The following is a 72,089-nucleotide window of genomic DNA, read 5'->3' as shown; positions in this document are numbered from 1 at the left end:
TCATCATCTCTCTCTGTTAGGGGGTTGGTATTATCATCATCTCTCTCTGTTAGGGGGTTGGTATTATCATCATCTCTCTCTGTTAGGGGTTGGTATTATCATCATCTCTCTCTGTTAGGGGGTTGGTATTATCATCATCTCTCTCTGTTAGGGGGTTGGTATTATCATCATCTCTCTCTCTGTTAGGGGGTTGGTATTATCATCATCTCTCTCTGTTAGGGGGTTGGTATTATCATCATCTCTCTCTGTTAGGGGTTGGTATTATCATCACTCTCTCTCTGTTAGGGGGTTGGTATTATCATCATCTCTCTCTGTTAGGGGTTGGTATTATCATCATCTCTCTCTGTTAGGGGGTTGGTATTATCATCATCTCTCTCTGTTAGGGGTTGGTATTATCATCATCTCTCTCTCTGTTAGGGGTTGGTATTATCATCATCTCTCTCTGTTAGGGGGTTGGTATTATCATCATCTCTCTCTGTTAGGGGGTTGGTATTATCATCACTCTCTCTCTGTTAGGGGTTGGTATTATCATCATCTCTCTCTGTTAGGGGTTGGTATTATCATCATCATCTCTCTCTGTTAGGGGTTGGTATTATCATCATCTCTCTCTGTTAGGGGTTGGTATTATCATCATCTCTCTCTCTGTTAGGGGTTGGTATTATCATTCTCTCTCTGTTAGGGGTTGGTATTATCATCACTCTCTCTCTGTTAGGGGTTGGTATTATCATCATCTCTCTCTGTTAGGGGTTGGTATTATCATCATCTCTCTCTGTTAGGGGTTGGTATTATCATCATCTCTCTCTGTTAGGGGGTTGGTATTATCATCATCTCTCTCTGTTAGGGGGTTGGTATTATCATCATCTCTCTCTCTGTTAGGGGTTGGTATTATCATCATCTCTCTCTGTTAGGGGTTGGTATTATCATCATCTCTCTCTGTTAGGGGGTTGGTATTATCATCATCTCTCTCTGTTAGGGGGTTGGTATTATCATCACTCTCTCTCTGTTAGGGGTTGGTATTATCATCATCTCTCTCTGTTAGGGGGTTGGTATTATCATCATCTCTCTCTCTGTTAGGGGTTGGTATTATCATCATCTCTCTCTGTTAGGGGGTTGGTATTATCATCATCTCTCTCTGTTAGGGGTTGGTATTATCATCATCTCTCTCTCTGTTAGGGGTTGGTATTATCATCATCTCTCTCTGTTAGGGGTTGGTATTATCATCATCTCTCTCTGTTAGGGGTTGGTATTATCATCATCTCTCTCTGTTAGGGGGTTGGTATTATCATCATCTCTCTCTCTGTTAGGGGGTTGGTATTATCATCATCTCTCTCTGTTAGGGGTTGGTATTATCATCATCATCTCTCTCTGTTAGGGGGTTGGTATTATCATCATCTCTCTCTCTGTTAGGGGGTTGGTATTATCATCATCTCTCTCTGTTAGGGGGTTGGTATTATCATCATCATCTCTCTCTGTTAGGGGTTGGTATTATCATCATCTCTCTCTGTTAGGGGTTGGTATTATCATCATCTCTCTCTGTTAGGGGTTGGTATTATCATCATCTCTCTCTGTTAGGGGTTGGTATTATCATCATCATCTCTCTCTGTTAGGGGGTTGGTATTATCATCATCTCTCTCTGTTAGGGGTTGGTATTATCATCATCTCTCTCTGTTAGGGGTTGGTATTATCATCATCTCTCTCTGTTAGGGGTTGGTATTATCATCATCTCTCTCTCTGTTAGGGGTTGGTATTATCATCATCTCTCTCTGTTAGGGGTTGGTATTATCATCATCTCTCTCTCTGTTAGGGGGTTGGTATTATCATCATCTCTCTCTGTTAGGGGTTGGTATTATCATCATCTCTCTCTGTTAGGGGGTTGGTATTATCATCATCTCTCTCTCTGTTAGGGGTTGGTATTATCATCATCTCTCTCTGTTAGGGGGTTGGTATTATCATCATTCTCTCTCTGTTAGGGGTTGGTATTATCATCATCTCTCTCTGTTAGGGGGTTGGTATTATCATCATCTCTCTCTGTTAGGGGTTGGTATTATCATCATCTCTCTCTGTTAGGGGTTGGTATTATCATCATCATCTCTCTGTTAGGGGTTGGTATTATCATCATCTCTCTCTCTGTTAGGGGTTGGTATTATCATCATCTCTCTCTGTTAGGGGTTGGTATTATCATCATCTCTCTCTGTTAGGGGGTTGGTATTATCATCATCTCTCTCTGTTAGGGGTTGGTATTATCATCATCTCTCTCTGTTAGGGGTTGGTATTATCATCATCTCTCTCTCTGTTAGGGGTTGGTATTATCATCATCTCTCTCTGTTAGGGGTTGGTATTATCATCATCTCTCTCTGTTAGGGGTTGGTATTATCATCATCTCTCTCTGTTAGGGGTTGGTATTATCATCATCTCTCTCTCTGTTAGGGGTTGGTATTATCATCATCTCTCTCTGTTAGGGGGTTGGTATTATCATCATCTCTCTCTGTTAGGGGTTGGTATTATCATCATCTCTCTCTGTTAGGGGTTGGTATTATCATCATCTCTCTCTGTTAGGGGTTGGTATTATCATCATCTCTCTCTGTTAGGGGTTGGTATTATCATCATCTCTCTCTGTTAGGGGGTTGGTATTATCATCATCTCTCTCTCTGTTAGGGGTTGGTATTATCATCATCTCTCTCTGTTAGGGGTTGGTATTATCATCATTCTCTCTCTGTTAGGGGGTTGGTATTATCATCATCTCTCTCTGTTAGGGGGTTGGTATTATCATCATCTCTCTCTGTTAGGGGTTGGTATTATCATCATCTCTCTCTGTTAGGGGTTGGTATTATCATCATCTCTCTCTGTTAGGGGTTGGTATTATCATCATCTCTCTCTCTGTTAGGGGTTGGTATTATCATCATCTCTCTCTGTTAGGGGTTGGTATTATCATCATCTCTCTCTGTTAGGGGGTTGGTATTATCATCATCTCTCTCTGTTAGGGGTTGGTATTATCATCATCTCTCTCTGTTAGGGGTTGGTATTATCATCATTCTCTCTCTGTTAGGGGGTTGGTATTATCATCATCTCTCTCTGTTAGGGGTTGGTATTATCATCATCTCTCTCTGTTAGGGGGTTGGTATTATCATCATCTCTCTCTCTGTTAGGGGGTTGGTATTATCATCATCTCTCTCTGTTAGGGGGTTGGTATTATCATCATCTCTCTCTCTGTTAGGGGTTGGTATTATCATCATCTCTCTCTGTTAGGGGTTGGTATTATCATCACTCTCTCTCTGTTAGGGGTTGGTATTATCATCATCTCTCTCTGTTAGGGGTTGGTATTATCATCATCTCTCTCTGTTAGGGGGTTGGTATTATCATCATCTCTCTCTGTTAGGGGGTTGGTATTATCATCATCTCTCTCTGTTAGGGGTTGGTATTATCATCATCTCTCTCTGTTAGGGGGTTGGTATTATCATCATCTCTCTCTGTTAGGGGGTTGGTATTATCATCATCTCTCTCTGTTAGGGGTTGGTATTATCATCATCTCTCTCTGTTAGGGGGTTGGTATTATCATCATCTCTCTCTGTTAGGGGGTTGGTATTATCATCATCTCTCTCTGTTAGGGGTTGGTATTATCATCATCTCTCTCTCTGTTAGGGGGTTGGTATTATCATCATCTCTCTCTGTTAGGGGGTTGGTATTATCATCATCTCTCTCTCTGTTAGGGGTTGGTATTATCATCACTCTCTCTCTGTTAGGGGGTTGGTATTATCATCATCTCTCTCTGTTAGGGGTTGGTATTATCATCATCTCTCTCTGTTAGGGGTTGGTATTATCATCATCTCTCTCTGTTAGGGGGTTGGTATTATCATCATCTCTCTCTGTTAGGGGGTTGGTATTATCATCATCTCTCTCTGTTAGGGGTTGGTATTATCATCATCTCTCTCTGTTAGGGGGTTGGTATTATCATCATCTCTCTCTGTTAGGGGGTTGGTATTATCATCATCTCTCTCTCTGTTAGGGGGTTGGTATTATCATCATCTCTCTCTGTTAGGGGGTTGGTATTATCATCATCTCTCTCTGTTAGGGGTTGGTATTATCATCATCTCTCTCTGTTAGGGGTTGGTATTATCATCACTCTCTCTCTGTTAGGGGTTGGTATTATCATCATCTCTCTCTGTTAGGGGTTGGTATTATCATCATCTCTCTCTGTTAGGGGTTGGTATTATCATCATCTCTCTCTGTTAGGGGGTTGGTATTATCATCATCTCTCTCTGTTAGGGGTTGGTATTATCATCATCTCTCTCTGTTAGGGGGTTGGTATTATCATCATCTCTCTCTGTTAGGGGGTTGGTATTATCATCATCATCTCTCTCTGTTAGGGGGTTGGTATTATCATCATCTCTCTCTGTTAGGGGTTGGTATTATCATCACTCTCTCTCTGTTAGGGGTTGGTATTATCATCATCTCTCTCTGTTAGGGGTTGGTATTATCATCATCTCTCTCTGTTAGGGGTTGGTATTATCATCACTCTCTCTCTGTTAGGGGGTTGGTATTATCATCATCTCTCTCTGTTAGGGGTTGGTATTATCATCATCTCTCTCTGTTAGGGGTTGGTATTATCATCATCTCTCTCTGTTAGGGGGTTGGTATTATCATCATCTCTCTCTGTTAGGGGGTTGGTATTATCATCATCTCTCTCTGTTAGGGGGTTGGTATTATCATCATCTCTCTCTGTTAGGGGTTGGTATTATCATCATCTCTCTCTGTTAGGGGTTGGTATTATCATCATCTCTCTCTGTTAGGGGTTGGTATTATCATCATCTCTCTCTCTGTTAGGGGTTGGTATTATCATCATCTCTCTCTGTTAGGGGTTGGTATTATCATCATCTCTCTCTGTTAGGGGGTTGGTATTATCATCATCTCTCTCTGTTAGGGGGTTGGTATTATCATCATCTCTCTCTGTTAGGGGTTGGTATTATCATCATTCTCTCTCTGTTAGGGGTTGGTATTATCATCATCTCTCTCTGTTAGGGGTTGGTATTATCATCATCTCTCTCTGTTAGGGGTTGGTATTATCATCATCTCTCTCTCTGTTAGGGGGTTGGTATTATCATCATCTCTCTCTCTGTTAGGGGTTGGTATTATCATCATCTCTCTCTGTTAGGGGGTTGGTATTATCATCATCTCTCTCTCTGTTAGGGGGTTGGTATTATCATCATCTCTCTCTGTTAGGGGGTTGGTATTATCATCTCTCTCTGTTAGGGGGTTGGTATTATTATCATCTCTCTCTGTTAGGGGTTGGTATTATCATCATCTCTCTCTGTTAGGGGTTGGTATTATCATCATCTCTCTCTGTTAGGGGTTGGTATTATCATCATCTCTCTCTGTTAGGGGTTGGTATTATCATCATCTCTCTCTGTTAGGGGTTGGTATTATCATCATCTCTCTCTGTTAGGGGTTGGTATTATCATCACTCTCTCTCTGTTAGGGGTTGGTATTATCATCATCTCTCTCTGTTAGGGGTTGGTATTATCATCATCTCTCTCTGTTAGGGGGTTGGTATTATCATCATCTCTCTCTGTTAGGGGTTGGTATTATCATCATCTCTCTCTCTGTTAGGGGTTGGTATTATCATCATCTCTCTCTGTTAGGGGGTTGGTATTATCATCATCTCTCTCTGTTAGGGGGTTGGTATTATCATCATCTCTCTCTGTTAGGGGTTGGTATTATCATCATCTCTCTCTGTTAGGGGTTGGTATTATCATCATCTCTCTCTGTTAGGGGTTGGTATTATCATCATCTCTCTCTGTTAGGGGTTGGTATTATCATCATCTCTCTCTGTTAGGGGGTTGGTATTATCATCATCTCTCTCTGTTAGGGGGTTGGTATTATCATCACTCTCTCTCTGTTAGGGGTTGGTATTATCATCATCTCTCTCTGTTAGGGGTTGGTATTATCATCACTCTCTCTCTGTTAGGGGTTGGTATTATCATCATCTCTCTCTGTTAGGGGGTTGGTATTATCATCATCTCTCTCTGTTAGGGGTTGGTATTATCATCATCTCTCTCTGTTAGGGGGTTGGTATTATCATCATCTCTCTCTCTGTTAGGGGTTGGTATTATCATCATCTCTCTCTGTTAGGGGTTGGTATTATCATCATCTCTCTCTGTTAGGGGTTGGTATTATCATCATCTCTCTCTGTTAGGGGGTTGGTATTATCATCATCTCTCTCTGTTAGGGGTTGGTATTATCATCATCTTCTCTCTGTTAGGGGGTTGGTATTATCATCATCTCTCTCTGTTAGGGGGTTGGTATTATCATCATCTCTCTCTGTTAGGGGTTGGTATTATCATCATCTCTCTCTGTTAGGGGGTTGGTATTATCATCATCTCTCTCTGTTAGGGGTTGGTATTATCATCATCTCTCTCTCTGTTAGGGGTTGGTATTATCATCATCTCTCTCTGTTAGGGGGTTGGTATTATCATCATCTCTCTCTCTGTTAGGGGGTTGGTATTATCATCATCTCTCTCTGTTAGGGGGTTGGTATTATCATCATCTCTCTCTGTTAGGGGTTGGTATTATCATCATCTCTCTCTGTTAGGGGTTGGTATTATCATCATCATCTCTCTCTGTTATGGGGTTGGTATTATCATCTCTCTCTCTGTTAGGGGTTGGTATTATCATCATCTCTCTCTGTTAGGGGTTGGTATTATCATCATCTCTCTCTGTTTGGGGGTTGGTATTATCATCATCTCTCTCTGTTAGGGGGTTGGTATTATCATCATCTCTCTCTCTGTTAGGGGGTTGGTATTATCATCATCATCTCTCTGTTAGGGGGTTGGTATTATCATCATCTCTCTCTCTGTTAGGGGGTTGGTAATATCATCATCTCTCTCTGTTAGGGGGTTGGTATTATCATCATCTCTCTCTCTGTTAGGGGGTTGGTATTATCATCATCATCTCTCTCTGTTAGGGGGTTGGTATTATCATCATCTCTCTCTGTTAGGGGGTTGGTATTATACTCATCTCTCTCTCTGTTAGGTGGTTGGTATTATCATCATCATCATCACTCTGTTAGGGGGTTGGTATTATACTCATTTCTCTCTGTTAGTGGGTTGGTATTATCATCATCTCTCTCTCTGTTAGGGGGTTGGTATTATCATCATCTCTCTCTGTTAGGGGGTTGGTATTATCATCATCTCTTTCTCTGTTAGGGGGTTGATATTATCATCATCTCTCTCTTTTAGGGGGTTGGTATTATCATCATCTCTCTCTGTTAGGGGTTGGTATTATCATCATCTCTCTCTCTGTTAGGGGGTTGGTATTATCATCATCTCTCTCTGTCAGGGGGTTGTATTATCATCAACTCTCTCTGTTAGGGGGTTGGTATTATCATCATCTCTCTCTGTTAGGGGGTTGGTATTATCATCATCTCTCTCTGTTAGGGGGTTGGTATTATCATCATCTCTCTCTGTTAGGGGGTTGGTATTATCATCATCATCTCTCTCTCTGTTAGGGGTTGGTATTATCATCATCTCTCTCTCTGTTAGGTGGTTGGTATTATCATCCCTCTCTGTTAGGGGTTGGTATTATCATCATCTATCTCTCTGTTAGGGTGTTGGTATTATAATCATCATCTCTGTTAGGGGGTTGGCATTATCATCATCTCTCTCTGTTAGGGGTTGGTATTATCATCATCTCTCTCTGTTAGGGGGTTGGTATTATCATCATCTCTCTCTCTGTTAGGGGGTTGGTATTATCATCATCTCTCTCTGTTAGGGGGTTGGTATTATCATCATCTCTCTCTGTTAGGGGTTGGTATTATCATCTCTCTCTGTTAGGGGGTTGGTATTATCATCATCTCTCTCTGTTAGGGGTTGGTATTATCATCACTCTCTCTCTGTTAGGGGTTGGTATTATCATCATCTCTCTCTCTGTTAGGGGTTGGTATTATCATCATCTCTCTCTGTTAGGGGGTTGGTTATTATCATCTCTCTCTCTGTTAGGGGGTTGGTATTATCATCATCTCTCTCTCTGTTAGGGGGTTGGTATTATCATCTCTCTCTGTTAGGGTGTTGGTATTATCATCATCTCTCTCTGTTAGGGGTTGGTATTATCATCATCTCTCTCTGTTAGGGGTTGGTATTATCATCATCTCTCTCTCTGTTAGGGGTTGGTATTATCATCATCTATCTCTGTTAGGGGGTAGGTATTATCATCATCTCTCTCTCTGTTATGGGGTTGGTATTATCATCATCTCTCTCTGTTAGGGGTTGGTATTATCATCATCTCTCTCTCTGTTAGGGGTTGGTATTATCATCTCTCTCTGTTAGGGGTTGGTATTATCATCATCTCTCTCTGTTAGGGGTTGGTATTATCATCATTCTCTCTCTGTTAGGGGTTGGTATTACATCATCTCTCTCTGTTAGGAGGTTGGTATTATTATCATCTCTCTCTCTCTGTTAGGGGGTTGGTATTATCATCATCTCTCTCTGTTAGGGGGTTGGTATTATCATCATCATCTCTCTCTGTTAGGGGTTGGTATTATCATCATCTCTCTCTGTTAGGGGTTGGTATTATACTCATTCTCTCTCTGTTTGGGGGTTGGTATTATCATCATCTCTCTCTGTTAGGGAGTTGGTATTATCATCATCTCTCTCTGTTAGGGGGTTGGTATTATCATCATCTCTCTCTGTTAGGGGTTGGTATTATCATCATCTCTCTCTGTTAGGGGGTTGGTATTATCATCATCTCTCTCTGTTAGGGGTTGGTATTATCATCATCTCTCTCTGTTAGGGGTTGGTATTATCATCATCTCTCTCTGTTAGGGGTTGGTATTATCATCATCATCTCTCTCTGTTAGGGGGTTGGTATTATCATCATCTCTCTCTGTTAGGGGGTTGGTATTATCATCATCTCTCTCTCTGTTAGGGGTTGGTATTATCATCATCTCTCTCTGTTAGGGGGTTGGTATTATCATCATCTCTCTCTGTTAGGGGTTGGTATTATCATCATCTCTCTCTCTTTTAGGGGTTGGTATTATACTCATCTCTCTCTCTGTTAGGGGTTGGTATTATCATCATCATCTCTCTCTGTTGGGGGTTGGTATTATCATCATCTCTCTCTGTTAGGGGGTTGGTATTATCATCATCTCTCTCTGTTAGGGGTTGGTATTATCATCATCTCTCTCTGTTAGGGGGTTGGTATTATCATCATCTCTCTCTGTTAGGGGGTTGGTATTATCATCATCTCTCTCTCTGTTAGGGGGTTGGTATTATCATCATCTCTCTCTCTGTTAGGGGTTGGTATTATCATCATCTCTCTCTCTGTTAGGGGTTGGTATTATCATCTCTCTCTGTTAGGGGGTTGGTATTATCATCATCTCTCTCTCTGTTAGGGGGTTGGTATTATCATCATCTCTCTCTGTTAGGGGTTGGTATTATCATCACTCTCTCTCTGTTAGGGGTTGGTATTATCATCATCTCTCTCTGTTAGGGGGTTGGTATTATCATCATCTCTCTCTCTGTTAGGGGTTGGTATTATCATCATCTCTCTCTCTGTTAGGGGTTGGTATTATCATCATCTCTCTCTGTTAGGGGTTGGTATTATCATCATCTCTCTCTGTTAGGGGGTTGGTATTATCATCATCTCTCTCTGTTAGGGGGTTGGTATTATCATCATCTCTCTCTCTGTTAGGGGTTGGTATTATCATCTCTCTCTGTTAGGGGTTGGTATTATCATCATCTCTCTCTGTTAGGGGTTGGTATTATCATCATCTCTCTCTGTTAGGGGGTTGGTATTATCATCATCTCTCTCTCTGTTAGGGGTTGGTATTATCATCATCTCTCTCTGTTAGGGGGTTGGTATTATCATCTATCTCTCTCTGTTAGGGGTTGGTATTATCATCATCTCTCTCTGTTAGGGGGTTGGTATTATCATCATCTCTCTCTGTTAGGGGTTGGTATTATCATCATCTCTCTCTGTTAAGGGGTTGGTATTATCATCATCTCTCTCTGTTAGGGGGTTGGTATTATCATCATCTCTCTCTCTGTTAGGGGGTTGGTATTATCATCATCTCTCTCTGTTAGGGGTTGGTATTATCATCATCTCTCTCTCTGTTAGGGGGTTGGTATTATCATCATCTCTCTCTCTGTTAGGGGGTTGGTATTATCATCATCTCTCTCTGTTAGGGGGTTGGTATTATCATCATCTCTCTCTCTGTTAGGGGTTGGTATTATCATCATCTCTCTCTCTGTTAGGGGGTTGGTATTATCATCATCTCTCTCTGTTAGGGGTTGGTATTATCATCATCTCTCTCTGTTAGGGGTTGGTATTATCATCATCTCTCTCTGTTAGGGGTTGGTATTATCATCATCTCTCTCTGTTAGGGGGTTGGTATTATCATCTCTCTCTCTGTTAGGGGTTGGTATTATCATCATCTCTCTCTGTTAGGGGTTGGTATTATCATCATCTCTCTCTGTTAGGGGGTTGGTATTATCATCATCTCTCTCTCTGTTAGGGGTTGGTATTATCATCATCTCTCTCTGTTAGGGGGTTGGTATTATCATCTCTCTCTCTGTTAGGGGGTTGGTATTATCATCATCTCTCTCTGTTAGGGGTTGGTATTATCATCATCTCTCTCTGTTAGGGGTTGGTATTATCATCATCTCTCTCTGTTAGGGGTTGGTATTATCATCATCTCTCTCTGTTAGGGGTTGGTATTATCATCATCTCTCTCTCTGTTAGGGGTTGGTATTATCATCATCTCTCTCTGTTAGGGGTTGGTATTATCATCATCTCTCTCTCTGTTAGGGGTTGGTATTATCATCATCTCTCTCTCTGTTAGGGGGTTGGTATTATCATCATCTCTCTCTGTTAGGGGGTTGGTATTATCATCATCTCTCTCTGTTAGGGGGTTGGTATTATCATCATCTCTCTCTGTTAGGGGTTGGTATTATCATCATCTCTCTCTGTTAGGGGTTGGTATTATCATAATCTCTCTCTGTTAGGGGTTGGTATTATCATCATCTCTCTCTGTTAGGGGGTTGGTATTATCATCATCTCTCTCTCTGTTAGGGGTTGGTATTATCATCAACTCTCTCTGTTAGGGGGTTGGTATTATCATAATCTCTCTCTGTTAGGGGTTGGTATTATCATCATCTCTATCTGTTAGGGGTTGGTATTATCATCATCTCTCTCTGTTAGGGGGTTGGTATTATCATCAACTCTCTCTGTTAGGGGGTTGGTATTATCATCATCTCTCTCTCTGTTAGGGGTTGGTATTATCATCATCTCTCTCTGTTAGGGGGTTGGTATTATCATCATCTCTCTCTCTGTTAGGGGTTGGTATTATCATTCTCTCTCTGTTAGGGGGTTGGTATTTATCATCTCTCTCTGTTAGGGGGTTGGTATTATCATCATCTCTCTCTCTGTTAGGGGGTTGGTATTATCATCTCTCTCTGTTAGGAGGTTGGTATTATTATCATCTCTCTCTCTGTTAGGGGTTGGTATTATCATCATCTCTCTCTGTTAGGGGTTGGTATTATCATCATCATCTCTCTCTGTTAGGGGTTGGTATTATCATCATCTCTCTCTGTTAGGGGTTGGTATTATACTCATTCTCTCTCTGTTTGGGGGTTGGTATTATCATCATCTTTCTCTGTTAGGGAGTTGGTATTATCATCATCTCTCTCTGTTAGGGTGTTGGTATTATCATCATCTCTCTCTGTTAGGGGTTGGTATTATTATCATCTCTTTCTCTGTTAGGGGGTTGGTATTATCATCATCTCTCTCTGTTAGGGGGTTGGTATTATCATCATCTCTCTCTTTTAGGGGTTGGTATTATCATCATCTCTCTCTGTTAGGGGGTTGGTATTATCATCATCATCTCTCTCTGTTAGGGGTTGGTATTATCATCATCTCTCTCTGTTAGGGGGTTGGTATTATCATCATCTCTCTCTGTTAGGGGGTTGGTATTATCATCATCTCTCTCTGTTAGGGGGTTGGTATTATCATCAACTCTCTCTGTTAGGGGGTTGGTATTATCATCATCTCTCTCTCTGTTAGGGGGTTGGTATTATATCATCATCTCTCTCTGTTAGGGGTTGGTATTATCATCATCATCTCTCTCTGTTGGGGGTTGGTATTATCATCATCTCTCTCTGTTAGGGGTTGGTATTATCATCATCTCTCTCTGTTAGGGGTTGGTATTATCATCATCTCTCTCTGTTAGGGGTTGGTATTATCATCATCTCTCTCTGTTAGGGGTTGGTATTATCATCATCTCTCTCTCTGTTAGGGGTTGGTATTATCATCATCTCTCTCTGTTAGGGGGTTGGTATTATCATCATCTCTCTCTCTGTTAGGGGTTGGTATTATCATCTCTCTCTGTTAGGGGTTGGTATTATCATCATCTCTCTCTCTGTTAGGGGTTGGTATTATCATCATCTCTCTCTGTTAGGGGGTTGGTATTATCATCATCTCTCTCTCTGTTAGGGGGTTGGTATTATCATCATCTCTCTCTGTTAGGGGTTGGTATTATCATCATCTCTCTCTCTGTTAGGGGGTTGGTATTATCATCACTCTCTCTCTGTTAGGGGGTTGGTATTATCATCATCTCTCTCTGTTAGGGGTTGGTATTATCATCATCTCTCTCTGTTAGGGGTTGGTATTATCATCATCTCTCTCTGTTAGGGGGTTGGTATTATCATCATCTCTCTCTCTGTTAGGGGTTGGTATTATCATCTCTCTCTGTTAGGGGTTGGTATTATCATCATCTCTCTCTGTTAGGGGGTTGGTATTATCATCATCTCTCTCTGTTAGGGGTTGGTATTATCATCATCTCTCTCTCTGTTAGGGGGTTGGTATTATCATCATCTCTCTCTGTTAGGGGTTGGTATTATCATCATCTCTCTCTGTTAGGGGTTGGTATTATCATCATCTCTCTCTGTTAGGGGTTGGTATTATCATCTCTCTCTCTGTTAGGGGTTGGTATTATCATCATCTCTCTCTGTTAAGGGGTTGGTATTATCATCATCTCTCTCTGTTAGGGGTTGGTATTATCATCATCTCTCTCTCTGTTAGGGGTTGGTATTAATCATCTCTCTCTGTTAGGGGGTTGGTATTATCATCATCTCTCTCTCTGTTAGGGGTTGGTATTATCATCATCTCTCTCTCTGTTAGGGGGTTGGTATTATCATCATCTCTCTCTGTTAGGGGGTTGGTATTATCATCATCTCTCTCTCTGTTAGGGGGTTGGTATTATCATCATCTCTCTCTCTGTTAGGGGGTTGGTATTATCATCATCTCTCTCTGTTAGGGGTTGGTATTATCATCATCTCTCTCTGTTATGGGGTTGGTATTATCATCATCTCTCTCTGTTAGGGGGTTGGTATTATCATCATCTCTCTCTCTGTTAGGGGGTTGGTATTATCATCTCTCTCTGTTAGGGGGTTGGTATTATCATCATCTCTCTCTGTTAGGGGGTTGGTATTATCATCATCTCTCTCTGTTAGGGGGTTGGTATTATCATCATCTCTCTCTGTTAGGGGGTTGGTATTATCATCATCTCTCTCTCTGTTAGGGGTTGGTATTATCATCATCTCTCTCTGTTAGGGGGTTGGTATTATCATCATCTCTCTCTGTTAAGGGGTTGGTATTATCATCATCTCTCTCTGTTAGGGGGTTGGTATTATCATCATCTCTCTCTCTGTTAGGGGTTGGTATTATCATCATCTCTCTCTGTTAGGGGTTGGTATTATCATCATCTCTCTCTCTGTTAGGGGGTTGGTATTATCATCATCTCTCTCTCTGTTAGGGGGTTGGTATTATCATCATCTCTCTCTGTTAGGGGGTTGGTATTATCATCATCTCTCTCTGTTAGGGGGTTGGTATTATCATCATCTCTCTCTGTTAGGGGTTGGTATTATCATCATCTCTCTCTGTTAGGGGGTTGGTATTATCATAATCTCTCTCTGTTAGGGGGTTGGTATTATCATCATCTCTCTCTGTTAGGGGGTTGGTATTATCATCATCTCTCTCTGTTAGGGGGTTGGTATTATCATCATCTCTCTCTGTTAGGGGTTGGTATATATCATCTCTCTCTGTTAGGGGGTTGGTATTATCATCATCTCTCTCTGTTACGGGGTTGGTATTATCATCATCTCTCTCTGTTAGGGGTTGGTATTATCATCATCTCTCTCTGTTTGGGGGTTGGTATTATCATCATCTCTCTCTGTTAGGGGTTGGTATTATCATCATCTCTCTCTCTGTTAGGGGTTGGTATTATCATCATCATCTCTCTGTTATGGGGTTGGTATTATCATCATCTCTCTCTCTGTTAGGGGGTTGGTAATATCATCATCTCTCTCTGTTAGGGGGTTGGTATTATCATCATCTCTCTCTCTGTTAGGGGGTTGGTATTATCATCATCATCTCTCTCTGTTAGGGGGTTGGTATTATCATCATCTCTCTCTGTTAGGGGTTGGTATTATACTCATCTCTCTCTCTGTTAGGTGGTTGGTATTATCATCATCATCATCACTCTGTTAGGGGGTTGGTATTATACTCATTTCTCTCTGTTAGTGGGTTGGTATTATCATCATCTCTCTCTCTGTTAGGGGGTTGGTATTATCATCATCTCTCTCTGTTAGGGGGTTGGTATTATCATCATCTCTTTCTCTGTTAGGGGTTGATATTATCATCATCTCTCTCTTTTAGGGGTTGGTATTATCATCATCTCTCTCTGTTAGGGGGTTGGTATTATCATCATCTCTCTCTCTGTTAGGGGGTTGGTATTATCATCATCTCTCTCTGTCAGGGGGTTGTATTATCATCAACTCTCTCTGTTAGGGGGTTGGTATTATCATCATCTCTCTCTGTTAGGGGGTTGGTATTATGATCATCTCTCTCTGTTAGGGGGTTGGTATTATCATCATCTCTCTCTGTTAGGGGGTTGGTATTATCATCATCATCTCTCTCTCTGTTAGGGGGTTGGCATTATCATCATCTCTCTCTCTGTTAGGTGGTTGGTATTATCATCCCTCTCTGTTAGGGGGTTGGTATTATCATCATCTCTCTCTCTGTTAGGGTGTTGGTATTATAATCATCATCTCTGTTAGGGGGTTGGCATTATCATCATCTCTCTCTGTTAGGGGTTGGTATTATCATCTCTCTCTCTGTTAGGGGTTGGTATTATCATCATCTCTCTCTCTCTGTTAGGGGTTGGTATTATCATCATCTCTCTCTGTTAGGGGTTGGTATTATCATCATCTCTCTCTGTTAGGGGTTGGTATTATCATCTCTCTCTCTGTTAGGGGGTTGGTATTATCATCATCTCTCTCTGTTAGGGGTTGGTATTATCATCATCTCTCTCTCTGTTAGGGGTTGGTATTATCATCATCTCTCTCTCTGTTAGGGGTTGGTATTATCATCATCTCTCTCTGTTAGGGGGTTGGTATCATCTCTCTCTCTCTGTTAGGGGGTTGGTATTATCATCATCTCTCTCTCTGTTAGGGGTTGGTATTATCATCTCTCTCTGTTAGGGTGTTGGTATTATCATCATCTCTCTCTGTTAGGGGGTTGGCATTATCATCATCTCTCTCTGTTAGGGGTTGGTATTATCATCATCTCTCTCTCTGTTAGGGGGTTGGTATTATCATCATCTATCTCTGTTAGGGGTTGGTATTATCATCATCTCTCTCTCTGTTATGGGGTTGGTATTATCATCATCTCTCTCTGTTAGGGGTTGGTATTATCATCATCTCTCTCTCTGTTAGGGGTTGGTATTATCATCTCTCTCTGTTAGGGGGTTGGTATTACATCATCTCTCTCTGTTAGGGGTTGGTATTATCATCATCTCTCTCTCTGTTAGGGGTTGGTATTATCATCTCTCTCTGTTAGGAGGTTGGTATTATTATCATCTCTCTCTCTCTGTTAGGGGGTTGGTATTATCATCATCTCTCTCTGTTAGGGGGTTGGTATTATCATCATCATCTCTCTCTGTTAGGGGGTTGGTATTATCATCATCTCTCTCTGTTAGGGGGTTGGTATTATACTCATTTCTCTCTCTGTTTGGGGGTTGGTATTATCATCATCTTTCTCTGTTAGGGAGTTGGTATTATCATCATCTCTCTCTTTTAGGGTGTTGGTATTATCATCATCTCTCTCTGTTAGGGGGTTGGTATTATTATCATCTCTTTCTCTGTTAGGGTGTTGGTATTATCATCATCTCTCTCTGTTAGGGGGTTGGTATTATCATCATCTCTCTCTTTTAGGGGGTTGGTATTATCATCATCTCTCTCTGTTAGGGGGTTGGTATTATCATCATCATCTCTCTCTGTTAGGGGGTTGGTATTATCATCATCTCTCTCTGTTAGGGGGTTGGTATTATCATCATCTCTCTCTCTGTTAGGGGGTTGGTATTATCATCATCTCTCTCTGTCAGGGGGTTGTATTATCATCAACTCTCTCTGTTAGGGGGTTGATATTATCATCATCTCTCTCTCTCTTTTAGGGGGTTGGTATTATACTCATCTCTCTCTCTGTTAGGGTGTTGGTATTATCATCATCATCTCTCTCTGTTGGGGGGTTGGTATTATCATCATCTCTCTCTGTTAGGGTGTTGGTATTATCATCATCTCTCTCTGTTAGGGGGTTGGTATTATTATCATCTCTTTCTCTGTTAGGGTGTTGGTATTATCATCATCTCTCTCTGTTAGGGGGTTGGTATTATCATCATCTCTCTCTTTTAGGGGGTTGGTATTATCATCATCTCTCTCTGTTAGGGGGTTGGTATTATCATCATCATCTCTCTCTGTTAGGGGGTTGGTATTATCATCATCTCTCTCTGTTAGGGGGTTGGTATTATCATCATCTCTCTCTCTGTTAGGGGGTTGGTATTATCATCATCTCTCTCTGTTAGGGGGTTGGTATTATCATCATCTCTCTCTCTGTTAGGGGTTGGTATTATCATCATCTCTCTCTATTAGGGGGTTGGTATTATCATCATCTCTCTCTGTTAGGGGTTGGTATTATCATCTCTCTCTGTTAGGGGGTTGGTATGATCATCATCTCTCTCTGTTATGGGGTTGGTATTATCATCTCTCTCTCTGTTAGGGGGTTGGTATTATCATCATCTCTCTCTGTTAGGGGGTTGGTATTATCATCATCTCTCTCTGTTTGGGGGTTGGTATTATCATCATCTCTCTCTGTTAGGGGGTTGGTATTATCATCATCTCTCTCTCTGTTAGGGGGTTGGTATTATCATCATCATCTCTCTGTTATGGGGTTGGTATTATCATCATCTCTCTCTCTGTTAGGGGGTTGGTAATATCATCATCTCTCTCTGTTAGGGGTTGGTATTATCATCATCTCTCTCTCTGTTAGGGGGTTGGTATTATCATCATCATCTCTCTCTGTTAGGGGGTTGGTATTATCATCATCTCTCTCTGTTAGGGGGTTGGTATTATACTCATCTCTCTCTCTGTTAGGTGGTTGGTATTATCATCATCATCATCACTCTGTTAGGGGGTTGGTATTATACTCATTTCTCTCTGTTAGTGGGTTGGTATTATCATCATCTCTCTCTCTGTTAGGGGGTTGGTATTATCATCATCTCTCTCTGTTAGGGGGTTGGTATTATCATCATCTCTTTCTCTGTTAGGGGGTTGATATTATCATCATCTCTCTCTTTTAGGGGGTTGGTATTATCATCATCTCTCTCTGTTAGGGGGTTGGTATTATCATCATCTCTCTCTCTGTTAGGGGTTGGTATTATCATCATCTCTCTCTGTCAGGGGGTTGTATTATCATCAACTCTCTCTGTTAGGGGGTTGGTATTATCATCATCTCTCTCTGTTAGGGGTTGGTATTATGATCATCTCTCTCTGTTAGGGGTTGGTATTATCATCATCTCTCTCTGTTAGGGGTTGGTATTATCATCATCACTCTCTCTCTGTTAGGGGGTTGGCATTATCATCATCTCTCTCTCTGTTAGGTGGTTGGTATTATCATCCCTCTCTGTTAGGGGGTTGGTATTATCATCATCTATCTCTCTGTTAGGGTGTTGGTATTATAATCATCATCTCTGTTAGGGGTTGGCATTATCATCATCTCTCTCTGTTAGGGGTTGGTATTATCATCTCTCTCTCTGTTAGGGGGTTGGTATTATCATCATCTCTCTCTCTCTGTTAGGGGGTTGGTATTATCATCATCTCTCTCTGTTAGGGGGTTGGTATCATCATCATCTCTCTCTGTTAGGGGGTTGGTATTATCATCTCTCTCTGTTAGGGGGTTGGTATTATCATCATCTCTCTCTGTTAGGGGGTTGGTATTATCATCATCTCTCTCTCTGTTAGGGGGTTGGTATTATCATCATCTCTCTCTCTGTTAGGGGGTTGGTATTATCATCATCTCTCTCTGTTAGGGGGTTGGTATCATCTCTCTCTCTCTGTTAGGGGGTTGGTATTATCATCATCTCTCTCTCTGTTAGGGGGTTGGTATTATCATCTCTCTCTGTTAGGGTGTTGGTATTATCATCATCTCTCTCTGTTAGGGGTTGGCATTATCATCATCTCTCTCTGTTAGGGGGTTGGTATTATCATCATCTCTCTCTCTGTTAGGGGGTTGGTATTATCATCATCTATCTCTGTTAGGGGGTAGGTATTATCATCATCTCTCTCTCTGGTATGGGGTTGGTATTATCATCATCTCTCTCTGTTAGGGGGTTGGTATTATCATCATCTCTCTCTCTGTTAGGGGGTTGGTATTATCATCTCTCTCTGTTAGGGGGTTGGTATTATCATCTCTCTCTGTTAGGGGGTTGGTATTATCATCATCTCTCTCTCTGTTAGGGGGTTGGTATTATCATCTCTCTCTGTTAGGAGGTTGGTATTATTATCATCTCTCTCTCTCTGTTAGGGGGTTGGTATTATCATCATCTCTCTCTGTTAGGGGGTTGGTATTATCATCATCATCTCTCTCTGTTAGGGGGTTGGTATTATCATCATCTCTCTCTGTTAGGGGGTTGGTATTATACTCATTTCTCTCTCTGTTTGGGGGTTGGTATTATCATCATCTTTCTCTGTTAGGGAGTTGGTATTATCATCATCTCTCTCTTTTAGGGTGTTGGTATTATCATCATCTCTCTCTGTTAGGGGGTTGGTATTATTATCATCTCTTTCTCTGTTAGGGTGTTGGTATTATCATCATCTCTCTCTGTTAGGGGGTTGGTATTATCATCATCTCTCTCTTTTAGGGGGTTGGTATTATCATCATCTCTCTCTGTTAGGGGGTTGGTATTATCATCATCATCTCTCTCTGTTAGGGGGTTGGTATTATCATCATCTCTCTCTGTTAGGGGGTTGGTATTATCATCATCTCTCTCTCTGTTAGGGGGTTGGTATTATCATCATCTCTCTCTGTCAGGGGGTTGTATTATCATCAACTCTCTCTGTTAGGGGGTTGATATTATCATCATCTCTCTCTCTCTTTTAGGGGGTTGGTATTATACTCATCTCTCTCTCTGTTAGGGTGTTGGTATTATCATCATCATCTCTCTCTGTTGGGGGTTGGTATTATCATCATCTCTCTCTGTTAGGGGTTGGTATTATCATCATCTCTCTCTGTTAGGGGGTTGGTATTATCATCATCTCTCTCTGTTAGGGGGTTGGTATTATCATCATCTCTCTCTGTTAGGGGGTTGGTATTATCATCATCTCTCTCTCTGTTAAGGGGTTGGTATTATCATCATCTCTCTCTCTGTTAGGGGTTGGTATTATCATCTCTCTCTCTCTGTTACGGGGTTGGTATTATCATCTCTCTCTGTTAGGGGTTGGTATTATCATCATCTCTCTCTCTGTTGGGGGTTGGTATTATCATCATCTCTCTCTGTTAGGGGGTTGGTATTATCATCATCTCTCTCTCTGTTAGGGGGTTGGTATTATCATCATCTCTCTCTGTTAGGGGGTTGGTATTATCATCATCTCTCTCTCTGTTAGGGGTTGGTATTATCATCATCTCTCTCTCTGTTAGGGGGTTGGTATTATCATCATCTCTCTCTGTTAGGGGTTGGTATTATCATCATCTCTCTCTGTTAGGGGTTGGTATTATCATCATCTCTCTCTGTTAGAGGGTTGGTATTATCATCATCTCTCTCTCTTAGGGGTTGGTATTATCATCTCTCTCTGTTAGGGGTTGGTATTATCATCATCTCTCTCTGTTAGGGGGTTGGTATTATCATCATCTCTCTCTGTTAGGGGGTTGGTATTATCATCATCTCTCTCTCTGTTAGGGGGTTGGTATTATCATCATCTCTCTCTGTTAGGGGTTGGTATTATCATCTCTCTCTCTCTGTTAGGGGTTGGTATTATCATCATCTCTCTCTGTTAGGGGTTGGTATTATCATCTCTCTCTCTGTTAGGGGGTTGGTATTATCATCATCTCTCTCTGTTAAGGGGTTGGTATTATCATCATCTCTCTCTGTTAGGGGTTGGTATTATCATCATCTCTCTCTCTGTTAGGGGTTGGTATTATCATCTCTCTCTGTTAGGGGGTTGGAATTATCATCATCTCTCTCTCTGTTAGGGGTTGGTATTATCATCATCTCTCTCTCTGTTAGGGGTTGGTATTATCATCATCTCTCTCTGTTAGGGGGTTGGTATTATCATCATCTCTCTCTCTGTTAGGGGTTGGTATTATCATCATCTCTCTCTCTGTTAGGGGTTGGTATTATCATCATCTCTCTCTGTTAGGGGTTGGTATTATCATCATCTCTCTCTGTTAGGGGGTTGGTATTATCATCATCTCTCTCTGTTAGAGGGTTGGTATTATCATCATCTCTCTCTCTCTTAGGGGGTTGGTATTATCATCTCTCTCTGTTAGGGGTTGGTATTATCATCATCTCTCTCTGTTAGGGGGTTGGTATTATCATCATCTCTCTCTGTTAGGGGTTGGTATTATCATCATCTCTCTCTCTGTTAGGGGGTTGGTATTATCATCATCTCTCTCTGTTAGGGGGTTGGTATTATCATCATCTCTCTCTCTGTTAGGGGTTGGTATTATCATCATCTCTCTCTGTTAGGGGGTTGGTATTATCATCTCTCTCTCTGTTAGGGGGTTGGTATTATCATCATCTCTCTCTGTTAAGGGGTTGGTATTATCATCATCTCTCTCTGTTAGGGGTTGGTATTATCATCATCTCTCTCTCTGTTAGGGGGTTGGTATTATCATCTCTCTCTGTTAGGGGTTGGAATTATCATCATCTCTCTCTCTGTTAGGGGGTTGGTATTATCATCATCTCTCTCTCTGTTAGGGGGTTGGTATTATCATCATCTCTCTCTGTTAGGGGGTTGGTATTATCATCATCTCTCTCTGTTAGGGGGTTGGTATTATCATCATCTCTCTCTGTTAGGGGGTTGGTATTATCATCATCTCTCTCTGTTAGGGGTTGGTATTATCATAATCTCTCTCTGTTAGGGGTTGGTATTATCATCATCTCTATCTGTTAGGGGTTGGTATTATCATCATCTCTCTCTGTCAGGGGTTGTATTATCATCAACTCTCTCTGTTAGGGGGTTGGTATTATCATCATCTCTCTCTGTTAGGGGTTGGTATTATCATCATCTCTCTCTGTTAGGGGGTTGGTATTATCATCATCTCTCTCTGTTAGGGGGTTGGTATTATCATCATCATCTCTCTCTCTGTTAGGGGGTTGGCATTATCATCATCTCTCTCTCTGTTAGGTGGTTGGTATTATCATCCCTCTCTGTTAGGGGGTTGGTATTATCATCATCTATCTCTCTGTTAGGGTGTTGGTATTATAATCATCATCTCTGTTAGGGGTTGGTATTATCATCATCTCTCTCTGTTAGGGGTTGGTATTATCATCTCTCTCTCTGTTAGGGGCTTGGTATTATCATCATCTCTCTCTCTCTGTTAGGGGGTTGGTATTATCATCATCTCTCTCTTTTAGGGTGTTGGTATTATCATCATCTCTCTCTGTTAGGGGGTTGGTATTATTATCATCTCTTTCTCTGTTAGGGTGTTGGTATTATCATCATCTCTCTCTGTTAGGGGTTGGTATTATCATCACTCTCTCTCTTTTAGGGGGTTGGTATTATCATCATCTTTCTCTGTTAGGGGTTGGTATTATCATCATCATCTCTCTCTGTTAGGGGTTGGTATTATCATCATCTCTCTCTGTTAGGGGGTTGGTATTATCATCATCTCTCTCTCTGTTAGGGGTTGGTATTATCATCATCTCTCTCTGTTAGGGGGTTGTATTATCATCAACTCTCTCTGTTAGGGGGTTGGTATTATCATCATCTCTCTCTCTCTGTTAGGGGTTGGTATTATCATCATCTATCTCTGTTAGGGGGTAGGTATTATCATCATCTCTCTCTCTGGTATGGGGTTGGTATTATCATCATCTCTCTCTGTTAGGGGTTGGTATTATCATCATCTCTCTCTCTGTTAGGGGTTGGTATTATCATCTCTCTCTGTTAGGGGGTTGGTATTATCATCTCTCTCTGTTAGGGGTTGGTATTATCATCATCTCTCTCTCTGTTAGGGGTTGGTATTATCATCTCTCTCTGTTAGGAGGTTGGTATTATTATCACTCTCTCTCTCTGTTAGGGGGTTGGTATTATCATCATCTCTCTCTGTTAGGGGGTTGGTATTATCATCATCATCTCTCTCTGTTAGGGGTTGGTATTATCATCATCTCTCTCTGTTAGGGGTTGGTATTATACTCATTTCTCTCTCTGTTTGGGGGTTGGTATTATCATCATCTTCTCTCTGTTAGGGAGTTGGTATTATCATCATCTCTCTCTTTTAGGGTGTTGGTATTATCATCATCTCTCTCTGTTAGGGGTTGGTATTATTATCATCTCTTTCTCTGTTAGGGTGTTGGTATTATCATCATCTCTCTCTGTTAGGGGGTTGGTATTATCATCATCTCTCTCTTTTAGGGGGTTGGTATTATCATCATCTCTCTCTGTTAGGGGTTGGTATTATCATCATCATCTCTCTCTGTTAGGGGTTGGTATTATCATCATCTCTCTCTGTTAGGGGGTTGGTATTATCATCATCTCTCTCTCTGTTAGGGGGTTGGTATTATCATCATCTCTCTCTGTTAGGGGGTTGGTATTATCATCAACTCTCTCTGTTAGGGGTTGATATTATCATCATCTCTCTCTCTTTTAGGGGGTTGGTATTATACTCATCTCTCTCTCTGTTAGGGTGTTGGTATTATCATCATCATCTCTCTCTGTTGGGGGGTTGGTATTATCATCATCTCTCTCTGTTAGGGGGTTGGTATTATCATCATCTCTCTCTGTTAGGGGGTTGGTATTATTATCATCTCTTTCTCTGTTAGGGTGTTGGTATTATCATCATCTCTCTCTGTTAGGGGGTTGGTATTATCATCATCTCTCTCTTTTAGGGGGTTGGTATTATCATCATCTCTCTCTGTTAGGGGGTTGGTATTATCATCATCATCTCTCTCTGTTAGGGGGTTGGTATTATCATCATCTCTCTCTGTTAGGGGTTGGTATTATCATCATCTCTCTCTCTGTTAGGGGTTGGTATTATCATCATCTCTCTCTGTTAGGGGTTGGTATTATCATCATCTCTCTCTCTGTTAGGGGGTTGGTATTATCATCATCTCTCTCTATTAGGGGGTTGGTATTATCATCATCTCTCTCTGTTAGGGGGTTGGTAATATCATCTCTCTCTGTTAGGGGGTTGGTATTATCATCATCTCTCTCTGTTATGGGGTTGGTATTATCATCTCTCTCTCTGTTAGGGGGTTGGTATTATCATCATCTCTCTCTATTAGGGGGTTGGTATTATCATCATCTCTCTCTGTTTGGGGGTTGGTATTATCATCATCTCTCTCTGTTAGGGGGTTGGTATTATCATCATCTCTCTCTCTGTTAGGGGGTTGGTATTATCATCATCATCTCTCTGTTATGGGGTTGGTATTATCATCATCTCTCTCTCTGTTAGGGGGTTGGTAATATCATCATCTCTCTCTGTTAGGGGGTTGGTATTATCATCATCTCTCTCTCTGTTAGGGGGTTGGTATTATCATCATCATCTCTCTCTGTTAGGGGGTTGGTATTATCATCATCTCTCTCTGTTAGGGGGTTGGTATTATACTCATCTCTCTCTCTGTTAGGTGGTTGGTATTATCATCATCATCATCACTCTGTTAGGGGGTTGGTATTATACTCATTTCTCTCTGTTAGTGGGTTGGTATTATCATCATCTCTCTCTCTGTTAGGGGGTTGGTATTATCATCATCTCTCTCTGTTAGGGGGTTGGTATTATCATCATCTCTTTCTCTGTTAGGGGGTTGATATTATCATCATCTCTCTCTTTTAGGGGGTTGGTATTATCATCATCTCTCTCTGTTAGGGGGTTGGTATTATCATCATCTCTCTCTCTGTTAGGGGGTTGGTATTATCATCATCTCTCTCTGTCAGGGGGTTGTATTATCATCAACTCTCTCTGTTAGGGGGTTGGTATTATCATCATCTCTCTCTGTTAGGGGGTTGGTATTATGATCATCTCTCTCTGTTAGGGGGTTGGTATTATCATCATCTCTCTCTGTTAGGGGGTTGGTATTATCATCATCATCTCTCTCTCTGTTAGGGGGTTGGCATTATCATCATCTCTCTCTCTGTTAGGTGGTTGGTATTATCATCCCTCTCTGTTAGGGGGTTGGTATTATCATCATCTATCTCTCTGTTAGGGTGTTGGTATTATAATCATCATCTCTGTTAGGGGGTTGGCATTATCATCATCTCTCTCTGTTAGGGGTTGGTATTATCATCTCTCTCTCTGTTAGGGGTTGGTATTATCATCATCTCTCTCTCTCTGTTAGGGGTTGGTATTATCATCATCTCTCTCTGTTAGGGGTTGGTATCATCATCATCTCTCTCTGTTAGGGGTTGGTATTATCATTCTCTCTCTGTTAGGGGGTTGGTATTATCATCATCTCTCTCTGTTAGGGGTTGGTATTATCATCATCTCTCTCTCTGTTAGGGGTTGGTATTATCATCATCTCTCTCTCTGTTAGGGGGTTGGTATTATCATCATCTCTCTCTGTTAGGGGGTTGGTATCATCTCTCTCTCTCTGTTAGGGGGTTGGTATTATCATCATCTCTCTCTCTGTTAGGGGGTTGGTATTATCATCTCTCTCTGTTAGGGTGTTGGTATTATCATCATCTCTCTCTGTTAGGGGGTTGGCATTATCATCATCTCTCTCTGTTAGGGGGTTGGTATTATCATCATCTCTCTCTCTGTTAGGGGGTTGGTATTATCATCATCTATCTCTGTTAGGGGGTAGGTATTATCATCATCTCTCTCTCTGTTATGGGGTTGGTATTATCATCATCTCTCTCTGTTAGGGGGTTGGTATTATCATCATCTCTCTCTCTGTTAGGGGGTTGGTATTATCATCTCTCTCTGTTAGGGGTTGGTATTAATCATCTCTCTCTGTTAGGGGTTGGTATTATCATCATCTCTCTCTCTGTTAGGGGTTGGTATTATCATCTCTCTCTGTTAGGAGGTTGGTATTATTATCATCTCTCTCTCTCTGTTAGGGGTTGGTATTATCATCATCTCTCTCTGTTAGGGGGTTGGTATTATCATCATCATCTCTCTCTGTTAGGGGTTGGTATTATCATCATCTCTCTCTGTTAGGGGTTGGTATTATACTCATTTCTCTCTCTGTTTGGGGGTTGGTATTATCATCATCTTTCTCTGTTAGGGAGTTGGTATTATCATCATCTCTCTCTTTTAGGGTGTTGGTATTATCATCATCTCTCTCTGTTAGGGGGTTGGTATTATTATCATCTCTTTCTCTGTTAGGGTGTTGGTATTATCATCATCTCTCTCTGTTAGGGGGTTGGTATTATCATCATCTCTCTCTTTTAGGGGTTGGTATTATCATCATCTCTCTCTGTTAGGGGTTGGTATTATCATCATCATCTCTCTCTGTTAGGGGGTTGGTATTATCATCATCTCTCTCTGTTAGGGGTTGGTATTATCATCACTCTCTCTCTGTTAGGGGTTGGTATTATCATCATCTCTCTCTGTCAGGGGGTTGGTATTATCATCAACTCTCTCTGTTAGGGGGTTGATATTATCATCATCTCTCTCTCTCTTTTAGGGGGTTGGTATTATACTCATCTCTCTCTCTGTTAGGGTGTTGGTATTATCATCATCATCTCTCTCTGTTGGGGGGTTGGTATTATCATCATCTCTCTCTGTTAGGGGGTTGGTATTATCATCATCTCTCTCTGTTAGGGGGTTGGTATTATCATCATCTCTCTCTGTTAGGGGGTTGGTATTATCATCATCTCTCTCTGTTAGGGGGTTGGTATTATCATCATCTCTCTCTCTGTTAGGGGGTTGGTATTATCATCATCTCTCTCTCTGTTAGGGGGTTGGTATTATCATCTCTCTCTCTCTGGTACGGGGTTGGTATTATCATCTCTCTCTATTAGGGGGTTGGTATTATCATCATCTCTCTCTCTGTTAGGGGGTTGGTATTATCATCATCTCTCTCTGTTAGGGGGTTGGTATTATCATCATCTCTCTCTCTGTTAGGGGTTGGTATTATCATCATCTCTCTCTGTTAGGGGTTGGTATTATCATCATCTCTCTCTCTGTTAGGGGTTGGTATTATCATCATCTCTCTCTCTGTTAGGGGGTTGGTATTATCATCATCTCTCTCTGTTAGGGGGTTGGTATTATCATCATCTCTCTCTGTTAGGGGGTTGGTATTATCATCATCTCTCTCTGTTAGAGGGTTGGTATTATCATCATCTCTCTCTCTCTTAGGGGTTGGTATTATCATCTCTCTCTGTTAGGGGTTGGTATTATCATCATCTCTCTCTGTTAGGGGGTTGGTATTATCATCATCTCTCTCTGTTAGGGGTTGGTATTATCATCATCTCTCTCTCTGTTAGGGGTTGGTATTATCATCATCTCTCTCTGTTAGGGGTTGGTATTATCATCTCTCTCTCTCTGTTAGGGGGTTGGTATTATCATCATCTCTCTCTGTTAGGGGTTGGTATTATCATCTCTCTCTCTGTTAGGGGTTGATATTATCATCATCTCTCTCTGTTAAGGGGTTGGTATTATCATCATCTCTCTCTGTTAGGGGTTGGTATTATCATCATCTCTCTCTCTGTTAGGGGGTTGGTATTATCATCTCTCTCTGTTAGGGGGTTGGAATTATCATCATCTCTCTCTCTGTTAGGGGTTGGTATTATCATCATCTCTCTCTCTGTTAGGGGGTTGGTATTATCATCATCTCTCTCTGTTAGGGGTTGGTATTATCATCATCTCTCTCTCTGTTAGGGGGTTGGTATTATCATCATCTCTCTCTCTGTTAGGGGTTGGTATTATCATCATCTCTCTCTGTTAGGGGGTTGGTATTATCATCATCTCTCTCTGTTAGGGGGTTGGTATTATCATCATCTCTCTCTGTTAGAGGGTTGGTATTATCATCATCTCTCTCTCTCTTAGGGGGTTGGTATTATCATCTCTCTCTGTTAGGGGGTTGGTATTATCATCATCTCTCTCTGTTAGGGGGTTGGTATTATCATCATCTCTCTCTGTTAGGGGTTGGTATTATCATCATCTCTCTCTCTGTTAGGGGTTGGTATTATCATCATCTCTCTCTGTTAGGGGTTGGTATTATCATCTCTCTCTCTCTGTTAGGGGTTGGTATTATCATCATCTCTCTCTGTTAGGGGTTGGTATTATCATCTCTCTCTCTGTTAGGGGGTTGATATTATCATCATCTCTCTCTGTTAAGGGGTTGGTATTATCATCATCTCTCTCTGTTAGGGGTTGGTATTATCATCATCTCTCTCTCTGTTAGGGGTTGGTATTATCATCTCTCTCTGTTAGGGGGTTGGTATTATCATCATCTCTCTCTCTGTTAGGGGGTTGGTATTATCATCATCTCTCTCTCTGTTAGGGGTTGGTATTATCATCATCTCTCTCTGATAGGGGGTTGGTATTATCATCATCTCTCTCTGTTAGGGGGTTGGTATTATCATCATCTCTCTCTGTTAGGGGTTGGTATTATCATCATCTCTCTCTGTTAGGGGTTGGTATTATCATAATCTCTCTCTGTTAGGGGGTTGGTATTATCATCATCTCTATCTGTTAGGGGGTTGGTATTATCATCATCTCTCTCTGTCAGGGGGTTGTATTATCATCAACTCTCTCTGTTAGGGGGTTGGTATTATCATCATCTCTCTCTGTTAGGGGGTTGGTATTATCATCATCTCTCTCTGTTAGGGGGTTGGTATTATCATCATCTCTCTCTGTTAGGGGGTTGGTATTATCATCATCATCTCTCTCTCTGTTAGGGGGTTGGCATTATCATCATCTCTCTCTCTGTTAGGTGGTTGGTATTATCATCCCTCTCTGTTAGGGGGTTGGTATTATCATCATCTATCTCTCTGTTAGGGTGTTGGTATTATAATCATCATCTCTGTTAGGGGGTTGGCATTATCATCATCTCTCTCTGTTAGGGGGTTGGTATTATCATCTCTCTCTCTGTTAGGGGCTTGGTATTATCATCATCTCTCTCTCTGTTAGGGGGTTGGTATTATCATCATCTCTCTCTTTTAGGGTGTTGGTATTATCATCATCTCTCTCTGTTAGGGGGTTGGTATTATTATCATCTCTTTCTCTGTTAGGGTGTTGGTATTATCATCATCTCTCTCTGTTAGGGGGTTGGTATTATCATCATCTCTCTCTTTTAGGGGGTTGGTATTATCATCATCTTTCTCTGTTAGGGGGTTGGTATTATCATCATCATCTCTCTCTGTTAGGGGTTGGTATTATCATCATCTCTCTCTGTTAGGGGTTGGTATTATCATCATCTCTCTCTCTGTTAGGGGTTGGTATTATCATCATCTCTCTCTGTCAGGGGGTTGTATTATCATCAACTCTCTCTGTTAGGGGGTTGGTATTATCATCATCTCTCTCTCTCTTTTAGGGGGTTGGTATTATACTCATCTCTCTCTCTGTTAGGGTGTTGGTATTATCATCATCATCTCTCTCTGTTGGGGGTTGGTATTATCATCATCTCTCTCTGTTAGGGGTTGGTATTATCATCATCTCTCTCTGTTAGGGGTTGGTATTATCATCATCTCTCTCTGTTAGGGGTTGGTATTATCATCATCTCTCTCTGTTAGGGGGTTGGTATTATCATCATCTCTCTCTCTGTTAGGGGGTTGGTATTATCATCATCTCTCTCTCTGTTAGGGGGTTGGTATTATCATCTCTCTCTCTGGTACGGGGTTGGTATTATCATCTCTCTCTATTAGGGGGTTGGTATTATCATCATCTCTCTCTCTGTTAGGGGTTGGTATTATCATCATCTCTCTCTGTTAGGGGGTTGGTATTATCATCATCTCTCTCTCTGTTAGGGGGTTGGTATTATCATCATCTCTCTCTGTTAGGGGGTTGGTATTATCATCATCTCTCTCTCTGTTAGGGGGTTGGTATTATCATCATCTCTCTCTCTGTTAGGGGGTTGGTATTATCATCATCTCTCTCTGTTAGGGGGTTGGTATTATCATCATCTCTCTCTGTTAGGGGGTTGGTATTATCATCATCTCTCTCTGTTAGAGGGTTGGTATTATCATCATCTCTCTCTCTCTTAGGGGGTTGGTATTATCATCTCTCTCTGTTAGGGGTTGGTATTATCATCATCTCTCTCTGTTAGGGGGTTGGTATTATCATCATCTCTCTCTGTTAGGGGGTTGGTATTATCATCATCTCTCTCTCTGTTAGGGGGTTGGTATTATCATCATCTCTCTCTGTTAGGGGGTTGGTATTATCATCTCTCTCTCTCTGTTAGGGGTTGGTATTATCATCATCTCTCTCTGTTAGGGGGTTGGTATTATCATCTCTCTCTCTGTTAGGGGGTTGGTATTATCATCATCTCTCTCTGTTAAGGGGTTGGTATTATCATCATCTCTCTCTGTTAGGGGTTGGTATTATCATCATCTCTCTCTCTGTTAGGGGTTGGTATTATCATCTCTCTCTGTTAGGGGGTTGGAATTATCATAATCTCTCTCTCTGTTAGGGGGTTGGTATTATCATCATCTCTCTCTCTGTTAGGGGGTTGGTATTATCATCATCTCTCTCTGATAGGGGGTTGGTATTATCATCATCTCTCTCTGTTAGGGGTTGGTATTATAATCATCTCTCTCTGTTAGGGGGTTGGTATTATCATCATCTCTCTCTGTTAGGGGGTTGGTATTATCATAATCTCTCTCTGTTAGGGGTTGGTATTATCATCATCTCTATCTGTTAGGGGTTGGTATTATCATCATCTCTCTCTGTCAGGGGTTGTATTATCATCAACTCTCTCTGTTAGGGGGTTGGTATTATCATCATCTCTCTCTGTTAGGGGTTGGTATTATCATCATCTCTCTCTGTTAGGGGGTTGGTATTATCATCATCTCTCTCTGTTAGGGGTTGGTATTATCATCATCATCTCTCTCTCTGTTAGGGGGTTGGCATTATCATCATCTCTCTCTCTGTTAGGTGGTTGGTATTATCATCCCTCTCTGTTAGGGGGTTGGTATTATCATCATCTATCTCTCTGTTAGGGTGTTGGTATTATAATCATCATCTCTGTTAGGGGGTTGGCATTATCATCATCTCTCTCTGTTAGGGTGTTGGTATTATCATCATCTCTCTCTCTCTGTTAGGGGGTTGGTATTATCATCATCTCTCTCTGTTAGGGGGTTGGTATCATCATCATCTCTCTCTGTTAGGGGGTTGGTATTATCATCTCTCTCTCTGTTAGGGGGTTGGTATTATCATCATCTCTCTCTGTTAGGGGTTGGTATTATCATCATCTCTCTCTCTGTTAGGGGTTGGTATTATCATCATCTCTCTCTCTGTTAGGGGGTTGGTATTATCATCATCTCTCTCTGTTAGGGGTTGGTATCATCTCTCTCTCTCTGTTAGGGGGTTGGTATTATCATCATCTCTCTCTCTGTTAGGGGGTTGGTATTATCATCTCTCTCTGGTAGGGGGTTGGTATTATCATCATCTCTCTCTGTTAGGGGGTTGGTATTATCATCATCTCTCTCTGTTAGGGGGTTGGTATTATCATAATCTCTCTCTGTTAGGGGTTGGTATTATCATCATCTCTATCTGTTAGGGGTTGGTATTATCATCATCTCTCTCTGTCAGGGGGTTGTATTATCATCAACTCTCTCTGTTAGGGGGTTGGTATTATCATCATCTCTCTCTGTTAGGGGGTTGGTATTATCATCATCTCTCTCTGTTAGGGGGTTGGTATTATCATCATCTCTCTCTGTTAGGGGGTTGGTATTATCATCATCATCTCTCTCTCTGTTAGGGGGTTGGCATTATCATCATCTCTCTCTCTGTTAGGTGGTTGGTATTATCATCCCTCTCTGTTAGGGGGTTGGTATTATCATCATCTATCTCTCTGTTAGGGTGTTGGTATTATAATCATCATCTCTGTTAGGGGGTTGGCATTATCATCATCTCTCTCTGTTAGGGGGTTGGTATTATCATCTCTCTCTCTGTTAGGGGGTTGGTATTATCATCATCTCTCTCTCTCTGTTAGGGGGTTGGTATTATCATCATCTCTCTCTGTTAGGGGGTTGGTATCATCATCATCTCTCTCTGTTAGGGGGTTGGTATTATCATCTCTCTCTCTGTTAGGGGGTTGGTATTATCATCATCTCTCTCTGTTAGGGGGTTGGTATTATCATCATCTCTCTCTCTGTTAGGGGGTTGGTATTATCATCATCTCTCTCTCTGTTAGGGGGTTGGTATTATCATCATCTCTCTCTGTTAGGGGGTTGGTATCATCTCTCTCTCTCTGTTAGGGGGTTGGTATTATCATCATCTCTCTCTCTGTTAGGGGGTTGGTATTATCATCTCTCTCTGTTAGGGTGTTGGTATTATCATCATCTCTCTCTGTTAGGGGGTTGGTATTATCATCATCTCTCTCTCTGTTAGGGGGTTGGTATTATCATCTCTCTCTGTTAGGGGGTTGGTATTATCATCTCTCTCTGTTAGGGGGTTGGTATTATCATCATCTCTCTCTCTGTTAGGGGGTTGGTATTATCATCTCTCTCTGTTAGGAGGTTGGTATTATCATCATCTCTCTCTCTCTGTTAGGGGGTTGGTATTATCATCATCTCTCTCTGTTAGGGGGTTGGTATTATCATCATCATCTCTCTCTGTTAGGGGGTTGGTATTATCATCATCTCTCTCTGTTAGGGGGTTGGTATTATACTCATTTCTCTCTCTGTTAGGGGGTTGGTATTATCATCATCTTTCTCTGTTAGGGAGTTGGTATTATCATCATCTCTCTCTTTTAGGGTGTTGGTATTATCATCATCTCTCTCTGTTAGGGGGTTGGTATTATTATCATCTCTTTCTCTGTTAGGGTGTTGGTATTATCATCATCTCTCTCTGTTAGGGGGTTGGTATTATCATCATCTCTCTCTTTTAGGGGGTTGGTATTATCATCATCTCTCTCTGTTAGGGGGTTGGTATTATCATCATCATCTCTCTCTGTAAGGGGGTTGGTATTATCATCATCTCTCTCTGTTAGGGGTTGGTATTATCATCATCTCTCTCTCTGTTAGGGGGTTGGTATTATCATCATCTCTCTCTGTCAGGGGTTGTATTATCATCAACTCTCTCTGTTAGGGGGTTGATATTATCATCATCTCTCTCTCTCTGTTAGGGGTTGGTATTATACTCATCTCTCTCTCTGTTAGGGTGTTGGTATTATCATCATCATCTCTCTCTGTTGGGGGGTTGGTATTATCATCATCTCTCTCTGTTAGGGGTTGGTATTATCATCATCTCTCTCTGTTAGGGGTTGGTATTATCATCATCTCTCTCTGTTAGGGGTTGGTATTATCATCATCTCTCTCTGTTAGGGGTTGGTATCATCATCATCTCTCTCTGTTAGGGGTTGGTATTATCATCTCTCTCTCTGTTAGGGGTTGGTATTATCATCATCTCTCTCTGTTAGGGGGTTGGTATTATCATCATCTCTCTCTCTGTTAGGGGGTTGGTATTATCATCATCTCTCTCTCTGTTAGGGGGTTGGTATTATCATCATCTCTCTCTGTTAGGGGTTGGTATCATCTCTCTCTCTGTTAGGGGGTTGGTATTATCATCATCTCTCTCTCTGTTAGGGGGTTGGTATTATCATCTCTCTCTGTTAGGGTGTTGGTATTATCATCATCTCTCTCTGTTAGGGGGTTGGCATTATCATCATCTCTCTCTGTTAGGGGGTTGGTATTATCATCATCTCTCTCTCTGTTAGGGGTTGGTATTATCATCATCTATCTCTGTTAGGGGGTAGGTATTATCATCATCTCTCTCTCTGGTATGGGGTTGGTATTATCATCATCTCTCTCTGTTAGGGGGTTGGTATTATCATCATCTCTCTCTCTGTTAGGGGGTTGGTATTATCATCTCTCTCTGTTAGGGGGTTGGTATTATCATCTCTCTCTGTTAGGGGGTTGGTATTATCATCATCTCTCTCTCTGTTAGGGGTTGGTATTATCATCATCTCTCTCTCTCTGTTAGGGGGTTGGTATTATCATCATCTCTCTCTGTTAGGGGGTTGGTATTATCATCATCATCCCTCTCTGTTAGGGGGTTGGTATTATCATCATCTCTCTCTGTTAGGGGGTTGGTATTATACTCATTTCTCTCTCTGTTAGGGGGTTGGTATTATCATCATCTTTCTCTGTTAGGGAGTTGGTATTATCATCATCTCTCTCTTTTAGGGTGTTGGTATTATCATCATCTCTCTCTGTTAGGGGTTGGTATTATTATCATCTCTTTCTCTGTTAGTGTGTTGGTATTATCATCATCTCTCTCTGTTAGGGGGTTGGTATTATCATCATCTCTCTCTTTTAGGGGGTTGGTATTATCATCATCTCTCTCTGTTAGGGGGTTGGTATTATCATCATCATCTCTCTCTGTAAGGGGGTTGGTATTATCATCATCTCTCTCTGTTAGGGGGTTGGTATTATCATCATCTCTCTCTCTGTTAGGGGGTTGGTATTATCATCATCTCTCTCTGTCAGGGGGTTGTATTATCATCAACTCTCTCTGTTAGGGGGTTGATATTATCATCATCTCTCTCTCTCTGTTAGGGGGTTGGTATTATACTCATCTCTCTCTCTGTTAGGGTGTTGGTATTATCATCATCATCTCTCTCTGTTGGGGGGTTGGTATTATCATCATCTCTCTCTGTTAGGGGTTGGTATTATCATCATCTCTCTCTGTTAGGGGTTGGTATTATCATCATCTCTCTCTGTTAGGGGGTTGGTATTATCATCATCTCTCTCTCTGTTAGGGGTTGGTATTATCATCATCTATCTCTCTGTTAGGGGGTTGGTATTATCATCTCTCTCTCTCTGGTACGGGGTTGGTATTATCATCTCTCTCTATTAGGGGGTTGGTATTATCATCATCTCTCTCTCTGTTAGGGGGTTGGTATTATCATCATCTCTCTCTGTTAGGGGGTTGGTATTATCATCATCTCTCTCTCTGTTAGGGGGTTGGTATTATCATCATCTCTCTCTGTTAGGGGGTTGGTATTATCATCATCTCTCTCTCTGTTAGGGGGTTGGTATTATCATCATCTCTCTCTCTGTTAGGGGTTGGTATTATCATCATCTCTCTCTGTTAGGGGTTGGTATTATCATCATCTCTCTCTGTTAGGGGGTTGGTATTATCATCATCTCTCTCTGTTAGAGGGTTGGTATTATCATCATCTCTCTCTCTCTTAGGGGGTTGGTATTATCATCTCTCTCTGTTAGGGGGTTGGTATTATCATCATCTCTCTCTGTTAGGGGTTGGTATTATCATCATCTCTCTCTGTTAGGGGTTGGTATTATCATCATCTCTCTCTCTGTTAGGGGGTTGGTATTATCATCATCTCTCTCTGTTAGGGGTTGGTATTATCATCTCTCTCTCTCTGTTAGGGGTTGGTATTATCATCATCTCTCTCTGTTAGGGGTTGGTATTATCATCTCTCTCTCTGTTAGGGGGTTGATATTATCATCATCTCTCTCTGTTAAGGGGTTGGTATTATCATCATCTCTCTCTGTTAGGGGGTTGGTATTATCATCATCTCTCTCTCTGTTAGGGGGTTGGTATTATCATCTCTCTCTGTTAGGGGGTTGGAATTATCATCATCTCTCTCTCTGTTAGGGGGTTGGTATTATCATCATCTCTCTCTCTGTTAGGGGGTTGGTATTATCATCATCTCTCTCTGATAGGGGGTTGGTATTATCATCATCTCTCTCTGGTAGGGGGTTGGTATTATCATCATCTCTCTCTGTTAGGGGTTGGTATTATCATCATCTCTCTCTGTTAGGGGTTGGTATTATCATCATCTCTCTCTGTTAGGGGGTTGGTATTATCATCATCTCTATCTGTTAGGGCTTGGTATTATCATCAACTCTCTCTGTTAGGGGGTTGGTATTATCATAATCTCTCTCTCTCTTAGGGGTTGGTATTATCATCTCTCTCTGTTAGGGGTTGGTATTATCATCATCTCTCTCTGTTAGGGGGTTGGTATTATCATCATCTCTCTCTGTTAGGGGGTTGGTATTATCATCATCTCTCTCTCTGTTAGGGGTTGGTATTATCATCATCTCTCTCTGTTAGGGGTTGGTATTATCATTCTCTCTCTCTCTGTTAGGGGTTGGTATTATCATCATCTCTCTCTGTCAGGGGTTGGTATTATCATCTCTCTCTCTGTTAGGGGGTTGATATTATCATCATCTCTCTCTGTTAAGGGGTTGGTATTATCATCATCTCTCTCTCTGTTAGGGGGTTGGTATTATCATCATCTCTCTCTCTGTTAGGGGGTTGGTATTATCATCATCTCTCTCTGTTAGGGGGTTGGTATTATCATCTCTCTCTGTTAGGGGGTTGGAATTATCATCATCTCTCTCTCTGTTAGGGGGTTGGTATTATCATCATCTCTCTCTGTTAGGGGGTTGGTATTATCATCATCTCTCTCTGTTAGGGGGTTGGTATTATCATCATCTCTCTCTGGTAGGGGGTTGGTATTATCATCATCTCTCTCTGTTAGGTGGTTTGTATTATCATCATCTCTCTCTGTTAGGGGTTGGTATTATCATAATCTCTCTCTGTTAGGGGTTGGTATTATCATCATTCTCTCTCTGTTAGGGGTTGGTATTATCATCATCTCTTTCTCTGTTAGGGGTTGGTATTATCATCATCTCTCTCTCTGTTAGGGGTTGGTATTATCATCATTCTCTCTCTGTTAGGGGTTGGTATTATCATCATCTCTCTCTGTTAGGGGGTTGGTATTATCATCATCTCTCTCTGTTAGGGGGTTGGTATTATCATCATCTCGCTCTCTGTTAGGGGGTTGGTATTATCATCATCTCTCTCTCTGTTAGGGGGTTGGTATTATCATCATCTCTCTCTGTTAGGGGGTTGGTATTATCATCATCTCTCTCTGTTAGGGGGTTGGTATTATCATCATCTCTCTCTGTTAGAGGGTTGGTATTATCATCATCTCTCTCTCTCTTAGGGGGTTGGTATTATCATCTCTCTCTGTTAGGGGGTTGGTATTATCATCATCTCTCTCTGTTAGGGGTTGGTATTATCATCATCTCTCTCTGTTAGGGGGTTGGTATTATCATCATCTCTCTCTCTGTTAGGGGGTTGGTATTATCATCATCTCTCTCTGTTAGGGGGTTGGTATTATCATCTCTCTCTCTCTGTTAGGGGGTTGGTATTATCATCATCTCTCTCTGTTAGGGGGTTGGTATTATCATCTCTCTCTCTGTTAGGGGGTTGATATTATCATCATCTCTCTCTGTTAAGGGGTTGGTATTATCATCATCTCTCTCTGTTAGGGGGTTGGTATTATCATCATCTCTCTCTCTGTTAGGGGGTTGGTATTATCATCATCTCTCTCTGTTAGGGGGTTGGTATTATCATCTCTCTCTGTTAGGGGGTTGGAATTATCATCATCTCTCTCTCTGTTAGGGGGTTGGTATTATCATCATCTCTCTCTCTGTTAGGGGGTTGGTATTATCATCATCTCTCTCTGATAGGGGGTTGGTATTATCATCATCTCTCTCTGGTAGGGGGTTGGTATTATCATCATCTCTCTCTGTTAGGGGGTTGGTATTATCATCATCTCTCTCTGTTAGGGGGTTGGTATTATCATAATCTCTCTCTGTTAGGGGGTTGGTATTATCATCATCTCTATCTGTTAGGGGGTTGGTATTATCATCAACTCTCTCTGTTAGGGGGTTGGTATTATCATAATCTCTCTCTCTCTTAGGGGGTTGGTATTATCATCTCTCTCTGTTAGGGGGTTGGTATTATCATCATCTCTCTCTGTTAGGGGGTTGGTATTATCATCATCTCTCTCTGTTAGGGGGTTGGTATTATCATCATCTCTCTCTCTGTTAGGGGGTTGGTATTATCATCATCTCTCTCTGTTAGGGGGTTGGTATTATCATCTCTCTCTCTCTGTTAGGGGGTTGGTATTATCATCATCTCTCTCTGTTAGGGGGTTGGTATTATCATCTCTCTCTCTGTTAGGGGGTTGATATTATCATCATCTCTCTCTGTTAAGGGGTTGGTATTATCATCATCTCTCTCTGTTAGGGGGTTGGTATTATCATCATCTCTCTCTCTGTTAGGGGGTTGGTATTATCATCATCTCTCTCTGTTAGGGGGTTGGTATTATCATCTCTCTCTGTTAGGGGGTTGGAATTATCATCATCTCTCTCTCTGTTAGGGGTTGGTATTATCATCATCTCTCTCTCTGTTAGGGGGTTGGTATTATCATCATCTCTCTCTGATAGGGGGTTGGTATTATCATCATCTCTCTCTGGTAGGGGGTTGGTATTATCATCATCTCTCTCTGTTAGGGGGTTGGTATTATCATCATCTCTCTCTGTTAGGGGGTTGGTATTATCATAATCTCTCTCTGTTAGGGGGTTGGTATTATCATCATCTCTATCTGTTAGGGGGTTGGTATTATCATCAACTCTCTCTGTTAGGGGGTTGGTATTATCATAATCTCTCTCTGTTAGGGGGTTGGTATTATCATCATCTCTCTCTCTGTTAGGGGTTGGTATTATAATCATCTCTTTCTCTGTTAGGGGGTTGGTATTATCATCATCTCTCTCTCTGTTAGGGGGTTGGTATTATCATCATCTCTCTCTCTGTTAGGGGTTGGTATTATCATCATCTCTCTCTCTGTTAGGGGTTGGTATTATCATCATCTCTCTCTGTTAGGGGGTTGGTATTATCATCTCTCTCTGTTAGGGGGTTGGCATTATCATCATCTCTCTCTCTGTTAGGGGGTTGGTATTATCATCATCTCTCTCTGTTAGGGGGTTGGTATTATCATCATCTCTCTCTGTTAGGGGGTTGGTATTATCATCATCTCTCTCTGGTAGGGGGTTGGTATTATCATCATCTCTCTCTGTTAGGTGGTTGGTATTATCATCATCTCTCTCTGTTAGGGGGTTGGTATTATCATAATCTCTCTCTGTTAGGGGGTTGGTATTATCATCATCTCTCTCTCTGTTAGGGGGTTGGTATTATCATCATCTCTTTCTCTGTTAGGGGGTTGGTATTATCATCATCTCTCTCTCTGTTAGGGGGTTGGTATTATCATCATCTCTCTCTCTGTTAGGGGGTTGGTATTATCATCATCTCTCTCTCTGTTAGGGGGTTGGTATTATCATCATCTCTCTCTATTAGGGGGTTGGTATTATCATCATCTCTCTCTGTTAGGGGTTGGTATTATCATCATCTCTCTCTGTTAGGGGTTGGTGTTATCATCATCTCTCTCTGTTAGGGGTTGGTATTATCATCATCATCACTCTCTCTCTGTTAGGGGGTTGGTATTATCATCATCATCTCTCTCTCTGTTAGGGGATTGGTATTATCATCTCTCTCTCTGTTACGGGGTTGGTATTATCATCATCTCTCTCTGTTAGGGGGTTGGTATTATCATCATCTCTCTCTCTGTTAGGGGGTTGGTATTATCATCATCTCTCTCTCTGTTAGGGGGTTGGTATTATCATCATCTCTCTCTGTTAGGGGGTTGGTATTATCATCATCATCTCTCTCTGTTAGGGGGTTGGTATTATCAACATCTCTCTCTGTTTGGGGGTTGGTATTATCATCATCTCTCTCTGTTAGGGGGTTGGTATTATCATCATCTCTCTCTCTGTTAGGGGTTGGTATTATCATCATCTCTCTCTGTTAGGGGGTTGGTATTATCATCATCTCTCTCTCTGTTAGGGGGTTGGTATTATCATCATCTCTCTCTGTTAGGGGGTTGGTATCATCATCATCTCTCTGTTAGGGGGTTGGTATTATCAACATCTCTCTCTGTTAGGGGGTTGGTATTATCATCATCTCTCTCTGTTAGGGGGTTGGTAATATCATCATCTCTCTCTGTTAGGGGGTTGGTATTATCATCATCTCTCTCTCTGTTAGGGGGTTGGTATTATCATCATCTCTCTCTGTTAGGGGGTTGGTATTATCATCATCTCTCTCTGTTAGGGGGTTGGTATTATCATCATCTCTCTCTGTTAGGGGGTTGGTATTATCATCATCTCTCTCTGTTAGGGGGTTGGTATTATCATCATCTCTCTCTCTGTTAGGGGGTTGGTATTATCATCTCTCTCTCTGATAGGGGGTTGGTATTATCATCATCTCTCTCTGTTAGGGGGTTGGTATTATCATCTCTCTCTGTTAGGGGGTTGGTATTATCATCTCTCTCTCTGATAGGGGGTTGGTATTATCATCATCTCTCTCTGTTAGGGGTTGGTATTATCATCTCTCTCTGTTAGGGGTTGGTATTATCATCTCTCTCTGTTAGGGGGTTGGTATTATCATCATCTCTCTCTGTTAGGGGTTGGTATTATCATCATCTCTCTCTCTGTTTGGGGGTTGGTATTATCATCATCTCTCTCTGTTAGGGGGTTGGTATAATCATCATCTCTCTCTGTTAGGGGGTTGGTATTATCATCTCTCTCTGTTAGGGGGTTGGTATTATCATCATCTCTCTCTCTGTTAGGGGTTGGTATTATCATCATCTCTCTCTGTTAGGGGGTTGGAATTATCATCATCTCTCTCTGTTAGGGGTTGGTATTATCATCTCTCTCTGTTAGGGGGTTGGAATTATCATCATCTCTCTCTCTGTTAGGGGGTTGGTATTATCATCATCTCTCTCTCTGTTAGGGGTTGGTATTATCATCATCTCTCTCTGATAGGGGGTTGGTATTATCATCATCTCTCTCTGGTAGGGGGTTGGTATTATCATCATCTCTCTCTGTTAGGGGGTTGGTATTATCATCATCTCTCTCTGTTAGGGGTTGGTATTATCATAATCTCTCTCTGTTAGGGGGTTGGTATTATCATCATCTCTATCTGTTAGGGGGTTGGTATTATCATCAACTCTCTCTGTTAGGGGTTGGTATTATCATAATCTCTCTCTGTTAGGGGTTGGTATTATCATCATCTCTCTCTCTGTTAGGGGTTGGTATTATAATCATCTCTTTCTCTGTTAGGGGTTGGTATTATCATCATCTCTCTCTCTGTTAGGGGGTTGGTATTATCATCATCTCTCTCTCTGTTAGGGGGTTGGTATTATCATCATCTCTCTCTCTGTTAGGGGGTTGGTATTATCATCATCTCTCTCTGTTAGGGGGTTGGTATTATCATCTCTCTCTGTTAGGGGGTTGGCATTATCATCATCTCTCTCTCTGTTAGGGGTTGGTATTATCATCATCTCTCTCTGTTAGGGGGTTGGTATTATCATCATCTCTCTCTGTTAGGGGGTTGGTATTATCATCATCTCTCTCTGGTAGGGGGTTGGTATTATCATCATCTCTCTCTGTTAGGTGGTTGGTATTATCATCATTCTCTCTGTTAGGGGTTGGTATTATCATAATCTCTCTCTGTTAGGGGGTTGGTATTATCATCATCTCTCTCTCTGTTAGGGGGTTGGTATTATCATCATCTCTTTCTCTGTTAGGGGGTTGGTATTATCATCATCTCTCTCTCTGTTAGGGGTTGGTATTATCATCATCTCTCTCTCTGTTAGGGGGTTGGTATTATCATCATCTCTCTCTCTGTTAGGGGTTGGTATTATCATCATCTCTCTCTATTAGGGGGTTGGTATTATCATCATCTCTCTCTGTTAGGGGGTTGGTATTATCATCATCTCTCTCTGTTAGGGGGTTGGTGTTATCATCATCTCTCTCTGTTAGGGGTTGGTATTATCATCATCATCACTCTCTCTCTGTTAGGGGGTTGGTATTATCATCATCATCTCTCTCTCTCTGTTAGGGGGTTGGTATTATCATCATCTCTCTCTCTGTTAGGGGGTTGGTATTATCATCATCTCTCTCTGTTAGGGGGTTGGTATTATCATCATCATCTCTCTCTGTTAGGGGTTGGTATTATCAACATCTCTCTCTGTTTGGGGGTTGGTATTATCATCATCTCTCTCTGTTAGGGGGTTGGTATTATCATCATCTCTCTCTCTGTTAGGGGGTTGGTATTATCATCATCTCTCTCTGTTAGGGGGTTGGTATTATCATCATCTCTCTCTCTGTTAGGGGTTGGTATTATCATCATCTCTCTCTGTTAGGGGTTGGTATCATCATCATCTCTCTGTTAGGGGGTTGGTATTATCAACATCTCTCTCTGTTAGGGGTTGGTATTATCATCATCTCTCTCTGTTAGGGGGTTGGTAATATCATCATCTCTCTCTGTTAGGGGGTTGGTATTATCATCATCTCTCTCTCTGTTAGGGGTTGGTATTATCATCATCTCTCTCTGTTAGGGGTTGGTATTATCATCATCTCTCTCTGTTAGGGGGTTGGTATTATCATCATCTCTCTCTGTTAGGGGTTGGTATTATCATCATCTCTCTCTGTTAGGGGGTTGGTATTATCATCATCTCTCTCTCTGTTAGGGGGTTGGTATTATCATCTCTCTCTCTGATAGGGGGTTGGTATTATCATCATCTCTCTCTGTTAGGGGTTGGTATTATCATCTCTCTCTGTTAGGGGTTGGTATTATCATCTCTCTCTCTGATTGGGGGTTGGTATTATCATCATCTCTCTCTGTTAGGGGGTTGGTATTATCATCTCTCTCTGTTAGGGGGTTGGTATTATCATCTCTCTCTGTTAGGGGTTGGTATTATCATCATCTCTCTCTGTTAGGGGTTGGTATTATCATCATCTCTCTCTGTTTGGGGGTTGGTATTATCATCATCTCTCTCTGTTAGGGGTTGGTATAATCATCATCTCTCTCTGTTAGGGGGTTGGTATTATCATCTCTCTCTGTTAGGGGTTGGTATTATCATCATCTCTCTCTCTGTTAGGGGTTGGTATTATCATCATCTCTCTCTGTTAGGGGGTTGGAATTATCATCATCTCTCTCTGTTAGGGGTTGATATTATCATCTCTCTCTGTTAGGGGGTTGGTATTATCATCATCTCTCTCTCTGTTAGGGGTTGGTATTATCATCATCATCTCTCTCTCTGTTAGGGGTTGGTATTATCATCATCTCTCTCTCTGTTAGGGGGTTGGTATTATCATCATCTCTCTCTGTTAGGGGTTGGTATTATCAACATCTCTCTCTGTTAGGGGGTTGGTATTATCATCATCTCTCTCTGTTAGGGGGTTGGTAATATCATCATCTCTCTCTGTTAGGGGGTTGGTATTATCATCATCTCTCTCTCTGTTAGGGGTTGGTATTATCATCATCTCTCTCTGTTAGGGGTTGGTATTATCATCATCTCTCTCTTTTAGGGGGTTGGTATTATCATCATCTCTCTCTGTTAGGGGGTTGGTATTATCATCATCTCTCTCTGTTAGGGGGTTGGTATTATCATCATCTCTCTCTGTTAGGGGTTGGTATTATCATCATCTCTCTCTGTTAGGGGTTGGTATTATCATCATCTCTCTCTCTGTTAGGGGTTGGTATTATCATCTCTCTCTCTGATAGGGGGTTGGTATTATCATCATCTCTCTCTGTTAGGGGGTTGGTATTATCATCTCTCTCTGTTAGGGGTTGGTATTATCATCTCTCTCTCTGTTAGGGGTTGGTATTATCATCATCTCTCTCTGTTAGGGGTTGGTATTATCATCTCTCTCTGTTAGGGGGTTGGTATTATCATCTCTCTCTGTTAGGGGGTTGGTATTATCATCATCTCTCTCTGTTAGGGGTTGGTATTATCATCATCTCACTCTCTGTTTGGGGGTTGGTATTATCATCATCTCTCTCTGTTAGGGGGTTGGTATAATCATCATCTCTCTCTGTTAGGGGGTTGGTATTATCATCTCTCTCTGTTAGGGGGTTGGTATTATCATCATCTCTCTCTCTGTTAGGGGGTTGGTATTATCATCATCTCTCTCTATTAGGGGGTTGGAATTATCATCATCTCTCTCTGTTAGGGGGTTGATATTATCATCTCTCTCTGTTAGGGGGTTGGTATTATCATCATCTCTCTCTCTGTTAGGGGTTGGTATTATCATCATCACTCTCTCTCTCTGTTAGGGGGTTGGTATTATCATCATCTCTCTCTCTGTTAGGGGTTGGTATTATCATCATCTCTCTCTGTTAGGGGTTGGTATTATCATCATCTCTCTCTGTTAGGGGTTGGTATTATCATCATCATCACTCTCTCTCTGTTAGGGGGTTGGTATTATCATCATCCTCTCTATCTCTGTTAGGGGGTTGGTATTATCATCTCTCTCTCTGTTACGGGGTTGGTATTATCATCATCTCTCTCTGTTAGGGGTTGGTATTATCATCATCTCTCTCTCTGTTAGGGGTTGGTATTATCATCATCTCTCTCTGTTAGGGGGTTGGTATTATCATCATCTCTCTCTCTGTTAGGGGGTTGGTATTATCATCATCTCTCTCTGTTAGGGGGTTGGTATTATCATCATCTCTCTCTGTTAGGGGGTTGGTATTATCATCATCTCTCTCTGTTAGGGGTTGGTATTATCATCATCTCTCTCTCTGTTAGGGGTTGGTATTATCATCTCTCTCTCTGATAGGGGTTGGTATTATCATCATCTCTCTCTGTTAGGGGGTTGGTATTATCATCTCTCTCTGTTAGGGGGTTGGTATTATCATCTCTCTCTCTGTTAGGGGGTTGGTATTATCATCATCTCTCTCTGTTAGGGGGTTGGTATTATCATCTCTCTCTGTTAGGGGTTGGTATTATCATCTCTCTCTGTTAGGGGTTGGTATTATCATCATCTCTCTCTGTTCGGGGGTTGGTATTATCATCATCTCTCTCTCTGTTTGGGGGTTGGTATTATCATCATCTCTCTCTGTTAGGGGGTTGGTATAATCATCATCTCTCTCTGTTAGGGGGTTGGTATTATCATCTCTCTCTGTTAGGGGGTTGGTATTATCATCATCTCTCTCTCTGTTAGGGGTTCTTATTATCATCATCTCTCTCTGTTAGGGGGTTGGAATTATCATCATCTCTCTCTGTTAGGGGGTTGATATTATCATCTCTCTCTGTTAGGGGGTTGGTATTATCATCATCTCTCTCTCTGTTAGGGGTTGGTATTATCATCATCATCTCTCTCTCTGTTAGGGGTTGGTATTATCATCATCTCTCTCTCTGTTAGGGGGTTGTTATTATCATCATCTCTCTCTGTTAGGGGGTTGGTATTATCATCATCTCTCTCTGTTAGGGGGTTGGTATTATCATCATCATCACTCTCTCTCTTTTAGGGGGTTGGTATTATCATCATCATCTCTCTCTCTGTTAGGGGTTGGTATTATCATTCTCTCTCTGTTACGGGGTTGGTATTATCATCATCTCTCTCTGTTAGGGGTTGGTATTATCATCATCTCTCTCTCTGTTAGGGGGTTGGTATTATCATCATCTCTCTCTCTGTTAGGGGTTGGTATTATCATCATCTCTCTCTGTTAGGGGGTTGGTATTATCATCATCTCTCTCTCTGTTAGGGGTTGGTATTATCATCATCTCTCTCTGTTAGGGGGTTGGTATCATCATCATCTCTCTGTTAGGGGTTGGTATTATCATCATCTCTCTCTGTTAGGGGTTGGTATTATCATCATCTCTCTCTGTTAGGGGGTTGGTAATATCATCATCTCTCTCTGTTAGGGGTTGGTATTATCATCATCTCTCTCTCTGTTAGGGGTTGGTATTATCATCATCTCTCTCTGTTAGGGGTTGGTATTATCATCATCTCTCTCTCTTTTAGGGGGTTGGTATTATCATCATCTCTCTCTGTTAGGGGTTGGTATTATCATCATCTCTCTCTGTTAGGGGTTGGTATTATCATCATCTCTCTCTCTGTTAGGGGGTTGGTATTATCATCATCTCTCTCTGTTAGGGGTTGGTATTATCATCATCTCTCTCTGTTAGGGGGTTGGTATTATCATCATCTCTCTCTGTTAGGGGTTGGTATTATCATCATCTCTCTCTCTGTTAGGGGTTGGTATTATCATCTCTCTCTCTGATAGGGGGTTGGTATTATCATCATCTCTCTCTGTTAGGGGGTTGGTATTATCATCTCTCTCTGTTAGGGGGTTGGTATTATCATCTCTCTCTCTGATAGGGGGTTGGTATTATCATCATCTCTCTCTGTTTGGGGGTTGGTATTATCATCATCTCTCTCTGTTAGGGGGTTGGTATAATCATCATCTCTCTCTGTTAGGGGTTGGTATTATCATCTCTCTCTCTGTTAGGGGGTTGGTATTATCATCATCATCTCTCTCTCTGTTAGGGGGTTGGTATTATCATCATCTCTCTCTGTTAGGGGGTTGGTATTATCATCTCTCTCTCTGTTAGGGGGTTGGTATAATCATCATCACTCTCTGTTAGGGGTTGGTATTATCATCTCTCTCTCTGTTAGGGGGTTGGCATTATCATCATCTCTCTCTGTTAGGGGTTGGTATTATCATCATCTCTCTCTGTTAGGGGGTTGGAATTATCATCATCTCTCTCTGTTAGGGGGTTGATATTATCATCTCTCTCTGTTAGGGGTTGGTATTATAATCATCTCTCTCTCTGTTAGGGGTTGGTATTATCATCATCATCTCTCTCTCTCTGTTAGGGGTTGGTATTATCATCATCTCTCTCTCTGTTAGGGGTTGGTATTATCATCATCTCTCTCTGTTAGGGGGTTGGTATTATCATCATCTCTCTCTGTTAGGGGGTTGGTGTTATCATCATCTCTCTCTGTTAGGGGTTGGTATTATCATCATCATCATCTCTCTCTGTTAGGGGTTGGTATTATCATCATCATCTCTCTCTCTGTTAGGGGTTGGTATTATCATCTCTCTCTCTGTTACGGGGTTGGTATTATCATCATCTCTCTCTGTTAGGGGGTTGGTATTATCATCATCTCTCTCTCTGTTAGGGGGTTGGTATTATCATCTCTCTCTCTGTTAGGGGGTTGGTATTATCATCATCTCTCTCTGTTAGGTGGTTGGTATTATCATCTCTCTCTGTTAGGGGGTTGGTATTATCATCTCTCTCTCTGTTAGGGGGTTGGTATTATCATCATCTCTCTCTGTTTGGGGGTTGGTATTATCATCATCTCTCTCTGTTAGGGGTTGGTATAATCATCATCTCTCTCTGTTAGGGGTTGGTATTATCATCTCTCTCTCTGTTAGGGGGTTGGTATTATCATCATCATCTCTCTCTCTGTTAGGGGTTGGTATTATCATCATCTCTCTCTGTTAGGGGTTGGTATTATCATCTCTCTCTCTGTTAGGGGGTTGGTATAATCATCATCACTCTCTGTTAGGGGGTTGGTATTATCATCTCTCTCTCTCTGTTAGGGGTTGGCATTATCATCATCTCTCTCTGTTAGGGGTTGGTATTATCATCATCTCTCTCTGTTAGGGGTTGGTATTATCATCATCTCTCTCTATTAGGGGTTGGAATTATCATCATCTCTCTCTGTTAGGGGTTGATATTATCATCTCTCTCTGTTAGGGGGTTGGTATTATAATCATCTCTCTCTCTGTTAGGGGTTGGTATTATCATCATCACTCTCTCTCTCTGTTAGGGGTTGGTATTATCATCATCTCTCTCTCTGTTAGGGGTTGGTATTATCATCATCTCTCTCTGTTAGGGGTTGGTATTATCATCATCTCTCTCTGTTAGGGGGTTGGTGTTATCATCATCTCTCTCTGTTAGGGGTTGGTATTATCATCATCATCACTCTCTCTCTGTTAGGGGGTTGGTATTATCATCATCATCTCTCTCTCTGTTAGGGGTTGGTATTATCATCTCTCTCTCTGTTACGGGGTTGGTATTATCATCATCTCTCTCTGTTAGGGGGTTGGTATTATCATCATCTCTCTCTGTTAGGGGGTTGGTATTATCATCATTTCTCTCTCTGTTAGGGGTTGGTATTATCATCATCTCTCTCTGTTAGGGGTTGGTATTATCATCATCATCTCTCTCTGTTAGGGGGTTGGTATTATCAACAACTCTCTCTGTTTGGGGGTTGGTATTATCATCATCTCTCTCTGTTAGGGGGTTGGTATTATCATCACTCTCTCTCTGTTAGGGGGTTGGTATTATCATCATCTCTCTCTGTTAGGGGGTTGGTATTATCATCATCTCTCTCTCTGTTAGGGGGTTGGTATTATCATCATCTCTCTCTGTTAGGGGTTGGTATCATCATCATCTCTCTGTTAGGGGGTTGGTATTATCAACATCTCTCTCTGTTAGGGGTTGGTATTATCATCATCTCTCTCTGTTAGGGGTTGGTAATATCATCATCTCTCTCTGTTAGGGGTTGGTATTATCATCATCTCTCTCTCTGTTAGGGGGATGGTATTATCATCACTCTCTCTCTGTTAGGGGGTTGGTATTATCATCATCTCTCTCTCTGTTAGGGGTTGGTATTATCATCATCTCTCTCTCTGTTAGGGGTTGGTATTATCATCATCTCTCTCTGTTAGGGGTTGGTATTATCATCATCTCTCTCTCTTTTAGGGGGTTGGTATTATCATCATCTCTCTCTGTTAGGGGTTGGTATTATCATCATCTCTCTCTGTTAGGGGTTGGTATTATCATCATCTCTCTCTCTGTTAGGGGTTGGTATTATCATCATCTCTCTCTGTTAGCGGGTTGGTATTATCATCATCTCTCTCTGTTAGGGGTTGGTATTATCATCATCTCTCTCTGTTAGGGGGTTGGTATTATCATCATCTCTCTCTCTGTTAGGGGTTGGTATTATCATCTCTCTCTCTGATAGGGGGTTGGTATTATCATCATCTCTCTCTGTTAGGGGGTTGGTATTATCATCTCTCTCTGTTAGGGGGTTGGTATTATCATCTCTCTCTCTGATAGGGGGTTGGTATTATCATCATCTCTCTCTGTTTGGGGGTTGGTATTATCATCATCTCTCTCTGTTAGGGGTTGGTATAATCATCATCTCTCTCTGTTAGGGGGTTGGTATTATCATCTCTCTCTCTGTTAGGGGTTGGTATTATCATCATCATCTCTCTCTCTGTTAGGGGTTGGTATTATCATCATCTCTCTCTGTTAGGGGTTGGTATTATCATCTCTCTCTCTGTTAGGGGGTTGGTATAATCATCATCTCTCTCTGTTAGGGGGTTGGTATTATCATCTCTCTCTCTCTGTTAGGGGGTTGGCATTATCATCATCTCTCTCTGTTAGGGGGTTGGTATTATCATCATCTCTCTCTCTGTTAGGGGGTTGGTATTATCATCATCTCTCTCTATTAGGGGGTTGGAATTATCATCATCTCTCTCTGTTAGGGGGTTGATATTATCATCTCTCTCTGTTAGGGGGTTGGTATTATCATCATCTCTCTCTCTGTTAGGGGGTTGTTATTATCATCATCATCTCTCTCTCTCTGTTAGGGGGTTGGTATTATCATCATCTCTCTCTCTGTTAGGGGGTTGGTATTATCATCATCTCTCTCTGTTAGGGGGTTGGTATTATCATCATCTCTCTCTGTTAGGGGGTTGGTGTTATCATCATCTCTCTCTGTTAGGGGGTTGGTATTATCATCATCATCACTCTCTCTCTGTTAGGGGGTTGGTATTATCATCATCATCTCTCTCTCTGTTAGGGGGTTGGTATTATCATCTCTCTCTCTGTTACGGGGTTGGTATTATCATCATCTCTCTCTGTTAGGGGTTGGTATTATCATCATCTCTCTCTCTGTTAGGGGTTGGTATTATCATCATTTCTCTCTCTGTTAGGGGTTGGTATTATCATCATCTCTCTCTGTTAGGGGTTGGTATTATCATCATCATCTCTCTCTGTTAGGGGGTTGGTATTATCAACAACTCTCTCTGTTTGGGGGTTGGTATTATCATCATCTCTCTCTGTTAGGGGGTTGGTATTATCATCATCTCTCTCTCTGTTAGGGGGTTGGTGTTATCATCATCTCTCTCTGTTAGGGGTTGGTATTATCATCATCATCATCTCTCTCTGTTAGGGGTTGGTATTATCATCATATCTCTCTCTCTGTTAGGGGTTGGTATTATCATCTCTCTCTCTGTTACGGGGTTGGTATTATCATCATCTCTCTCTGTTAGGGGGTTGGTATTATCATCATCTCTCTCTCTGTTAGGGGGTTGGTATTATCATCATCTCTCTCTCTGTTAGGGGTTGGTATTATCATCATCTCTCTCTCTGTTAGGGGTTGGTATTATCATCATCTCTCTCTGTTAGGGGTTGGTATTATCATCATCTCTCTCTGTTAGGGGGTTGGTGTTATCATCATCTCTCTCTGTTAGGGGGTTGGTATTATCATCATCATCCTCTCTCTCTGTTAGGGGTTGGTATTATCATCATCATCTCTCTCTCTGTTAGGGGTTGGTATTATCATCTCTCTCTCTGTTACGGGGTTGGTATTATCATCATCTCTCTCTGTTAGGGGGTTGATATTATCATCATCTCTCTCTCTGTTAGGGGTTGGTATTATCATCATCGCTCTCTCTGTTAGGGGTTGGTATTATCATCATCTCTCTCTGTTAGGGGTTGGTATTATCATCATCATCTCTCTCTGTTAGGGGTTGGTATTATCAACAACTCTCTCTGTTTGGGGGTTGGTATTATCATCATCTCTCTCTGTTAGGGGGTTGGTATTATCATCATCTCTCTCTCTGTTAGGGGGTTGGTGTTATCATCATCTCTCTCTGTTAGGGGGTTGGTATTATCATCATCATCACTCTCTCTCTGTTAGGGGTTGGTATTATCATCATCCTCTCTCTCTCTGTTAGGGGTTGGTATTATCATCTCTCTCTCTGTTACGGGGTTGGTATTATCATCATCTCTCTCTGTTAGGGGGTTGGTATTATCATCATCTCTCTCTGTTAGGGGGTTGGTATTATCATCATCTCTCTCTCTGTTAGGGGGTTGGTATTATCATCATCTCTCTCTGTTAGGGGGTTGGTATTATCATCATCATCTCTCTCTGTTAGGGGTTGGTATTATCATCATCTCTCTCTGTTAGGGGTTGGTATTATCATCATCTCTCTCTGTTAGGGGTTGGTATTATCATCATCTCTCTCTGTTAGGGGTTGGTATTATCATCATCTCTCTCTCTGTTAGGGGTTGGTATTATCATCATCTCTCTCTGTTAGGGGTTGGTATTATCATCATCTCTCTCTCTGTTAGGGGTTGGTATTATCATCATCTCTCTCTGTTAGGGGTTGGTATTATCATCATCTCTCTCTGTTAGGGGTTGGTATTATCATCATCTCTCTCTGTTAGGGGTTGGTATTATCATCATTCTCTCTCTGTTAGGGGTTGGTATTATCATCTCTCTCTCTGTTAGGGGTTGGTATTATCATCATCTCTCTCTGTTAGGGGGTTGGTATTATCATCATCTCTCTGTTAGGGGGTTGGTATTATCATCTCTCTCTCTGTTAGGGGGTTGGTATTATCATCATCTCTCTCTGTTAGGGGTTGGTATTCATCATCTCTCTCTGTTAGGGGTTGGTATTATCATCTCTCTCTGTTAGGGGTTGGTATTATCATCATCTCTCTCTGTTAGGGGTTGGTATTATCATCATCTCTCTCTCTGTTTGGGGGTTGGTATTATCATCATCTCTCTCTGTTAGGGGTTGGTATTATCATCATCTCTCTCTGTTAGGGGTTGGTATTATCATCTCTCTCTCTGTTAGGGGTTGGTATTATCATCATCATCTCTCTCTCTGTTAGGGGTTGGTATTATCATCATCTCTCTCTGTTAGGGGTTGGTATTATCATCTCTCTCTCTGTTAGGGGGTTGGTATAATCATCATCTCTCTCTGTTAGGGGGTTGGTATTATCATCTCTCTCTCTCTGTTAGGGGGTTGGTATTATCATCTCTCTCTGTTAGGGGGTTGGTATTATCATCATCTCTCTCTCTGTTAGGGGGTTGGTATTATCATCATCTCTCTCTGTTAGGGGGTTGGTATTATCATCATCTCTCTCTGTTAGGGGGTTGGTATTATCATCATCTCTCTCTGTTAGGGGGTTGGTATTATCATCATCTCTCTATGTTAGGGGTTGGTATTATCATAATCTCTCTCTGTTAGGGGTTGGTATTATCATCATATCACTCTCTCTCTGTTAGGGGTTGGTATTATCATCATCATCTCTCTCTCTCTGTTAGGGGGTTGGTATTATCATCTCTCTCTCTGTTACGGGGTTGGTATTATCATCATCTCTCTCTGTTAGGGGGTTGGTATTATCATCATCTCTCTCTGTTAGGGGGTTGGTGTTATCATCATCTCTCTCTGTTAGGGGGTTGGTATTATCATCATCATCACTCTCTCTCTGTTAGGGGGTTGGTATTATCATCATCATCTCTCTCTCTCTGTTAGGGGGTTGGTATTATCATCTCTCTCTCTGTTACGGGGTTGGTATTATCATCATCTCTCTCTGTTAGGGGGTTGGTATTATCATCATCTCTCTCTCTGTTAGGGGGTTGGTATTATCATCATCTCTCTCTCTGTTAGGGGGTTGGTATTATCATCATCTCTCTCTGTTAGGGGGTTGGTATTATCATCATCATCTCTCTCTGTTAGGGGGTTGGTATTATCAACAACTCTCTCTGTTTGGGGGTTGGTATTATCATCATCTCTCTCTGTTAGGGGTTGGTATTATCATCATCTCTCTCTGTTAGGGGGTTGGTATTATCATCATCTCTCTCTGTTAGGGGGTTGGTATCATCATCATCTCTCTCTCTGTTAGGGGTTGGTATTATCATCATCTCTCTCTGTTAGGGGGTTGGTATCATCATCATCTCTCTGTTAGGGGTTGGTATTATCATCATCTCTCTCTGTTAGGGGTTGGTATTATCATCATCTCTCTCTGTTAGGGGTTGGTAATATCATCATCTCTCTCTGTTAGGGGGTTGGTATTATCATCATCTCTCTCTCTGTTAGGGGTTGGTATTATCATCATCTCTCTCTGTTAGGGGTTGGTATTATCATCATCTCTCTCTCTTTTAGGGGGTTGGTATTATCATCATCTCTCTCTGTTAGGGGGTTGGTATTATCATCATCTCTCTCTGTTAGGGGTTGGTATTATCATCATCTCTCTCTCTGTTAGGGGTTGGTATTATCATCATCTCTCTCTGTTAGGGGTTGGTATTATCATAATCTCTCTCTGTTAGGGGTTGGTATTATCATCATCTCTCTCTGTTAGGGGGTTGGTATTATCATCATTCTCTCTCTGTTAGGGGTTGGTATTATCATCTCTCTCTCTGTTAGGGGGTTGGTATTATCATCATCTCTCTCTGTTAGGGGTTGGTATTATCATCTCTCTCTGTTAGGGGTTGGTATTATCATCTCTCTCTCTGATAGGGGGTTGGTATTATCATCATCTCTCTCTGTTAGGGGGTTGGTATTATCATCTCTCTCTGTTAGGGGGTTGGTATTATCATCATCTCTCTCTGTTAGGGGGTTGGTATTATCATCATCTCTCTCTCTGTTTGGGGGTTGGTATTATCATCATCTCTCTCTGTTAGGGGGTTGGTATAATCATCATCTCTCTCTGTTAGGGGGTTGGTATTATCATCTCTCTCTCTGTTAGGGGTTGGTATTATCATCATCATCTCTCTCTCTGTTAGGGGGTTGGTATTATCATCATCTCTCTCTGTTAGGGGGTTGGTATTATCATCTCTCTCTCTGTTAGGGGGTTGGTATAATCATCATCTCTCTCTGTTAGGGGGTTGGTATTATCATTCTCTCTCTCTGTTAGGGGGTTGGTATTATCATCTCTCTCTGTTAGGGGGTTGGAATTATCATCATCTCTCTCTCTGTTAGGGGGTTGGTATTATCATCATCTCTCTCTCTGTTAGGGGGTTGGTATTATCATCATCTCTCTCTGTTAGGGGTTGGTATTATCATCATCTCTCTCTGGTAGGGGGTTGGTATTATCATCATCTCTCTCTGTTAGGGGGTTGGTATTATCATCATCTCTCTCTGTTAGGGGGTTGGTATTATCATAATCTCTCTCTGTTAGGGGGTTGGTATTATCATCATCTCTATCTGTTAGGGGTTGGTATTATCATCAACTCTCTCTGTTAGGGGTTGGTATTATCATAATCTCTCTCTGTTAGGGGGTTGGTATTATCATCATCTCTCTCTCTGTTAGGGGGTTGGTATTATCATCATCTCTCTCTGTTAGGGGTTGGTATTATCATCTCTCTCTGTTAGGGGGTTGGAATTATCATCATCTCTCTCTCTGTTAGGGGTTGGTATTATCATCATCTCTCTCTCTGTTAGGGGTTGGTATTATCATCATCTCTCTCTGTTAGGGGGTTGGTATTATCATCATCTCTCTCTGGTAGGGGGTTGGTATTATCATCATCTCTCTGTTAGGGGGTTGGTATTATCATCATCTCTCTCTGTTAGGGGGTTGGTATTATCATTATCTCTCTCTGTTAGGGGGTTGGTATTATCATCATCTCTATCTGTTATGGGGTTGGTATTATCATCAACTCTCTCTGTTAGGGGGTTGGTATTATCATAATCTCTCTCTGTTAGGGGGTTGGTATTATCATCATCTCTCTCTCTGTTAGGGGGTTGGTATTATCATCATCTCTTTCTCTGTTAGGGGGTTGGTATTATCATCATCTCTCTCTCTGTTAGGGGGTTGGTATTATCATCATCTCTCTCTCTGTTAGGGGGTTGGTATTATCATCATCTCTCTCTCTGTTAGGGGTTGGTATTATCATCATCTCTCTCTGTTAGCGGTTGGTATTATCATCTCTCTCTGTTAGGGGGTTGGTATTATCATCATCTCTCTCTCTGTTAGGGGGTTGGTATTATCATCATCTCTCTCTGTTAGGGGGTTGGTATTATCATCATCTCTCTCTGTTAGGGGGTTGGTATTATCATCATCTCTCTCTGTTAGGGGGTTGGTATTATCATCATCTCTCTCTGTTAGGTGGTTGGTATTATCATCATCTCTCTCTGTTAGGGGGTTGGTATTATCATAATCTCTCTCTGTTAGGGGGTTGGTATTATCATCATCTCTATCTGTTAGGGGTTGGTATTATCATCAACTCTCTCTGTTAGGGGGTTGGTATTATCATAATCTCTCTCTGTTAGGGGGTTGGTATTATCATCATCTCTCTCTCTGTTAGGGGTTGGTATTATCATCATCTCTTTCTCTGTTAGGGGTTGGTATTATCATCATCTCTCTGTTAGGGGTTGGTATTATCATCATCTCTCTCTCTGTTAGGGGGTTGGTATTATCATCATCTCTCTCTCTGTTAGGGGTTGGTATTATCATCATCTCTCTCTATTAGGGGTTGGAATTATCATCATCTCTCTCTTTTAGGGGGTTGATATTATCATCTCTCTCTGTTAGGGGTTGGTATTATCATCATCTCTCTCTCTGTTAGGGGGTTGGTATTATCATCATCATCTCTCTCTCTCTGTTAGGGGTTGGTATTATCATCATCTCTCTCTCTGTTAGGGGTTGGTATTATCATCATCTCTCTCTGTTAGGGGGTTGGTATTATCATCATCTCTCTCTGTTAGGGGGTTGGTGTTATCATAATCTCTCTCTGTTAGGGGGTTGGTATTATCATCATCATCACTCTCTCTCTGTTAGGGGGTTGGTATTATCATCATCATCTCTCTCTCTCTGTTAGGGGGTTGGTATTATCATCTCTCTCTCTGTTACGGGGTTGGTATTATCATCATCTCTCTCTGTTAGGGGGTTGGTATTATCATCATCTCTCTCTGTTAGGGGTTGGTATTATCATCATCTCTCTCTCTGTTAGGGGGTTGGTATTATCATCATCTCTCTCTGTTAGGGGGTTGGTATTATCATCATCATCTCTCTCTGTTAGGGGGTTGGTATTATCAACATCTCTCTCTGTTTGGGGGTTGGTATTATCATCATCTCTCTCTGTTAGGGGTTGGTATTATCATCATCTCTCTCTCTGTTAGGGGTTGGTATTATCATCATCTCTCTCTTTTAGGGGGTTGGTATTATCATCATCTCTCTCTCTGTTAGGGGGTTGGTATTATCATCATCTCTCTCTGTTAGGGGGTTGGTATTATCATCATCTCTCTGTTAGGGGGTTGGTATTATCAACATCTCTCTCTGTTAGGGGTTGGTATTATCATCATCTCTCTCTGTTAGGGGTTGGTAATATCATCATCTCTCTCTGTTAGGGGGTTGGTATTATCATCATCTCTCTCTCTGTTAGGGGGTTGGTATTATCATCATCTCTCTCTGTTAGGGGGTTGGTATTATCATCATCTCTCTCTCTTTTAGGGGTTGGTATTATCATCATCTCTCTCTGTTAGGGGGTTGGTATTATCATCATCTCTCTCTGTTAGGGGGTTGGTATTATCATCATCTCTCTCTCTGTTAGGGGGTTGGTATTATCATCATCTCTCTCTGTTAGGGGTTGGTATTATCATCATCTCTCTCTGTTAGGGGGTTGGTATTATCATCATCTCTCTCTGTTAGGGGTTGGTATTATCATCATCTCTCTCTCTGTTAGGGGGTTGGTATTATCATCTCTCTCTCTGATAGGGGGTTGGTATTATCATCATCTCTCTCTGTTAGGGGGTTGGTATTATCATCTCTCTCTGTTAGGGGTTGGTATTATCATCTCTCTCTCTGATAGGGGGTTGGTATTATCATCATCTCTCTCTGTTAGGGGGTTGGTATTATCATCTCTCTCTGTTAGGGGGTTGGTATTATCATCTCTCTCTGTTAGGGGGTTGGTATTATCATCATCTCTCTCTGTTAGGGGGTTGGTATTATCATCATCTCTCTCTCTGTTTGGGGGTTGGTATTATCATCATCTCTCTCTGTTAGGGGGTTGGTATAATCATCATCTCTCTCTGTTAGGGGGTTGGTATTATCATCTCTCTCTCTGTTAGGGGGTTGGTATTATCATCATCATCTCTCTCTCTGTTAGGGGGTTGGTATTATCATCATCTCTCTCTGTTAGGGGGTTGGTATTATCATCTCTCTCTCTGTTAGGGGGTTGGTATAATCATCATCTCTCTCTGTTAGGGGGTTGGTATTATCATCTCTCTCTCTCTGTTAGGGGGTTGGCATTATCATCATCTCTCTCTGTTAGGGGGTTGGTATTATCATCATCTCTCTCTCTGTTAAGGGGTTGGTATTATCATCATCTCTCTCTGTTAGGGGGTTGGCATTATCATCATCTCTCTCTGTTAGGGGGTTGGTATTATCATCATCTCTCTCTCTGTTAAGGGGTTGGTATTATCATCATCTCTCTCTGTTAGGGGGTTGGTATTATCATCATCTCTCTCTGTAAGGAGGTTGGTATTATCATCTCTCTCTCTGTTAGGGGGTTGGTATTATCATCTCTCTCTGTTAGGGGGTTGGTATTATCATCAACTCTCTCTGTTAGGGGGTTGGTATTATCATAATCTCTCTCTGTTAGGGGGTTGGTATTATCATCATCTCTCTCTCTGTTAGGGGGTTGGTATTATCATCATCTCTTTCTCTGTTAGGGGGTTGGTATTATCATCATCTCTCTCTCTGTTAGGGGCTTGGTATTATCATCATCTCTCTCTCTGTTAGGGGGTTGGTATTATCATCATCTCTCTCTCTGTTAGGGGGTTGGTATTATCATCATCTCTCTCTATTAGGGGGTTGGAATTATCATCATCTCTCTCTGTTAGGGGGTTGATATTATCATCTCTCTCTGTTAGGGGGTTGGTATTATCATCATCTCTCTCTCTGTTAGGGGGTTGGTATTATCATCATCATCTCTCTCTCTCTCTGTTAGGGGGTTGGTATTATCATCATCTCTCTCTCTGTTAGGGGGTTGGTATTATCATCATCTCTCTCTTTTAGGGGGTTAGTATTATCATCATCTCTCTCTGTTAGGGGGTTGGTGTTATCATCATCTCTCTCTGTTAGGGGGTTGGTATCATCATCATCTCTCTGTTAGGGGGTTGGTATTATCAACATCTCTCTCTGTTAGGGGTTGGTATTATCATCATCTCTCTCTGTTAGGGGGTTGGTAATATCATCATCTCTCTCTGTTAGGGGGTTGGTATTATCATCATCTCTCTCTCTGTTAGGGGGTTGGTATTATCATCATCTCTCTCTGTTAGGGGGTTGGTATTATCATCATCTCTCTCTCTTTTAGGGGGTTGGTATTATCATCATCTCTCTCTGTTAGGGTGTTGGTATTATCATCATCTCTCTCTGTTAGGGGGTTGGTATTATCATCATCTCTCTCTCTGTTAGGGGGTTGGTATTATCATCATCTCTCTCTGTTACGGGGTTGGTATTATCATCATCTCTCTCTGTTAGGGGGTTGGTATTATCATCATCTCTCTCTGTTAGGGGGTTGGTATTATCATCATCTCTCTCTCTGTTAGGGGGTTGGTATTATCATCTCTCTCTCTGATAGGGGGTTGGTATTATCATCATCTCTCTCTGTTAGGGGGTTGGTATTATCATCTCTCTCTGTTAGGGGGTTGGTATTATCATCTCTCTCTCTGATAGGGGGTTGGTAATATCATCATCTCTCTCATTTAGGGGGTTGGTATTATCATCTCTCTCTGTTAGGGGGTTGGTATTATCATCTCTCTCTGTTAGGGGGTTGGTATTATCATCATCTCTCTCTGTTAGGGGGTTGGTATTATCATCATCTCTCTCTCTGTTTGGGGGTTGGTATTATCATCATCTCTCTCTGTTAGGGGGTTGGTATAATCATCATCTCTCTCTGTTAGGGGGTTGGTATTATCATCTCTCTCTCTGTTAGGGGGTTGGTATTATCATCATCATCTCTCTCTCTGTTAGGGGTTGGTATTATCATCATCTCTCTCTGTTAGGGGTTGGTATTATCATCTCTCTCTCTGTTAGGGGGTTGGTATAATCATCATCTCTCTCTGTTAGGGGTTGGTATTATCATCCTCTCTCTCTGTTAGGGGTTGGCATTATCATCATCTCTCTCTGTTAGGGGTTGGTATTATCATCATCTCTCTCTCTGTTAAGGGGTTGGTATTATCATCATCTCTCTCTGTTAGGGGGTTGGCATTATCATCATCTCTCTCTGTTAGGGGGTTGGTATTATCATCATCTCTCTCTCTGTTAAGGGGTTGGTATTATCATCATCTCTCTCTGTTAGGGGGTTGGTATTATCATCATCTCTCTCTGTAAGGAGGTTGGTATTATCATCTCTCTCTCTGTTAGGGGGTTGGTATTATCATCTCTCTCTCTGTTAGGGGGTTGGTATTATCATCTCTCTCTGTTAGGGGGTTGGTATTATCATCAACTCTCTCTGTTAGGGGGTTGGTATTATCATAATCTCTCTCTGTTAGGGGTTGGTATTATCATCATCTCTCTCTCTGTTAGGGGGTTGGTATTATCATCATCTCTTTCTCTGTTAGGGGTTGGTATTATCATCATCTCTCTCTCTGTTAGGGGCTTGGTATTATCATCATCTCTCTCTCTGTTAGGGGTTGGTATTATCATCATCTCTCTCTGTTAGGGGGTTGGTATTATCATCATCTCTCTCTGTTAGGGGTTGGAATTATCATCATCTCTCTCTGTTAGGGGGTTGATATTGTCATCTCTCTCTGTTAGGGGGTTGGTATTATCATCATCTCTCTCTCTGTTAGGGGGTTGGTATTATCATCATCATCTCTCTCTCTCTGTTAGGGGGTTGGTATTATCATCATCTCTCTCTCTGTTAGGGGGTTGGTATTATCATCATCTCTCTCTGTTAGGGGGTTGGTATTATCATCATCTCTCTCTGTTAGGGGGTTGGTGTTATCATCATCTCTCTCTGTTAGGGGGTTGGTATTATCATCATCTCTCTGTTAGGGGGTTGGTATTATCAACATCTCTCTCTGTTAGGGGGTTGGTATTATCATCATCTCTCTCTGTTAGGGGGTTGGTAATATCATCATCTCTCTCTGTTAGGGGGTTGGTATTATCATCATCTCTCTCTCTGTTAGGGGGTTGGTATTATCATCATCTCTCTCTGTTACGGGGTTGGTATTATCATCATCTCTCTCTGTTAGGGGGTTGGTATTATCATCATCTCTCTCTGTTAGGGGGTTGGTATTATCATCATCTCTCTCTCTGTTAGGGGGTTGGTATTATCATCTCTCTCTCTGTTAGGGGGTTGGTATTATCATCATCTCTCTCTGTTAGGGGTTGGTATTATCATCTCTCTCTGTTAGGGGTTGGTATTATCATCTCTCTCTCTGATAGGGGGTTGGTAATATCATCATCTCTCTCATTTAGGGGTTGGTATTATCATCTCTCTCTGTTAGGGGGTTGGTATTATCATCTCTCTCTGTTAGGGGGTTGGTATTATCATCATCTCTCTCTGTTAGGGGGTTGGTATTATCATCATCTCTCTCTCTGTTTGGGGGTTGGTATTATCATCATCTCTCTCTGTTAGGGGGTTGGTATAATCATCATCTCTCTCTGTTAGGGGGTTGGTATTATCATCTCTCTCTCTGTTAGGGGGTTGGTATTATCATCATCATCTCTCTCTCTGTTAGGGGGTTGGTATTATCATCATCTCTCTCTGTTAGGGGTTGGTATTATCATCTCTCTCTCTGTTAGGGGGTTTGTATAATCATCATCTCTCTCTGTTAGGGGGTTGGTATTATCATCTCTCTCTCTCTGTTAGGGGGTTGGCATTATCATCATCTCTCTCTGTTAGGGGTTGGTATTATCATCATCTCTCTCTCTGTTAAGGGGTTGGTATTATCATCATCTCTCTCTGTTAGGGGTTGGCATTATCATCATCTCTCTCTGTTAGGGGTTGGTATTATCATCATCTCTCTCTCTGTTAAGGGGTTGGTATTATCATCATCTCTCTCTGTTAGGGGTTGGTATTATCATCATCTCTCTCTGTAAGGAGGTTGGTATTATCATCTCTCTCTCTGTTAGGGGTTGGTATTATCATCTCTCTCTCTGTTAGGGGGTTGGTATTATCATCTCTCTCTGTTAGGGGGTTGGTATTATCATCAACTCTCTCTGTTAGGGGGTTGGTATTATCATAATCTCTCTCTGTTAGGGGTTGGTATTATCATCATCTCTCTCTCTGTTAGGGGGTTGGTATTATCATCATCTCTTTCTCTGTTAGGGGTTGGTATTATCATCATCTCTCTCTCTGTTAGGGGCTTGGTATTATCATCATCTCTCTCTCTGTTAGGGGGTTGGTATTATCATCATCTCTCTCTCTGTTAGGGGGTTGGTATTATCATCATCTCTCTCTATTAGGGGTTGGAATTATCATCATCTCTCTCTGTTAGGGGGTTGATATTGTCATCTCTCTCTGTTAGGGGGTTGGTATTATCATCATCTCTCTCTCTGTTAGGGGGTTGGTATTATCATCATCATCTCTCTCTCTCTGTTAGGGGGTTGGTATTATCATCATCTCTCTCTCTGTTAGGGGGTTGGTATTATCATCATCTCTCTCTGTTAGGGGGTTAGTATTATCATCATCTCTCTCTGTTAGGGGGTTGGTGTTATCATCATCTCTCTCTGTTAGGGGGTTGGTATCATCATCATCTCTCTGTTAGGGGTTGGTATTATCAACATCTCTCTCTGTTAGGGGTTGGTATTATCATCATCTCTCTCTGTTAGGGGGTTGGTAATATCATCATCTCTCTCTGTTAGGGGTTGGTATTATCATCATCTCTCTCTCTGTTAGGGGGTTGGTATTATCATCATCTCTCTCTGTTAGGGGGTTGGTATTATCATCATCTCTCTCTGTTAGGGGTTGGTATTATCATCATCTCTCTCTCTGTTAGGGGTTGGTATTATCATCATCTCTCTCTGTTACGGGGTTGGTATTATCATCATCTCTCTCTGTTAGGGGGTTGGTATTATCATCATCTCTCTCTGTTAGGGGGTTGGTATTATCATCATCTCTCTCTGTTAGGGGGTTGGTATTATCATCATCTCTCTCTCTGTTAGGGGTTGGTATTATCATCATCTCTCTCTGTTACGGGGTTGGTATTATCATCATCTCTCTCTGTTAGGGGGTTGGTATTATCATCTCTCTCTCTGTTAGGGGTTGGTATTATCATCATCATCTCTCTCTCTGTTAGGGGGTTGGTATTATCATCATCTCTCTCTGTTAGGGGGTTGGTATTATCATCTCTCTCTCTGTTAGGGCGTTGGTATAATCATCATCTCTCTCTGTTAGGGGTTGGTATTATCATCTCTCTCTCTCTGTTAGGGGGTTGGCATTATCATCATCTCTCTCTGTTAGGGGTTGGTATTATCATCATCTCTCTCTCTGTTAAGGGGTTGGTATTATCATCATCTCTCTCTGTTAGGGGTTGGCATTATCATCATCTCTCTCTGTTAGGGGGTTGGTATTATCATCATCTCTCTCTCTGTTAAGGGGTTGGTATTATCATCATCTCTCTCTGTTAGGGGGTTGGTATTATCATCATCTCTCTCTGTAAGGAGGTTGGTATTATCATCTCTCTCTCTGTTAGGGGTTGGTATTATCATCTCTCTCTGTTAGGGGGTTGGTATTATCATAATCTCTCTCTGTTAGGGGGTTGGTATTATCATCATCTCTCTCTCTGTTAGGGGTTGGTATTATCATCATCTCTTTCTCTGTTAGGGGTTGGTATTATCATCATCTCTCTCTCTGTTAGGGGTTGGTATTATCATCATCTCTCTCTCTGTTAGGGGTTGGTATTATCATCATCTCTCTCTCTGTTAGGGGTTGGTATTATCATCATCTCTCTCTGTTAGGGGTTCGAATTATCATCATCTCTCTCTGTTAGGGGGTTGATATTATCATCTCTCTCTGTTAGGGGTTGGTATTATCATCATCTCTCTCTCTGTTAGGGGGCTGGTATTATCATCATCACTCTCTCTCTCTGTTAGGGGTTGGTATTATCATCATCTCTCTCTCTGTTAGGGGTTGGTATTATCATCATCTCTCTCTGTTAGGGGTTGGTATTTTCATCATCTCTCTCTGTTAGGGGGTTGGTGTTATCATCATCTCTCTCTGTTAGGGGTTGGTATTATCATCATCATCACTCTCTCTCTGTTAGGGGGTTGGTATTATCATCATCACTCTCTCTCTCTGTTAGGGGTTGGTATTATCATCTCTCTCTCTGTTACGGGGTTGGTATTATCATCATCTCTCTCTGTTAGGGGGTTGGTATTATCATCATCTCTCTCTCTGTTAGGGGGTTGGTATTATCATCATCTCTCTCTCTGTTAGGCGGTTGGTATTATCATCATCTCTCTCTGTTAGGGGGTTGGTATTATCATCATCATCTCTCTCTGTTAGGGGGTTGGTATTATCAACATCTCTCTCTGTTTGGGGGTTGGTATTATCATCATCTCTCTCTGTTAGGGGTTGGTATTATCATCATCTCTCTCTCTGTTAGGGGTTGGTATTATCATCATCTCTCTCTCTGTTAGGGGGTTGGTATTATCATCATCTCTCTCTCTGTTAGGGGGTTGGTATTATCATCATCTCTCTCTATTAGGGGTTCGAATTATCATCATCTCTCTCTGTTAGGGGGTTGATATTATCATCTCTCTCTGTTAGGGGGTTGGTATTATCATCATCTCTCTCTCTGTTAGGGGGCTGGTATTATCATCATCATCTCTCTCTCTCTCTGTTAGGGGGTTGGTATTATCATCATCTCTCTCTCTGTTAGGGGGTTGGTATTATCATCATCTCTCTCTGTTAGGGGGTTAGTATTTTCATCATCTCTCTCTGTTAGGGGGTTGGTGTTATCATCATCTCTCTCTGTTAGGGGGTTGGTATTATCATCATCATCACTCTCTCTCTGTTAGGGGGTTGGTATTATCATCATCATCTCTCTCTCTCTGTTAGGGGGTTGGTATTATCATCTCTCTCTCTGTTACGGGGTTGGTATTATCATCATCTCTCTCTGTTAGGGGGTTGGTATTATCATCATCTCTCTCTCTGTTAGGGGGTTGGTATTATCATCATCTCTCTCTCTGTTAGGCGGTTGGTATTATCATCATCTCTCTCTGTTAGGGGGTTGGTATTATCATCATCATCTCTCTCTGTTAGGGGGTTGGTATTATCAACATCTCTCTCTGTTTGGGGGTTGGTATTATCATCATCTCTCTCTGTTAGGGGGTTGGTATTATCATCATCTCTCTCTCTGTTAGGGGGTTGGTATTATCATCATCTCTCTCTGTTAGGGGGTTGGTATTATCATCATCTCTCTCTCTGTTAGGGGGTTGGTATTATCATCATCTCTCTCTGTTAGGGGGTTGGTATCATCATCATCTCTCTGTTAGGGGGTTGGTATTATCAACATCTCTCTCTGTTAGGGGGTTGGTATTATCATCATCTCTCTCTGTTAGGGGGTTGGTAATATCATCATCTCTCTCTGTTAGGGGGTTGGTATTATCATCATCTCTCTCTCTGTTAGGGGGTTGGTATTATCATCATCTCTCTCTGTTAGGGGGTTGGTATTATCATCATCTCTCTCTCTTTTAGGGGGTTGGTATTATCATCATCTCTCTCTGTTAGGGGGTTGGTATTATCATCATCTCTCTCTGTTAGGGGTTGGTATTATCATCATCTCTCTCTCTGTTAGGGGTTGTTATTATCATCATCTCTCTCTGTTAGGGGGTTGGTATTATCATCATCTCTCTCTGTTAGGGGGTTGGTATTATCATCATCTCTCTCTGTTAGGGGGTTGGTATTATCATCATCTCTCTCTCTGTTAGGGGTTGGTATTATCATCTCTCTCTCTGATAGGGGGTTGGTATTATCATCTCTCTCTGTTAGGGGTTGGTATTATCATAATCTCTCTCTGTTAGGGGGTTGGTATTATCATCATCTCTTTCTCTGTTAGGGGTTGGTATTATCATCATCTCTTTCTCTGTTAGGGGTTGGTATTATCATCATCTCTCTCTCTGTTAGGGGTTGGTATTATCATCATCTCTCTCTCTGTTAGGGGGTTGGTATTATCATCATCTCTCTCTCTGTTAGGGGTTGGTATTATCATCATCTCTCTCTCTGTTAGGGGTTGGTATTATCATCATCTCTCTCTGTTAGGGGTTAGTATTATCATCATCTCTCTCTGTTAGGGGTTGGTGTTATCATCATCTCTCTCTGTTAGGGGGTTGGTATCATCATCATCTCTCTGTTAGGGGGTTGGTATTATCAACATCTCTCTCTGTTAGGGGGTTGGTATTATCATCATCTCTCTCTGTTAGGGGGTTGGTAATATCATCATCTCTCTCTGTTAGGGGGTTGGTATTATCATCATCTCTCTCTCTGTTAGGGGGTTGGTATTATCATCATCTCTCTCTGTTAGGGGGTTGGTATTATCATCATCTCTCTCTGTTAGGGGGTTGGTATTATCATCATCTCTCTCTCTGTTAGGGGGTTGGTATTATCATCATCTCTCTCTGTTACGGGGTTGGTATTATCATCATCTCTCTCTGTTAGGGGGTTGGTATTATCATCTTCTCTCTCTGTTAGGGGGTTGGTATTATCATCATCTCTCTCTGTTAGGGGGTTGGTATTATCATCATCTCTCTCTCTGTTAGGGGGTTGGTATTATCATCATCTCTCTCTGTTACGGGGTTGGTATTATCATCATCTCTCTCTGTTAGGGGGTTGGTATTATCATCTCTCTCTCTGTTAGGGGGTTGGTATTATCATCATCATCTCTCTCTCTGTTAGGGGGTTGGTATTATCATCATCTCTCTCTGTTAGGGGGTTGGTATTATCATCTCTCTCTCTGTTAGGGCGTTGGTATAATCATCATCTCTCTCTGTTAGGGGGTTGGTATTATCATCTCTCTCTCTCTGTTAGGGGGTTGGCATTATCATCATCTCTCTCTGTTAGGGGGTTGGTATTATCATCATCTCTCTCTCTGTTAAGGGGTTGGTATTATCATCATCTCTCTCTGTTAGGGGGTTGGCATTATCATCATCTCTCTCTGTTAGGGGTTGGTATTATCATCATCTCTCTCTCTGTTAAGGGGTTGGTATTATCATCATCTCTCTCTGTTAGGGGTTGGTATTATCATCATCTCTCTCTGTAAGGAGGTTGGTATTATCATCTCTCTCTCTGTTAGGGGTTGGTATTATCATCTCTCTCTGTTAGGGGTTGGTATTATCATAATCTCTCTCTGTTAGGGGGTTGGTATTATCATCATCTCTCTCTCTGTTAGGGGGTTGGTATTATCATCATCTCTTTCTCTGTTAGGGGTTGGTATTATCATCATCTCTCTCTCTGTTAGGGGGTTGGTATTATCATCATCTCTCTCTCTGTTAGGGGGTTGGTATTATCATCATCTCTCTCTCTGTTAGGGGGTTGGTATTATCATCATCTCTCTCTATTAGGGGTTCGAATTATCATCATCTCTCTCTGTTAGGGGGTTGATATTATCATCTCTCTCTGTTAGGGGGTTGGTATTATCATCTCTCTCTCTGTTAGGGGGTTGGTATTATCATCATCATCTCTCTCTCTGTTAGGGGGTTGGTATTATCATCATCTCTCTCTGTTAGGGGTTGGTATTATCATCTCTCTCTCTGTTAGGGCGTTGGTATAATCATCATCTCTCTCTGTTAGGGGGTTGGTATTATCATCTCTCTCTCTCTGTTAGGGGGTTGGCATTATCATCATCTCTCTCTGTTAGGGGTTGGTATTATCATCATCTCTCTCTCTGTTAAGGGGTTGGTATTATCATCATCTCTCTCTGTTAGGGGGTTGGCATTATCATCATCTCTCTCTGTTAGGGGGTTGGTATTATCATCATCTCTCTCTCTGTTAAGGGGTTGGTATTATCATCATCTCTCTCTGTTAGGGGGTTGGTATTATCATCATCTCTCTCTGTAAGGAGGTTGGTATTATCATCTCTCTCTCTGTTAGGGGGTTGGTATTATCATCTCTCTCTGTTAGGGGGTTGGTATTATCATAATCTCTCTCTGTTAGGGGGTTGGTATTATCATCATCTCTCTCTCTGTTAGGGGGTTGGTATTATCATCATCTCTTTCTCTGTTAGGGGGTTGGTATTATCATCATCTCTCTCTCTGTTAGGGGGTTGGTATTATCATCATCTCTCTCTCTGTTAGGGGTTGGTATTATCATCATCTCTCTCTCTGTTAGGGGTTGGTATTATCATCATCTCTCTCTATTAGGGGTTCGAATTATCATCATCTCTCTCTGTTAGGGGTTGATATTATCATCTCTCTCTGTTAGGGGTTGGTATTATCATCATCTCTCTCTCTGTTAGGGGTTGGTATTATCATCATCATCTCTCTCTCTCTGTTAGGGGTTGGTATTATCATCATCTCTCTCTCTGTTAGGGGTTGGTATTATCATCATCTCTCTCTGTTAGGGGTTGGTATTTTCATCATCTCTCTCTGTTAGGGGGTTGGTGTTATCATCATCTCTCTCTGTTAGGGGGTTGGTATTATCATCATCATCACTCTCTCTCTGTTAGGGGGTTGGTATTATCATCATCATCTCTCTCTCTCTGTTAGGGGGTTGGTATTATCATCTCTCTCTCTGTTACGGGGTTGGTATTATCATCATCTCTCTCTGTTAGGGGGTTGGTATTATCATCATCTCTCTCTCTGTTAGGGGGTTGGTATTATCATCATCTCTCTCTCTGTTAGGGGTTGGTATTATCATCATCTCTCTCTGTTAGGGGGTTGGTATTATCATCATCATCTCTCTCTGTTAGGGGGTTGGTATTATCAACATCTCTCTCTGTTTGGGGGTTGGTATTATCATCATCTCTCTCTGTTAGGGGGTTGGTATTATCATCATCTCTCTCTCTGTTAGGGGGTTGGTATTATCATCATCTCTCTCTGTTAGGGGTTGGTATTATCATCATCTCTCTCTCTGTTAGGGGGTTGGTATTATCATCATCTCTCTCTGTTAGGGGTTGGTATTATCATCATCTCTCTGTTAGGGGTTGGTATTATCAACATCTCTCTCTGTTAGGGGTTGGTATTATCATCATCTCTCTCTGTTAGGGGTTGGTAATATCATCATCTCTCTCTGTTAGGGGTTGGTATTATCATCATCTCTCTCTCTGTTAGGGGGTTGGTATTATCATCATCTCTCTCTGTTAGGGGGTTGGTATTATCATCATCTCTCTCTCTTTTAGGGGGTTGGTATTATCATCATCTCTCTCTGTTAGGGGGTTGGTATTATCATCATCTCTCTCTGTTAGGGGGTTGGTATTATCATCATCTCTCTCTCTGTTAGGGGTTGGTATTATCATCATCTCTCTCTGTTAGGGGGTTGGTATTATCATCATCTCTCTCTGTTAGGGGGTTGGTATTATCATCATCTCTCTCTGTTAGGGGGTTGGTATTATCATCATCTCTCTCTCTGTTAGGGGGTTGGTATTATCATCTCTCTCTCTGTTAGGGGGTTGGTATTATCATCTCTCTCTGTTAGGGGGTTGGTATTATCATAATCTCTCTCTGTTAGGGGGTTGGTATTATCATCATCTCTCTCTCTGTTAGGGGGTTGGTATTATCATCATCTCTCTCTCTGTTAGGGGGTTGGTATTATCATCATCTCTCTCTCTGTTAGGGGTTGGTATTATCATCATCTCTCTCTCTGTTAGGGGGTTGGTATTATCATCATCTCTCTCTCTGTTAGGGGGTTGGTATTATCATCATCTCTCTCTATTAGGGGTTCGAATTATCATCATCTCTCTCTGTTAGGGGGTTGATATTATCATCTCTCTCTGTTAGGGGGTTGGTATTATCATCATCTCTCTCTCTGTTAGGGGGTTGGTATTATCATCATCATCTCTCTCTCTCTGTTAGGGGGTTGGTATTATCATCATCTCTCTCTCTGTTAGGGGGTTGGTATTATCATCATCTCTCTCTGTTAGGGGGTTAGTATTATCATCATCTCTCTCTGTTAGGGGGTTGGTGTTATCATCATCTCTCTCTGTTAGGGGTTGGTATTATCATCATCATCACTCTCTCTCTGTTAGGGGTTGGTATTATCATCATCATCTCTCTCTCTCTGTTAGGGGGTTGGTATTATCATCTCTCTCTCTGTTACGGGGTTGGTATTATCATCATCTCTCTCTGTTAGGGGGTTGGTATTATCATCATCTCTCTCTCTGTTAGGGGGTTGGTATTATCATCATCTCTCTCTCTGTTAGGGGTTGGTATTATCATCATCTCTCTCTGTTAGGGGTTGGTATTATCATCATCATCTCTCTCTGTTAGGGGGTTGGTATTATCAACATCTCTCTCTGTTTGGGGGTTGGTATTATCATCATCTCTCTCTGTTAGGGGGTTGGTATTATCATCATCTCTCTCTCTGTTAGGGGGTTGGTATTATCATCATCTCTCTCTGTTAGGGGGTTGGTATTATCATCATCTCTCTCTCTGTTAGGGGTTGGTATTATCATCATCTCTCTCTGTTAGGGGTTGGTATTATCATCATCTCTCTCTCTGTTAGGGGGTTGGTATTATCATCATCTCTCTCTGTTAGGGGTTGGTATTATCATCATCTCTCTCTGTTAGGGGTTGGTATTATCATCATCTCTCTCTCTGTTAGGGGTTGGTATTATCATCATCTCTCTCTGTTAGGGGGTTGGTATTATCATCATCTCTCTCTGTTAGGGGTTGGTATTATCATCATCTCTCTCTGTTAGGGGGTTGGTATTATCATCATCTCTCTCTCTGTTAGGGGTTGGTATTATCATCATCTCTCTCTGATAGGGGGTTGGTATTATCATCATCTCTCTCTGTTAGTGGGTTGGTATTATCATCTCTCTCTGTTAGGGGGTTGGTATTATCATCTCTCTCTCTGTTAGGGGGTTGGTATTATCATCATCTCTCTCAGTTAGGGGTTGGTATTATCATCTCTCTCTGTTAGGGGGTTGGTATTATCATCTCTCTCTGTTAGGGGGTTGGTATTATCATCATCTCTCTCTGTTAGGGGTTGGTATTATCATCATCTCTCTCTCTGTTGGGGGTTGGTATTATCATCATCTCTCTCTGTTAGGGGGTTGGTATTATCATCATCTCTCTCTGTTAGGGGTTGGTATTTATCATCTCTCTCTCTGTTAGGGGTTGGTATTATCATCATCATCTCTCTCTCTGTTAGGGGTTGGTATTATCATCATCTCTCTCTGTTAGGGGTTGGTATTATCATCTCTCTCTCTGTTAGGGGGTTGGTATAATCATCATCTCTCTCTGTTAGGGGTTGGTATTATCATCATCTCTCTCTCTGTTAGGGGTTGGCATTATCATCATCTCTCTCTGTTAGGGGGTTGGTATTATCATCATCTCTCTCTCTGTTAAGGGGTTGGTATTATCATCATCTCTCTCTGTTAGGGGGTTGGCATTATCATAATCTCTCTCTGTTAGGGGGTTGGTATTATCATCATCTCTCTCTCTGTTAAGGGGTTGGTATTATCATCATCTCTCTCTGTTAGGGGGTTGGTATTATCATCATCTCTCTCTGTAAGGAGGTTGGTATTATCATCTCTCTCTCTGTTAGGGGGTTGGTATTATCATCTCTCTCTGTTAGGGGGTTGGTATTATCATCTTCTCTCTGTTAGGTGTTTCGTATTATCATCATCTCTCTCTGTTAGGAGGTTGGTATTATCATCTCTCTCTGTTAGGGTGTTGGCATTATCATCATCTCTCTCTGTTAGGGGGTTGGTATTATCATCATCTCTCTCTCTGTTAAGGGCTTGGCATTATCATCATCTCTCTCTCTGTTAGGGGGTTGGTATTATCATCTCTCTCTCTCTGTTAGGGGGTTGGCATTATCATCATCTCTCTCTGTTAGGGGGTTGGTATTATCATCATCTCTCTCTCTGTTAAGGGGTTGGTATTATCATCATCTCTCTCTGTTAGGGGGTTGGCATTATCATAATCTCTCTCTGTTAGGGGGTTGGTATTATCATCATCTCTCTCTCTGTTAAGGGGTTGGTATTATCATCATCTCTCTCTGTTAGGGGGTTGGTATTATCATCATCTCTCTCTGTAAGGAGGTTGGTATTATCATCTCTCTCTCTGTTAGGGGGTTGGTATTATCATCTCTCTCTGTTAGGGGGTTGGTATTATCATCTTCTCTCTGTTAGGTGGTTGGTATTATCATCATCTCTCTCTGTTAGGAGGTTGGTATTATCATCTCTCTCTGTTAGGGTGTTGGCATTATCATCATCTCTCTCTGTTAGGGGGTTGGTATTATCATCATCTCTCTCTCTGTTAAGGGCTTGGCATTATCATCATCTCTCTCTCTGTTAGGGGGTTGGTATTATCATCATCTCTCTCTGTTAGGGGGTTGGTATTATCATCATCATCTCTCTCTCTGTTAGGGGGTTGGTATTATCATCATCTCTCTCTCTGTTAGGGGGTTGGTATTATCATCATCTCTCTCTGTTAGGGGGTTGGTATTATCATCATCTCTCTCTGTTAGGGGGTTGGTATTATCATCATCTCTCTCTCTGTTAGGGGGTTGGTATTATCATCATCTCTCTCTGTTAGGGGGTTGGTATTATCATCATCATCTCTCTCTGTTAGGGGGTTGGTATTATCATCATCTCTCTCTGTTAAGGGGTTGGTATTATCATCATCATCTCTCTCTCTGTTAGGGGGTTGGCATTATCATCATCTCTCTCTGTTAGGGGGTTGGTATTATCATCATCTCTCTCTCTGTTAGGGGGTTGGTATTATCATCATCTCTCTCTCTGTTAGGGGGTTGGTATTATCATCATCTCTCTCTGTTAGGGGGTTGGTATTATCATCATCTCTCTCTTTTAGGGGGTTGGTATTATCATCATCTCTCTCTGTTAGGTGGTTGGTATTATCATCATCTCTCTCTGATAGGGGGTTGGTATTATCATCATCTCTCTCTCTGTTAGGGGTTGGTATTATCATCATCATCTCTGTTAGGGGGTTGGCATTATCATCATCTCTCTCTGTTAGGGGGTTGATATTATCATCATCTCTCTTGCGGGGTTGGTATTATCATCAACTCTCTCTGTTAGGGGGTTGGTATTATCATCATCTCTCTCTGTTAGGGGGTTGGTATTATCATCATCTCTCTGTTAGGGGGTTGGTATTATCATCATCTCTCTCTCTGTTAGGGGGTTGGTATCATCTCTCTCTCTCTGTTAGGGGGTTGGTATTATCATCATCTCTCTCTCTGTTAGGGGGTTGGTATTATCATCTCTCTCTCTGTTAGGGGGTTGGTATTATCATCATCTCTCTCTGTTAGGGGTTGGTATTATCATAATCTCTCTCTCTGTTAGGGGGTTGGTATTATCATCATCTCTCTCTCTGTTAGGGGGTTGGTATTATCATCATCATCTCTCTCTGTTAGGGGGTTGGTATTATCATCATCTCTCTCTCTGTTAGGGGGTTGGTATTATCATCATCTCTCTCTGTTAGGGGGTTGGTATTATCATCATCTCTCTCTGTTAAGGGGTTGGTATTATCATCATCATCTCTCTCTCTGTTAGGGGGTTGGCATTATCATCATCTCTCTCTGTTAGGGGGTTGGTATTATCATCATCTC

This window comes from Salmo salar, chromosome ssa06, assembly GCF_905237065.1.
Source record: "Salmo salar chromosome ssa06, Ssal_v3.1, whole genome shotgun sequence".
Taxonomy (NCBI): domain Eukaryota; kingdom Metazoa; phylum Chordata; class Actinopteri; order Salmoniformes; family Salmonidae; genus Salmo; species Salmo salar.
The sequence above is the reverse complement of the archived record's forward strand: the minus strand, read 5'-3'. Positions refer to the sequence as shown.